The sequence below is a fragment of the Pseudorasbora parva genome, chromosome 2 (genome assembly GCF_024679245.1).
Source record: "Pseudorasbora parva isolate DD20220531a chromosome 2, ASM2467924v1, whole genome shotgun sequence".
Classification (NCBI taxonomy): domain Eukaryota; kingdom Metazoa; phylum Chordata; class Actinopteri; order Cypriniformes; family Gobionidae; genus Pseudorasbora; species Pseudorasbora parva.
In genome coordinates this window covers 52,189,051-52,261,139 of record NC_090173.1, presented here as the reverse complement: position 1 = coordinate 52,261,139, position 72,089 = coordinate 52,189,051, and the positions used below count along the sequence as shown (strand labels likewise).

Genomic DNA, 72,089 nt, shown 5'->3' with positions numbered 1-72,089 from the left:
TTCATTGTACTCACTTCACGTCATATAGCTTTTGTATGTGTCTTCCTGGAGAGGGAAAAAGGCAAATACAGGTGGTAACATGCAGAGGGTGAGGTGTGAGTGTATCGGTATGGTGTAGCAGGAGTGTGTTTAAATGTTCATTCTTAGAAGAGTACTTTGTTTCTCAGTCCAGACCTCCTGGCACCGGCCTTACAGCCCTCAACAGTCAGAGCAGGAAGAAAACCAAATACAGGATTATACAACTTTTCGTTTTTTATAAGATTTTGGTGAGACACAATAAATAAGTTTTAAATATTCTTTAAAAGATACATTTGTCCCAAGATAATGAACCATGTCATTATAATTATAAGTCACCTGGCTGATTTATTTAATCTGTAACAAAATTATGCCTTTTGTTAAAAAAAAAAAAGTTTGTTTTTGAATACTGGTTATTCCAAATTACACAGGAATGGTGAGAGAAATTATGTTTGTAGACCAATTTACAGGCATTCATCGCGTGTTTATGAAAATTGGACAACTTAATTGAGAGTTTAGTGCATTTAAAAATCACAGGTCAGTAAAAAAATGAAGACCACCGTTATCACAAAGACAGTGTTTGATACAATTAATTTTAAATACATTATTGACAAAGTGTCAAAATCTTGCATTTAGTCCTCCTTCTGATTATACTTTTCCTTTTAACATACTCCGTCTTGCCTCTCCAGATAAATTGAAATAACATTTTATCAACTGTGGCACTGTAAGACACAGACGAGGACACAGATGGATTAGTGCAAGTGCAAAGTTTATTATCAGAGGTAACGGACACAGGTGATACTTAGATGGGTGGTGACACTCAGACGAAGGACAATGATGGTGAAGACGATGATGAAGGTGAAGACGAAGACAATGATGACGATTGAGACTAAGATGATGGCAGGTGAGGGCTTCGAAGGAGGAAAGGTAGTAGAGGTTGGATCGGTGCAAGACCAGACAGTGTCTGCGTCCGAAACCTGGAAAATGCTGCCTTCGGAGGACACATTTGAAGGCAGGAAGGCATCAAGCAATGTCCGAATCTAATGTTTGCTTCACTTCCTGTCTCCTGAGAGACCTTCATCTGATCGATTTTTGAAGGCAGCATACATGTATCCTTCTCTGCCGTTGATATCCCACAATTCTGTGCGTTCCATTCAATGACAGTTGAGCTGGGGTAAAAAGATGGCGTCCAGAAGTCCCGTTTGCGGGTCAGTTTGTGTGTAAATGTACGTTTTTTTAACAACATATTTACACTTCTGATGTCATTTCTAGCGAGAAATCACTACTGTAGTTATTAACCCTTATGGTGTTCAGGTCTATTGGACCCATTTTCATTTTTTATCGAAATAAAAATGATACGATTAATTATTTTTTCAAACTGAGACTCATTGGCCTTGGCTCATTTTCTGTGAGGAATATTTATCAGAACACATTTTCAATGACCACACACAGTACACCCCCCATACACATTTATATTACAGACAGGATGTTCGGGTCCACTGGACCCGGGGCTCATAAAAGTGTGGGAATTGTAGGTCCTGTGTACCTCTACTCTGTCCTCCTCCTGTCAGGTCCTGCTGTTAGTGTGTGTGTGTTCATGTATATGGTTTATGAGGACACAGATGTGTACAATGACATGGATATTACAACGTAAACATAGTTTATGACGATATCTGTGTCCTCTGTGTTTTTTGAAATACAAAAAATGCCAAAAGTTTTCTGTGATGGGCATGAGTAGGGTTAGTGTAGGGGGATATATTATACAGTTTGTACATTAGAAAAACCAGTATGCCTATGGAGAGTAACCATATACCACATATCCAAGTGTACATGCGTGTGTGTGTGTGTGTGTGTGGGGGGGGGTTGCGTGCGTGTGTGTGTGTGTGCATGTGTTATGGTTGTGTGTGTGTATGTGTGCGCATGAGTGTGTGTGGGTGCGTGTGAGAGAGATTGTGTGTAAGTGTAAGAGAGTAGCTACAAGAGTGAGTTTTGTTTCTACCCCTGCCGTTTCCACACAAGGTAGCAATTCTTAAATGTGATATAACAAAAGGTAAAAAGAAAATATTAACGATATACGCTGTTTATATTGCTTGTAATTGGGATGAAGTAAACATCTGTTGAGTATTTTAACATAATATTTTAGTTTGAGGTGAATTAAAAACCCCAAAATGCAGCAGGTCCACCAGACCCACGAACAATGGCTGAGTAACAAAAATATGAACACCACACAAGGGTTAAATATGTGTTTAGTTATCACCAAAGCTCTCTCTATTTAGCTGTAGATCATTAAACTGTTACACTGCCTTAGAAGTCAGTCCGAAATTAGTTTCACGAGGTACCTTCACGCACAAAACGCTGCCTTACAAGTCATTGTCTGATGAGGCAACGAGTCAGCAGTTTTCAGATGCAGCCAGTGAGTGTGAAGGTGAGCCAGGTTGATATAAGGTGACTGGTGATGGTGCACAGGTGCTCAGAATGCCTGTGATGGTGAACGAGTGGGTGTGGCAGTGTCTGATGGCTGTGAGGGCGTGACAGGCACACATTTTAGAATCTACATAGAGAGACAATGCAGGATATACAAGTCTGGAGATCCCTTCAGCCTTGGAAAAGCAATACACAGCCCTGAATAGATATGTTTCTTTAAAACCAACAGTTAAAATATTTCTTGTTTTTTTTTAATCTCTGTGAAAAATTATCTGTGATTCTTTCTGCGGCTGATTTACTAATTACAATACCCAAGGATCTAACTACCTGTTGTAGCGACTCAGGCGAATCAAACACACAATCGCCAGTTACATTTAACAAATATGTTTTGAAAGTTGTGCTCACTAGCATACCTTCCCCCCAACACAACAGAGGGAGATTCTTCAGTCACCCTGGAAACCATCTGATAAGATCTTTTTATGGCCGGAAAGAATGTGGCCACAGAGCTTTTGACACAGAGACACAGAGCTTTTGCCTCAAATTATAGACAAACCATCTATAAATGAACATGCACCCCAGGACATTATATGTAAACACATAATTGTTTTGTAAAATGTTTCTTCTGTATGGTATTTTGCATCTTTTTGTCTGTGTCTTAACAAAGTACTAGTTCAGATAACCTCATATATGTCATGTCTCCTATCAAATTAATGCTCACTTCACGACTTACACTTCCAGGTATATCACTTATTCAGAAAATGCAGTGTGTGTTTGTTGCATTAATTATAGTATGAAGACTCAGAGACCCACTGAGTCGAACCTTCAAACAAAGAGCAATAAAGTCTGCTGAGGAATTTCCCGCCGGGAAATCCCAACACTCTCATTGGTTAAGTCTAACCCTGGAGGGTGGGACTACGGCCAGACCATAAAAGGAGGACCTCGGATGCCCTCCGCCCCTCTTACACTCTTCCGCTCTCTCTTCTCTCTCTGGCTGAACCAACACGTCATCGTGGCTGGCTCTTGAGCCAGGCCACCAATGCAGGCCCTCCAAGCAGGCCTCATCTCTTCCAAAAATCTTCTCTTCTACAATCCGATCTTCAAGAACACGAAGCATCGCTAAAGCAAACAGCCGCTTCCCTCCCAACCTCGGAAAGGACCGCCGGACATGCAGGACATTTGAACACGCAGAGACACATACGCACACAAGCGAGAAGCCAAAACGAAACCAAAAAGAATGCAAGTATTCTATTTCTTACTGCTGTAAAGAGGGTGTGTTATTCTCCCGTTGGGATAAATTAACTCCGTGAAGGTCGTATTTGGTTGAACTGAAGGAAAGCTGTTTCCTACCCTCCCCCACTCTCTTTGTCTCTCTCTCTCCCTCTCTCTTTGTCTCTCTCTCTCTTTTATCTCTCTTTAACTTCAGTCTATTCATTATTCTCTTTTATGTATTCTTTCGTTAATATCTATACTTCTACTCTCTTGATGCATATTTAGTATGTACTTTCTGTGTGAATTGTAGTGTTATTTTTAGTCTGTGTTTATTAAACCTTCAAAGGACATTTAATGAGTTGAATCTGTTATTCTGCCACATACACAAAGTCAATGAAACTTGCGATCTAAACGTTACCTAACTGCTTATGCTACTATGTTAGTAAAGTAAACTGTATGACCATTTGAAATATTGAACTTATCCTGATCAGTAAAGTTAATGTTTCTTATGCGCTTGTAAAGCAGTAATCCCTTTATTGAGAATTGATTTGAAAAGTCTATAACTAATTTGCAGGACAAACTTAGTAGGATAATTTCAAGCAATTCCGTAAAGGGTTACTTGTATTTAATTAAACAATTTTCCCTATCGGAAAATTTTAATACGTAATGAACAACTGGCAAATCATATTCATAAATTCATGAATATTGAATATTAAATCCCTTTTGAGTTAATTATTCCCCGAGACATTAAACTCATTAGTCGTTGTTGTTACATGTATTTGGTGGAGAATGCGGGCAAGTTTCAAACGTTTGTGTATGTGTGAATGATATTCATATTCTATTCATTGTGTATTTTTGAGGTATTAATAACCTGCACGCGCGTTTTGTTTCGTTTTTGTTTTGTTGTTGTTTGGTGAATTATGAACGGTACGCGCAAAGCGAACCCAAGCATAAACAGATGCTGAGAAATGTTGAAGTAGCCGGATTATATTAATAAAAATATGAACGGTACGAAAATCCGCGTGATCTCCGAAACCCCCTGCAGCCGTAGGCGCAATAGGTTTTATCTGCGTGATTTCCAAACAAATGTATTGTAGAAAATCCATACATTTGACTCGAGCAATATATTATGTGTTCCATCAAAATAATGAGATTTTGATGATGTCTGTAGACACGTACGTTGCGTTATCCCGCTTGATCTGAACTACGGAAAGTTTCTATCATTGCGGAAGATTGGGACAGGGCGAGACTCTCCTGTACAATATAAGGGGCCTCAGAATAATTATTATATCGTTAAGATAAACGATAACTCCTGGTTTAAGTCTGGCTTAGCTAACCAAAGACTTGAGACCTAAAACATTTGAATCAGAAATGCTGAAAACCGTCAGCCATATTGATAAATGTCTATTGGAGTCCATGTAAAATGCGTGAATAGGCAGAAGATAAATTCCTGTTTGTCACCCGTTTCGTTGCTCGTGCACATAAAGTGCAGTCATTTTTAAATGAGTGCAAAAGCCAGTAAAGTGCAAAACGCCAGGGCGACTCAGAAATTGCAACGCCGCTTGCAAACCGCCAGAGGGCGACTCAAGAATTGCAACGCCGCTTGCAAACCGCCAGAGGGCGACTCAAGGATTGCAACGCCGCTTGCAAACCGCCAGAGGGCGACTCAAGAATTGCAACGCCGCTTGCAACCCGCCAGAGGGCGACTCTAGAACCAGACAAAGCCATCTGGTGAGCATTTCCGCCTAACTAACTCTAGTCTAGGGCGGGCGCAATAGCGCCATCGTGTGGATAAATTCGGATAGTTTCACTCTCCGTTATGTGATTCTGCCTTAACAAAATAAGTTTGAGCCTATAAATTGTTTATTGCTTACTGTTGTACACAGTTTCATTTATACAATTTTTCTAGCAACAACCAAATCTCCTTTCTCGCTGATTAAACACCCTTATTCGAATTTGAAGTTTAAAAAGAAACATAACTTCCTCTAACTCAAAGTGAAATTAGGTTTAAGTCACAGACAGTCCAATTGGAAGGAAGGACGCCACCGTGTGGCTATACCCTGTTACATCAGCGCAACACTAAATCCCTACGCCCTTCCTGATTAATTCTTTTATTTGGATAACTCCCACTTAGAGATTAATCGTTATAGGATAAGATTTTTGATTGGCTTTCTTTTATTTGATTTTTCCTTACAGGCTTATTTAAATTTCATTTAAACTTGCTTTGAATTTAATTTGAATTAAGTTGAGCTTCTAATTTTTTTATTTTATTTTATTTTTATTTATAATTTTATTTTAATTTTTAATTTTCAATTTTAATTTTTAATTTTAATTAAATTTTTAATTAAAAATTATTATTATTATTTTATTTTTTTTTTTATTATTATTTTTTTTTTTTATTATTATTATTATTTTTTTTTTTTCTCTGCAAAAGTTTTTCTTTTCCCCTACCATTGGGAATAAAGCTCAGTCTGGTAATTACAAACAGTATCAAAAGTGCTTTTGTTTTATCATTACTTGACAGAAACTTTTGCCTTTTTCTAAATTGCTCTTGATATTTAATCTTCCACTTAAGCGACCTCAATCCACCCCGGATGAGCTAAATGGGATAACCCATAGTACAAGCCGAATTTTAGTATATCTTGAGCATTTAGCCAATTAATTTCCCTAACACTCCCGGCGCGCACGCTGACATTCCTTTCATTACAGACCAATTCCTCTTGTGTTTGTTTCCACTGTGCTCTTTCCTATCCTCACTGTTGGACTATCACGATTGTGTTTCTTTCAGTTCACCAAGAGACCCCAAGGAGAATTAGATAGTCCCGGGACAACCGAGCAGCAGTTCACCAAGTGACAACCAGGGCTACCGCCCACCTAATTGTCTGAATTGTCTAATTATCTAACTGTCTACATCAGTTAGCCAAAATTCCCAGCTATCCGTACGATAGCTCGTTAGCTTAGAACAAGCTTGCATTGGCTCTCTCTCTGTGTGTGTGTGTGTGCTGTGTTTCTCTCGCCCGCAGTAATGTTCCCTGCATCCAGTTCCGCCGTCCCGTGGGACCGCCTAACGACATGGCTGGAAGCGCTAACGGCCACCAGTCAAGGAAGTCTGAGGCAGCCGAGCCAGGAGCAACTGGACACCGAGCTAGACCAGCTGATGACACACGACCCCACGCACAGCTACTCCAACAAGGAAGTGGCCAAGATCCTCGGAAGCCTCGCCCACGTCCTCATCGCACAGGCACGTCTAAGCGAAGGGAGCTACGACAACCTGGAACATGAGGCAGCAACGCTAAAGCTTCAAGCCAAGGAGGCCCGGAGAGACCAAGCCCTCACCCAGCTTCGTCTAGATCAGCTTCTAGACACAGAGAAAGACGACGAAACAGACAAAGAACAAAGAAAAGAAATAGAAAGACTTCAAAAGACCCTGAAGGAGCTCCGTCGTGACACCGACCGACGAATACAGTCAGAGAAAGACGCCAGGAAACAACTCGACGAAAAGCTTCGGCGTGGCGAATCCCTCCTGGAGAGAGCCACTGATGAACTTAAAGACAGAGACATTAAAGCTAAAGTCTATGCAAAACATTTGCAGTCGGCACAAGCCGAGATCGACGAGCTCATCCAGCAAAGACACGAGCTCAAAGATGAACTTGACATGGTGCAAAGAGAACTGAGACAATCATATATAGTGCAACGTTACCGGAAGGGGGAAACACACAACACACAGTTTCCCCTGACCAGTTACTCCGCACATTTTAGCCACGAAGCAAGAGCTACGAAGGGGAATGACAGCCCCCTGTTTAAAAGAGCACCCGCCAGTCTCCACGAATCCCCGTCAGCAGCAAAGGAAAGGACGCCCTTCCAGGAAGTCAAGGTCAACAGCCACGAAGCTTCAAAGAACCTTGACAAGCTGGCCAGAAATATTCCTACCTTCAGCCCAGACCCGGCAGGAGGACACGACGTCCACGCATACTTAAAAGACATAGACTTTTACTTGCAAACTGTCGCTCACGCGAACAACTGGGACAGACTGTACCTGCTCAGGGCCACGTCTAATCGTGACGTACGCAGCTTTCTGGATCGACAACCAGAGGCCATCAAAGCGGACTACTGGCATCTACGACAAGCTCTAATTCGTGAGTACTCCGATCCCGAGTCAGACCAGGGGTTCATCACTGCCATGGACCTCAAGCAAGCTCGACGTGAGACCTCACAGAACTTTTATAACAGACTGCGACGTGCCTACTTCGGGACACGTAACGACCCAGGCATGGAGGAGGACATCAACTTCAAAACTCTTTTCCTCCGAAACCTGCACCCTACCATCAGTTACCATCTGGGGGTGCTGGCGTGCCCGCGCAGCATGGGCACGCAACAGTTAAGAGACTTGGCTCACAAAGCTTACGTCAAACAGAAAACCATTTCTGAAAAGACTGTAAAACAGCCCACCATCTGCCCTGTCTCTGAGCACCACCCAGAGCTAACCCTGGAGGGCGCCAAACAGAACCACAGTTACCGACCCGTCAACAGAGAGTGCAAACCACTCCAAGCCAGCAGAGGGCAGCGTGGTCATAATGGCGACCGTCTACGGTACCAGAGCGATCGCTCTGAAGGATCCTGGGACCCGCCTCGCCCAAAAAGCCAGCGAAGAGGCCACTCTCGACGGGACAATGGTAGGCCCAGACCTGAACCCACGTCTGGCAAAGAAAGTGTAGCTGCTTCTGAAGTTATAGAGCTCATAAAGCTCCTGAAAGAGCTCCTCCGACAGAAACCTCACAAGGAAGACAAGAAGGACGGACCAGGTACAGCACGACTAGACATGATACCTGAAATCAACCTTCCCGCCCTTCCTGCAACTGAATCATCCACCCTGAACACTGTTCCCCAACCACGGACTAGTGTAATAACTGTTGCACCCCCACACGTCAGCAGCACACACTCACGACAGCTGACAGCAACAGCCTCTAATCAAGACAGTAACATGGGGCAGCCCAGCGTACCAAAAAGCGCTGTTTTGATTGTTTGCACGCATAATGAGACACTTGACACATATCCAGACGGCTTATCAAGCAACACACAGGTCCCCACACCAAGACTCCTGGGAAACCTAATCGAGAAGGGGATGGCTCGAAAACTCTATCTGACTATCACTATGGAAAGGGCATTTAAGCTCGAAGCCCTAGTTGACACTGGCTCCGACCTCACGCTTATATCCGCCCAACTGTTTGAAAGACTCAGATTTGAAGCACAGAGGCAAAATCGCACCCTTAGCCTTCATACTTGTAAGCTAAATGTGCAGTCGTATAGCCAAAACGACATCCAGCTCAAGCACGTAGCTTCCATCCACCTGACAATTGGACCTATGAGGCTGATACACCCCGTCTATATCTCCCCTATGAACACTTATCCGTTTCTCATCGGAAAAGACCTGCTGGACCGCTTCGAACCCGTACTGGACTTCAAACAGCTGAAAGTCTGGGCTCAAGTGCGTGACCCTCTGCCCCTTCAGACACACACATCGTCTGAGCAAGACTGTCAAGTCACAGAGGTCACGGGAACTCCCACAGAGCCAGACTGCCAGGTCACAAAGGCCACGGGACCCCCTGCAGCACACTGTGACAACACAGCTTCAGCCCCAAAGGCAAGTTCAAATTCGCTAATTTGCACATTTCAGCTATCCAAAGACTCTGATGCCTTCTGCCCCCAGGTCATGAATGACCTACAGCTGAATGACATTGTCACAACGAACAGTATCCCTGCACTGTGGGCAGACAACTCAACAAAAAGTCTACCACTGTGCAATACAATCAGTAAAAACACAACACACGGCGACATGTGGGCACCCCCGCACCCCACATCCAGCCCCATTGTTGCAGTGCTAACCCACAGCAAGCGATCGACACCGGCTACAATGCCTCCCTTGCAGCTGCTATCGCTAACGCCGCAGTTTTCACACAACGATATTGCGGATACGCAAGCCTCTGACACTGCAACAAAGACAATTCTTGACCACCTCTCAGACCCCTCCAACCACCCTATCACTGACTCTGAGCTCATTGATGACTCTAGCCACAAGCATCTACATAACTCCAGACACATGATGCGTATTATGGACAACATTCTCTGGTGTGCACCCGATGGCAACACAGCGCCACAGCTTGTAGTGCCACGGTCGCAAAGGGGGGTGATGCTAATGTACGCCCACAACACACCATGTGCTGGACACCACGGCACCAGAGCCATGTATGACACACTGAAACAGGTGGCATATGGGCCTGGGATGCATCAAGATGCAGCAGAGTATGTTAGAGAAGGGCTAGTTCGCTGCCAGTTCCAACCAGCAAACCCGAACCACAGAGCCCCACTGCAACACAGAGGGACCACGTTCCCATGGTCAAACCTACAAATCGACCGGGTAGAACCCCTGCCCAGGTCCACAAAAGGCAAAAAGTACTTTCTCACAGTGGTGTGCCAGTTTACCAAGTGGGTGGAGTGTCAACCAGCACCCAACGACACCGCCCAGACCACGGCATACCATCTGATGAATCACATCTTTTTCCTATCAAGATTGCCACTGAGAATCAACTCAGACAGAGGCATCCACTTCACTACTGAGGCCATGCAACAGATCTGGAAATGCCTAAGAAACGCGGCCGTGATCATGCTCCTGTGCCTCCAGACAATCAGAGGCCAGCCACCACCAGACATCATCACACCGGGTCCAACCTCGGGCATCGCACTGAGAGAGCAACCTGGACTGCTGATCACCAACTGCAAATGAATCCTCAAAAGAAAGACGTACTCTCCTGAACTTCACATCAGCAGCGCAAGCTCCTCCAGCCCTGCACACAAACGCAGAAGGGGGGAGGAGCCCAAGCCCTCTGCCCAACCTTATACCAGCTTCAAGAACCTTCTCCTCCAACACCAGGTAGCCACCTTGTAGGCAATACTGCCAAGCCCCACACTATGTCATGCATGTGATTTGAGAAAGAAGGCCTTTAACGAACACAAGGCCGCCTCTGAAGGGATTCTCAAAACCCCAATGACTTTGAACTTTGAAACAGAGAAACCAAAGTGGATCACCAGAAGGCACCCAGCCTGGCCACAATGCGAGGCACCCTCTGGAAAAGTTCCTAGTCAGCATAGGACATAAAAGTGTCAAGATGCACAGTCCATCTTCCTAGGCAGGAGACCTAAGTGACTGACTGGCCATTGCGAGGAACATGGTTCCACCCAGGGCTGCAGAAAGCCCACAGCACACCTGCACCACACAAACAGACTTCTGGATGACAGGTGACGCACCGTCAGGGCACCTGCTGCCTCGACACCTGCTGCACAAGCACAGAGACCTGAACTGGGCTACTGTCTGCCTTATCTGCCGTGGAACGACCATAACTTCCGGAGACACAAACAACTGGAGCCTAACATGGCTATGGTGTGTCTGATCTTCCTGAATCTTTGATATCGCTCGTTGTTGTCCATAGGAGGGACAACAACTAGCGAAAGGGGGGATTATGTAGCGACTCAGGCGAATCAAACACACAATCGCCAGTTACATTTAACAAATATGTTTTGAAAGTTGTGCTCACTAGCATACCTTCCCCCCAACACAACAGAGGGAGATTCTTCAGTCACCCTGGAAACCATCTGATAAGATCTTTTTATGGCCGGAAAGAATGTGGCCACAGAGCTTTTGACACAGAGACACAGAGCTTTTGCCTCAAATTATAGACAAACCATCTATAAATGAACATGCACCCCAGGACATTATATGTAAACACATAATTGTTTTGTAAAATGTTTCTTCTGTATGGTATTTTGCATCTTTTTGTCTGTGTCTTAACAAAGTACTAGTTCAGATAACCTCATATATGTCATGTCTCCTATCAAATTAATGCTCACTTCACGACTTACACTTCCAGGTATATCACTTATTCAGAAAATGCAGTGTGTGTTTGTTGCATTAATTATAGTATGAAGACTCAGAGACCCACTGAGTCGAACCTTCAAACAAAGAGCAATAAAGTCTGCTGAGGAATTTCCCGCCGGGAAATCCCAACACTCTCATTGGTTAAGTCTAACCCTGGAGGGTGGGACTACGGCCAGACCATAAAAGGAGGACCTCGGATGCCCTCCGCCCCTCTTACACTCTTCCGCTCTCTCTTCTCTCTCTGGCTGAACCAACACGTCATCGTGGCTGGCTCTTGAGCCAGGCCACCAATGCAGGCCCTCCAAGCAGGCCTCATCTCTTCCAAAAATCTTCTCTTCTACAATCCGATCTTCAAGAACACGAAGCATCGCTAAAGCAAACAGCCGCTTCCCTCCCAACCTCGGAAAGGACCGCCGGACATGCAGGACATTTGAACACGCAGAGACACATACGCACACAAGCGAGAAGCCAAAACGAAACCAAAAAGAATGCAAGTATTCTATTTCTTACTGCTGTAAAGAGGGTGTGTTATTCTCCCGTTGGGATAAATTAACTCCGTGAAGGTCGTATTTGGTTGAACTGAAGGAAAGCTGTTTCCTACCCTCCCCCACTCTCTTTGTCTCTCTCTCTCCCTCTCTCTTTGTCTCTCTCTCTCTCTTTTATCTCTCTTTAACTTCAGTCTATTCATTATTCTCTTTTATGTATTCTTTCGTTAATATCTATACTTCTACTCTCTTGATGCATATTTAGTATGTACTTTCTGTGTGAATTGTAGTGTTATTTTTAGTCTGTGTTTATTAAACCTTCAAAGGACATTTAATGAGTTGAATCTGTTATTCTGCCACATACACAAAGTCAATGAAACTTGCGATCTAAACGTTACCTAACTGCTTATGCTACTATGTTAGTAAAGTAAACTGTATGACCATTTGAAATATTGAACTTATCCTGATCAGTAAAGTTAATGTTTCTTATGCGCTTGTAAAGCAGTAATCCCTTTATTGAGAATTGATTTGAAAAGTCTATAACTAATTTGCAGGACAAACTTAGTAGGATAATTTCAAGCAATTCCGTAAAGGGTTACTTGTATTTAATTAAACAATTTTCCCTATCGGAAAATTTTAATACGTAATGAACAACTGGCAAATCATATTCATAAATTCATGAATATTGAATATTAAATCCCTTTTGAGTTAATTATTCCCCGAGACATTAAACTCATTAGTCGTTGTTGTTACACTGTTTTACCTGTACTACAGGAGTCTTCTAGTTGGTGTACAGCCATAATCTCACTCTTAAGCCCCATTCGGACTGGATTAGTTTAACATGGAGACGTGGGGGTAAAGTAATTATTACCAGAGGTTCTCTGTGATTTTAGTCCCGTCCGAATGTGCCATCTCGGTAATCATCATGGACAATGTCAGTGAAGATTACATAGACTTTTACCTTCTGTTAAAAGGTCTGGAAAAATTAAATCGCATCCTGTGCGAATTGGCCATTAATATTACAGATGTCCTGAGGTAAAATTACTTTACCCCCACCTCCCCATGTTAAACTAATCCAGTCCGAATCAGGCTTTATATTGAGTCACATGGAGACCTGAGGCATCAGAGAATAACTTAAGCCCTTTTCGGACTGGATTACTTTAACATGGGGACGTGGGGGTAAAGTAATTTTACCTCAGGACATCTGAAATATTAATGGCCAATTCGCACAGGATGCGATTTAATTTTGTAATTAAACAATTTAAAAAACGGTAACGTCATACGCACATGACGTCAAGGAGGTGCGTAAAGCGAGTTACTCCTCCCACTTCTGCTAGTTTTACTGAGATGTCTTATCCCGTGCGAATTGGCCATTAATATTACAGACGTCCTGAGGTAAAATGACTTTACCCCCACGTCCCCATGTTAATCTAATCCCGTCCGAATAGGGCTTTAAATGCCTCCAGAATCACAGAGATCTGATCTTTGTTTTTCAGAAATAATAAAGTGTCATCAGCAAGTTGACTTATAGTTAAAGTGAAATCTCCTATCTCAATACCTCTAACTTGAGAGCAATGCAGAGTGTAAAGATTTTATATTTCACCTGCTAATAAAAATAAAAGGGGGAAATATAGGGCATCCCTGTCTAATGCCTCTTTGGATAACAAAACGAGAAGACGTACCACCAGATAAAGAAACACTTCTTGAGAATGTGTGCATCATATTCTTTTCAAGGTTGGGCCAAAACCAAAGTGATTAAGGGCCTGCTACATGAAATTAGGCTCAACGGTATCGGCCCGGTATCGGTCAACAGCCCTTAACGAAATAAGGGCTTCCTCATTTACTAAATCTGAGTAATCTAAAATTTCCAACACCAATCTAATGTTGTTTGAAATACTTCTTCTTTTCATAAATCCAGACTGTGTGACAGATAAGATTTCCTCCAAACAAGGTTTTAATCTATTGGCAAAAAGAGATGCTAATCCGAGTTAAGGAGTGTTATTGGCCGCCCGTTGTCTAAGTACAAAATGTCTTTATTAGGTTTTGGAATTAGTTACTCCCTGTTTCATAGATTAATTTACTGCACACTCATTGAACAAATTCAAAATAAATTCTCTAATATCTTCCCAAAAAACTCTGTAAAACTCAAAAGGTAAACTATCAGGTCCTGGGCTTTTATTAAAAGGTGTTTTTTTTTATGTTTTTTATAGAAATTTTATAGAAAACTTTCAACACTCATATTTAATCATTTCCCAATTTAAATTATGAGAAATATTAGCATTTTTTAAAGAATAAATTATGCCTTTAATATTAATATTTAGAATTGTGTAATAAAGAGATATTTAATTGGTTTAACCCTGGTTTCCTAAATGAGTTACAGTTAAGTTCAGACATTTCTAAGTCAATACCTGAGTGATCAGTTAAAGGTGCATTGGAAATAGAACATGATTTAACAGAAGAAATCAAAAGAAATCAGATATTAGCCACAAATCAATACGTGATTTTTGTGTCAAATCAGATTTGAACCAAGTAAAGGAAGAGGAATCGTGTAATAATCTATAAATATTTACCAACGAGAGACTGGAATTAATCATATTGTTAACAGTGGTAGTGCTATATTTTGGTAGCCTGGACGCCAGCCGAACTTAGCCCCGCACACAATTTTTAGGTGGGGCGGTTCGGTCTGGCCTCGATCCATAGAGGAGTAATTATCCCCGAACAGAAACTGTGGCTTACTAAATGAAATACTGTGCTGTTAATTGGCCATTAGGCAGGCATACATGTGATAGTGGATTTGAATAATGGCTGGTACAAAACAAAAGATTCATAACAAAAGAATAATGAGGATTACGCCTCAGACATTCAAACGTGTGAAACGATCGTCGAGAGAGCACATTGTAGCATTAATTGAGCTGTTCTCCTCACCAGACATTAGACAAAAGACTGCAAACGTGTCTTCAGGCCAACAAAAAATGTTTCATAACATTCATAGTTTTGGACATAACAGCCTCAGATTTTAAATAAAGCAAGAACACACTTGTGCCTTCACTTTAATTGTAGTTTTTGGGCGTTATACGACATTCACATAATATCATAATATGTTTATACAATATTTTAAATATTTTTATTTTTTTATTTTTATGTTTTAGCCTATATATCTTTATATTAATAACTGTATGCGTAATTCTGAGTATTCAGCTGTAAACTCTCAGGTGTTGCCTTTCTAAATACATATTGGTTATGTATATTCAGAATAACCTGTAGGCAGCTGTCTTTTTACTATGAGTATGTCTAAATGCTCAATTTGCCAAATGGAGGGGTGACAGGCAAGGGGGAATATTTAACAGTATCTACTCATGAGGAGAAGTTAGATCAAGAATTGCACAAAATACGTTAGAGAGCAGCTAACAACACGACTTACACAGGCGCCATCTTGGCCCCGCTCCTCCCCTGGGTTATTAGCAAGCATGCTCATCAGTGCAGCAGAGTAATGAGAGGAAAAGATATGGAAATAGAAAAGAGATATTATTAAAAGGTTAAAAATTGGTCACACTGCATTAAATTATAGTATTTGTAGAATAGGGAAGCAAAAAACAGGAAAAATGTGATAAATGTGGGGATCCTGAGCATATTAGAGTGTGCTGCGCATTAAAGGGAGAGACAACAGTTAACTCAAGAGTTAGGATGGATGGGAGCTGCTTTATTTATTTATCTATCTATCTATCTATCTATCTATCTATCTATCTATCTATCTATCTATCTATCTATCTATCTATCTATCTATCTATCTATCTATCTATCTATCTATCTATCTATCTATCTATCTATCTAATCTATTTATTTATTTATTTATTTAGAGTGATAGATTCTTTCATCTCTTCCAAAGCCTGTACACTCCACACTCCAGATCAGTAGGTGGCGGAAAAGCACCATTCAAGTTGGTTTGCCAATCTGCCATTAAATACCAGAAGAAGAAGAAGAAGAAGAAGAAGAAGAAGAAGCGCAGCAGAGTGGAAGATCATCAAGACAAGATATTTTATATGAAATTATTTTAACTATGTATAGAGTGAATAAGTTAGGAGTTGAGATTTGTGTTTTGTGGGTTCCAGCACATGTGGGAGTGGATGGAAATGAGGAAGTCAATCATGTTGCAAAACAGGCCATATTAGTAAACATGATCACTTAAAACACTGCTTAATAATGGATTGAATAATCATAAAATAAACAATGCATTAATTCATAAAACATCTGTTTAATAGGATTTAAAAGGTAATGTAGGTTTTTTTATTTTATATATATATATATATATATATATATATATATATATATATATATATATATATATATATATATATATATATATATATATTATTATTATTATTATTATTATTATTATTATTATTATATTATTATTTAGTACTTCCATATCCGTCAATGGCCCACACTCCAGTCCAGTAGGGGGCGGAAATGCACCTATCGTTTGTTTAGCAACTGCCATAAAAAGCCAGAAGAAGTGCAGCAGAGTTTAAAGGGGCCATCGCTGCACATGCATTAGAAGGACTTAGTTGGAGGCATCAAATCTTTGGAAAAACAACTCTATCAAGCATCAAAGGTACACTTTATATGATATTGTTTTATTTGTTTTGTGCCGTTCTTAGTGCTTTACTGCGTGCTTTATCCACCCACATAAGAAGCACCGTGCCAAAGGAACATCACGTTTAATATGCCAAACTTTTGTGCTGCTTAAAATTCATCAGCGTGTAATTATTCTTTCACTGGCACCAATTATCCTCAAGTTGGATGCTAATCCTTGGAAATAAGAATTTGTTTTTTTATTGAAAAGTTTGGTGACGCTGTAAGTTACATCAGTGATGGGCAAGTTAGCCTACTTCCTAAATGCAATTATTTTTACTAACTTAGTTACTTTTTACATTACATGCATTTGAAAATACTACGTTTTTGTTATTATATACAATATTACCGTAATTCTGTGTAGAGTAATACGTTACTTATTACTATTTAATTACTTTCGCACCATTAAAATCTAATGTTGTCTGTACTGCATCTGCAAGTTGTGGTTACGATGAATAACGTTAGCTGAATTACAATAATGTTTAGCAGAGGGGAACTAACATTGAGTGAGGGCCCCAGGCAAAATCTGTGTATATGTAATATAATATATTTTCGTTATCTATCTACATTTTACAACAAAATAGTCAAAACACCTCTAACAAAACCAAAAAAATATATATTATTATTTTACATCAAGGTACTTTTTTCCGTAACTTTTTTTGTGTTCAAGATTTACAAAAATGATATAATGAGACTGTACAACATGAATCCTTTTTCCAAACCGTGTTTTTGTCTTACCCTGAATCATTATGGTACACTTATTATAAGTGTTTATATTGGGACTATTTCAGGCCAGACTGGTAGGTACCGCTGCGGAGGAGCAGTCTCTGTGTGGTCTGCCATAGACAAAAGCTGTGTCTCCTTTCAGAAGGCTGCGTCCTCCGGAGGTCGCATTTGTAGGGTGCATACGTCATAAGGCCGTCTCATTTCAAAAAAGTGAGAAGGACACTCCAAGAGGGGGCGCGCCAAGATGGCGGAGAGAGCAGACGTACTGTGAACAGCTCAGAGTAGCAAAGCCTTGAGAATAAACGGAACTAACTTGTAACTTGTTAAAACCCTGAATTATCAGATGTAAAACCGTAGCGATCTTATCATAATAATTCAGAACCCTGCAAATGACCCTGAGCACCTCCTGGAGTAGGCTACGATATCGCAGACCATAACATGCCTAACGTTAGCACAAAAGCTAATGCTCAATTGAAGGCTCTCCAAGATCACGACTATGGTGGTCCTGAAAGGATGGAAACTAACACCAGAGGAACTAAGAACACCTTAGCATCCCCTTCCAAACCACCAGCACCACAGAAAAAGTCAAAGCCAGACGACGTCTCTGTGGATGCCCATGCTGAAGACTTCTCTAACGCTGCAATATTGGCTGCTATCGGCACTCTTCAAAACATGATGCAGGACTTCAAAGCGGAGTTAAAGCAGAACACGCTGACCATAGCCAACATCGCAAAAGCGGTAGAGTTTAACTCTTCCGAGATCAAAGATTGCAAAGAACAATGCCAAAAACTGCACGCCGAGGTGAAACAACTGAAAGAGGTGAACACAGATCTGGAGAAAAAAGTAGCAGAGGTGGGGAAAAGAGCTGTAGAGTTGGAGCGTTATAAAAGAAGATGGAACCTGCGCTTAAATGGTTTAAAGGAGGAAAAGGACGAAAACACAAAACAAATCATCTCTGATATCATCGGAAAGATAGCACCACATTGGAGGGAGAAAATGGAATTCATCCTAGATTCTGTGCATCGACTGGGGCCGAGTAACACCAACCGCCCTCGTCAGATAATCATGCAGTTCACAGGACGCCACTTCAGGGACGAACTCTGGCGAATCACCAAACTTCACCACGTCTGCAAGGATCTCAACATCCGCTTCGCAGAAGACCTCACTAAGGAAGACAGAGAGGCACGGAGGGCTGTGTGGCCGAAAGTTGAACAAGCAAGGAAGGCTGGTCTAAAGACAGTGTTCCGGGGCCCCCATGCTTTCATTAATGGTCAAAGAGTCTCACCATAGACACAACTGTCCAGGGTTTTTTTTAATCCCGAATATAAGTGAGTTTAAATGAAAACGTGTTCTCAGGGTTTTGCTACTACAATATTTTATTTTCCTGATAGGAAACTTCTACCGTTGTTCTGAGTAAGTTCAGTAATCCGTTGTTATTGATTATTTCTTATCCTTATTGTTATTATTTTCTTCTATGTTTTGTTTGAAGAGTAACATTTCTCTAATTTCTGTTAATGCAAGGGGACTAAGAGACATGACAAAAAGAAAAAGTATTTTTTTATTTTGTAAAGGGAAGAGGTCAAATATAATTTTTTTGCAGGAAACGCACTCTAAGATTGATGATGTTATATTTTGGTCTAAACAATGGGGAGATGAAGCTTACTTTAGCCATGGCACTTCGAGATCAGCAGGTGTCGCCATCCTCCTAAATAATTTCAAAGGTCATATTGTGTCCCATATGGCAGATGAAGCTGGCCACTGGTTGATTCTTATTATAAACATAGATGGTCTGAAATTCATCTTAGTCAACATTTATGGATATAACATCAGTAGACAAAACCGAAACCTACTTGAGCAAATTGAATTAAAGTTAGGCAATATTAAATTAACACACTCAACTGATAACATCATCATTGGTGGCGACCTAAACCTAGTTCATGATGAATTTCTTGATAAATATCCTTGCAGGTACTCTGTAAATCATCCAAACACTATATTCACAAACTTCTGCGAAAAACTAAATTTGGTTGATACTTGGAGGCACTTAAATCCAGAAATACTTAAATACTCCTGGTTTAGTTCAAGCCACAATTATAAATCCAGAATTGATCACTGGTTAATTGCAAATAATTTGATGATCTATAATATCAGTTCTGATATCTCAGCTGCACCACTAACAGATCATAGTGTTATTCTACTACAAATCAAACCCAATAACAACAATGCTCACTCACACACATATTGGAAGTTCAATTCCAGTCTGCTCAAAAATAATGACTACTGCCAAAAAATCAAAGTATTAATTAATAAATATGCCAGCTCTGAGGAGCTAACAACTGCTACCAAAAAGTGGGAATTTCTAAAATATAAAATACGTCAATTTACCATCTCATTCAGTAAAATGCTTAAAAAAAATTGTGAAAAACAAGAGGTAGACATTATTAATCAGTTAAATTTGTACTGCAACAAACCAAACCCATCAGAAGATGATAGACAGAAGATATTATGCCTCCAACCTATACTAGATGAAATCTACAGTCGTAAGGCCCAAGGGGCGTTTATTAGATCCAGAGCTAAATGGATAGAGGAGGGGGAAAAAAATTCATCGTATTTCTGTGGTCTTGAAAAAAGAAGACAGGAAAAAAATAGCATAAGATCCCTGATGGTTGATAATAATGAAATCTCAGATGAAAAAGTAATCTCTTCAGAAATCTGGAAATTCTATAGCCAGCTCTATAGCTCTAAATTCTCTAGCATGGACTGTCAGAACTTTTTTCAGGATATAGCAAAACATATTCCAAAAATAAAAGATGACCTCAAACAAATATGTGATAATCAAATAACAATTGCAGAACTAGACGCAGTAATTGGTCGTCTCTCTATTAACAAAGCCCCCGGATCTGATGGTCTCACAGGTGACTTTTACAGACATTTTTGGGTAGATCTAAGAGACCTGCTGCTACTAGTCTTTAATGAAATATTTGAAACATGTGTACTCCCACCAACAATGAGGCATGGAGTTATAATATCTATCCCAAAACCTGGAAAAGATCCCAGAATTATTGATAACAGAAGACCCATTACACTTAGAAATTCAGACTACAAACTTCTAACCTATATATTTACTTCTCGTCTTCAAACAGGAATTTCAGATATTATTGCAGATACACAGTCAGGATTTTTAAAAGGAAGATCAATTCATAATAATATAAGATTGGTAATGGACATTATTGAGTATAGAAGCCAAATAGAGGATGATGGTTTCCTTCTCTTTCTAGATTTCTATAAAGCATTCGACTCCGTGGAACATCCTTTTATTCTTTCTGTACTCAAACACTTTGGGTTTGGAATCAAATTTAGAGAATGGGTTGGTGGCTTATATCGAGATATTAGTAGCTGTGTCCTATTACCTAGTGGTACCACCCCAAGCTTCAAGATTAATGTGGGTATCCCTCAAGGTTGCCCCATATCACCATACCTATTCATCTTAGCCACAGAAATGCTAGCAATCTATATTAAAAACTGTAATGAAATCAAAAAACTTAATGTACTGGGCACAGACATAATAATCAGCCAACTAGCGGATGACACTACAATATTCTTAAAAGATAGATACCAAATTTCAACAACTATTGCCAAAATTGAAAAATTCTCGAAAGCCTCAGGTCTAAAATTAAACTTAAAAAAATGTGAATTGCTTGCTGTACATGACACTTCATTGAAAACCATCTGTAATATCCCTATCAAATCAGAAATCAAATACCTGGGAATTTACCTTTGCAAGGACCAAAAACAAAGCCAACTTCTAAATGTAGAAAATAAAATTAAAGAATGCAAATCAAGGTTAAATAGATGGCTACAGAGGGATTTATCAATTCTAGGTCGAATTTACCTAACAAAGATGGAATGTTTATCAAGATGTATTTACCCAGCTTATTCCAATGCCATTTCAAACAAATTAATTAAGTCTATCAACCAAATCAACCTAAACTTCATTTGGAGAAACAGACCACATTATATGAAAAAGAGCAATATGGTTAAAGACACAAATGATGGAGGGCTAAAAGTTATTGATTTTGACTGCCTTAATGGAACCTTAAAAATAAATTGGCTAAAATCTTGGATCAAACACAATAACTCCTTCTGGTATTGTATTCCAAAGACCTTATTCAAGAAAATTGGAGGATTAGAATTTCTTCTTAGAGCGGACTTTAATGTTGATAAATTACCTATATCATTATCAGAGTTTCACAAACAAATACTCTTGTATTGGAAAATGTTACACATACATAACTTTTCACCCCATACATTTGTACTTTGGAACAACAGGTACATCTTGCACCGCAACCGATCTTTGTTTTTTGAGGATTGGTATGGGAAAAACATATGGTCCATGACCGACTTAATGGATACTAACGGACATTTTTTAAATTATGAACAACTTTGCATCAAACATAATTTCAAACCTTCAAAATCAGATTTTTTTAAATTACATAAAGCACTACCTCAAGGTTATGTCCTTCTAACAAGAAGCATTTTGGAATATTATACGATTCAACCACAATTGGCCCCACTATCAATTCAAGGGATCCATGTTCTGGATAAAAAATGCACTAACCACTTTATTAGAAGATGTTTTATCGAGTATCTCTACCCTAATAACCAAAATAAAAATAACATCCTACAAAAATTTGATAAGGATTCAATCTCTAAGCTAAGAACAATGTATCTAACACTCCCTATTGCTCCTAAAGTGAAAGAAACACACTTCAAAGTAATGAATAATATTTACCCCTCTAAAGATTTACTACATCTTCGTTTTGGTATAGATGATAATATATGCACATTCTGTGAAAATGATGTTGAAACCACGGACCATGTTTTTTTCTCATGTAATGTAATTCAAACTTTTTGGTGTGATATATATAAATGGGTTAAGCCAAAGATGTCCTCACTCCCAACTTCTCTCTCTAGGGACGACATAACATTTGGACTGATATTACAAAACAAAGGTGATGAGCTCTGTATTAATACAATTGTATGTCTAGCTAAATTCTTCATTCACAAGTGTAGAATTGTGAAATCATCTCCCAAATTTGTTGTTTTTTTAAATGAATTTAAAATGTATATGAAATCTCTAAAAATCTTGAAAGGTCCTAAAGCACAAAAAATATTTGACATCCTAAAACACTTCCCAACTGAGGCTAATAACTGAACAATGTTTGAATTCTCCCCTTATGTCATGTCATTATACTTTTGTTGTTGTTTTAATTATTCATTTAATTTTCACTGTTTATATTAAGAGCTGCTCCCTCAGGCTATATCCTCTATGTCCTATTTTAGGACATGAGTAACTGTTTAAGTAACTGATTCTATGCAGCCATGTTTGTTTGTAAATCTTGATTCTTTAAATAAAAAAAAAAAAATAAAAAAAAAAAAATAAAAAAAAAAAATAAAAAAAGGACACTCCAAACGCGACCTCTGAATGCGTCCTTCTTTCACAGGATTTCGGAGTGTGCTGAGGTGTAGCCTTCACGGCTGGCGATAACCCACAATTCTTTGCGTCTCCGTTAACAACCGTCATATTTTTTTTAATATTATATGAAAAAACGGCACCACCGCCAGATATACATGCGAGCGTAGGTGTGGTGTTTAAATTAAGTAGTTCAAGCTTTTTTTAAATTTTTTTTTTAAAGCTCTATTACCTCAAACAGATAGTTGTGGTAAACAGGATTACAACTGTTTAGTGCATTTTAAACGTTTAGAACAGTACATTGCTGTCAAGACAAGAAACATTTCATAGTCATTATCAAGTTATAAATAATTTTCATTCATATAACTGGCGTGAGAGCGCAACCAGGCTGGACTTGTTGGCATAGCAACGTGATACTTCCTGCCTGTGTGTCCTACGAAGGACGTCTCGTTTAATTCTGATTGAGGACACTCCGTATACTGCATCTTACACAGGACGTGTCCTCCGGAGGACGCAGCCTTAGAAATTTAACGAAATGAGACACAGCTATAAACGGAGAGAAGTAGCTCCGGCTGTAATGGACTGCATTTTATATAGCGCTTTTATCCAAAGTGCTTTATGCATGTTCCTCCGCAAGACGCATGCAGTTCTGTTTATTAACCGCTAGAGTGCAAAAAGTTACGGACTGCAGCTTTAACAAAATGTCAATCTTCATCTTCATAATTTCACTTTAAAAATGTTGCTGTGTCTGGTGGTGACAATAGCTGTGTCTCATTTCGTAATGAGATTTCGTAATGTCTCATTTCAATAATGCCATAAAATGGGTGTATGCTTCTCTTCCGTGTTCCTCAAATAAAGAATCAAACTGTCATGATTCAGGATTCCAATCACGTGTCAAACTGGCAAACTGCTGAAATCACGTGACATTGGCGATCCGAATCATGAATCAATCTGCTGTTTGGTTCTTTATTTTAGGATTGAAAACAAACGCGGAAGAGAAGACAATGCTGAATAAAGTCATATTTTTTGTTATGTTTGGACCTAAATGTATTGTCGACGCTTCAGAAGAGTCTAACTTAACAACTGATGTCACATATGGACTACTTTGAGGTAGGGGTGTCCATGGTTAACCGATTGACCGATTAACCGTTAAAAAATGCGTAACCGAGTGAAACATTTTGCTCGGTTAAGTGGCGTCAATGACGTGCCTTGAATTTAGTTCTAATATATGTTTGCACCCCTATGACCAGCTTTCTAAGCGGGCAAAGAAAGCGTGGAGCACTTTAAAAATGAGAGTGACGGGGCAAAATGCAAGTATTGCAATGCAGTGCTTACCGCATTTTTCAGGCTATAAGTTGCTCCGGAGTATGAGTCGCATCAGTCAAAATATGCGTCATGAAGAGGAAAATAACATGCGTCGCACTAGACTAAAAGTCGCATCAGGGCAGAAGCAGAGCGCGAGCCGCGCGCGCTGTGCATAACGGAGCAGAAGAAAGAAAGTTTGAAGTGAGAAACTTGTGAATGACTAGAGAAAAGCAGACGTTACTTTAACTGTAATGAAGAAAACAAAAAAGCTAATCGCGGACTGAAAGCAAGATGGCCAGAGCTGAAGGGACGAGTCCACAGATGCTTGAACTCTGCCGGGAGAGGCTCATCAGCCGCGCGAGTCAACCGCTGTCTGTGTGAATCATTCTCGGCTGCATATTTTACTAACGTTACATGCTCTAATCGTGCAGGCGCCCTCGCGGCCACTCGCATTGCTCGTGAACTGGAGCGCATCTCATCCTAATTTAACGAAACTCAGCGTACGCCTCGCAGACATGAACTAGATCTTAAGAAACTTGAAATGTCTTTTAACAATTTAAAACGAAAAGAAATAGGCTACTCTCTGATTATGTAATCCATGATGTGCATTTCTCTCTATAGGCGCGTTCACTACGGAGATGGTGGTCGTCAAATTAATAAGCTAAAAATAACCCTGACGCACACTATGGTTAACCGAGTATTAACCGCTAAGGGCCTCGGTTAACGGTTAATGAAAAACTTCAAAACGTGCAGCCCTACTTTGAGGATGTTTTTCATTACCTTCTGGCCGTGGACAGCAAGTGGGCATACACTTACATTCAAAGGACAGAAAGACCTCGGGGACTATATCTAAAATATCTTGCACTGTGTTCCGAGGATGAACTGAGGTCTTGCGGGTGTGGAACGACATTTGGGTCAATAATGAAAGAAATTTCTTTTTTGGGTGAACTAACTCTTGAAGTTGTTTGGATTTGCTCGTGCCATCATCTTCCACCGGTTTGCTAGAAAGAGGTTGTTTAGCCGCTAGCTTAAGGTTGTTGCCCACTGTCTCCAAGTATTTCTTGAGGTTACTTGTACTGTTTTTAGCCGCAGACTTTTTTTTTTTTTTTTTTTTCCCAATATACATGTTTTATCTGTCTATCAAATTGAATACAGTAATGTGTTGTTGCTCAAGTCACTAACATCTGATTTTTGCAGGAGATGGCAGCAACAAGGCCAAAGAGAGCTAGAAGAACTCCCAAACAAGATGCTTTTTATTATTGCTCCTTAGATGAAGATGAGGAAGAATTTGATGTCAAATATATAAAATCATTTAAAGGTGAGTTGGCAGAGTATATTATGCAACGTTTCTTTTTTTTTCTTTTTTTTTTTACTGCAATTTAGGAACATAGATAATATTCTATGATCATTATCACAGAACATATTATTGATCCCAAAGCAGCTATTATGTTGGATAATTCTTTTTTGGGATAATTAATTGTATATCTACCTAGATACTTTAATTAGAATATATAATGTTCATGGATAAATCCATAGAAATAATTTGGAGAAGCCATTCCGCCACTCAATTGACAAAAAATGTGATAAATAGTAATGTACAGGCGTACTGGCCTGCAGAAAGGAATAAATAAAGCAATCAAATGTAAAATAACTGCATATTGACTGTTTAAATTAAAGACTAATCCTTAATAAACTTACACAAGCTCTTCAATCAAGAGTAGTGAGTAATGTCCTCATCTTTTGTTTGACATTAAACACACAGCAGTAAAGGCGACTGCCCCTTTAGACCTAATGCAGGGATAGTCGTCAATTTTCTCGACTGTATAAAGTCACTTAAGGCATATTCAGACTATGTCTGCTTGGATACTCCTCAAGATGGACATGTTGACATACTCTTTGTGTGAGATTGCACGTTCAAGCACAAGATTTGAAAGAGAACGTAATAAGTTTCATCTTTTACTCGTTTTCAAAGAATACAAACCATTTCCATATTCTACCCCACACAAGTGTCAGTTTTCAAAAACAGTTCCATGTGTAACTCTGCTATATGTTCAAGATGAGCCTTTTGCAGCTGTACGTACTTTTTATAGTACTTACCATGACATTATTAACCATCTCCCTCCATTAATTTTCTCTGTCTAGTTTGCGACGAGTCCTGGCACAAAAAGGGTGATGTTAAGCACAAGGTGAACGTAACTGAACCTCTGCCAGTGGTAAGTGTTTTAGTCGAATTATTATTCTCAGTGAAATGCTTCCCAGATACACTAAATATAAATGTATTTATTGCTATTATCAGGTCTGTGAAGAACAAAGTTCAAGTGAGGTGGCATCATCAGAAGAGGAATATGTGCCTGATTCCCCAGCTGATTCAGACAGCTCATGGGACGGCATAGCAGAGCCCTTAAAAACGATGAATTTTGAGGTGTCCACCAGCAAGTCTGCTTCAAAAAAGAAAAGACACCATCAAGACACTTTTGTAGAGGAAGAGAGAGAGTCAGTTTCTGAAGCTGCAGAGTCATTATCTGAAGATGCAATCAGCGCAAGTGAAGTATCAGGAGTTACTGCCAAAGAAGGAAATGCTGATCCTAAAGGGATCATTGTTGAGGATCGTGCTGATGCTGGGGCTGAACAGGTCTCAAACACATCCTCCTCTCTCAAAAATAAAACGTACTGCTACATTTGTGGAACACCACAGACAAAGTTTACACGTCACCTAAAAAGTCACAAGAAAACACATCCAGATGTTGCTCAAGTTTTAAGTCTTCCCAAGAAGTCCAAACAGCGCATGAAAATGCTTATGAATCTACGCAACAAGGGCAACCACATCCATAACTCAGAAGTCTTAGCAAGTGGAGTTGGATCCCTAAAACTAAGACGCACGTCAAAGACGAATTACAATGCCAAAGACTATATTCACTGCATGTACTGCCAGGCATTTTATCTCCGAAAAGATCTGTGGCAACATGTTAAAAAATGTACTTCAAAACCAGTAGAAGCCGATTCTGAGATTTTAAGAAAAAACGTCTTGTCTTTGGCCTCTATAAATGAGTCAGCTCTGTCTCAGCAAATATCCCCAAGTGTTTGGAAGATGTTATCTCTTATGAAAGACGACGAGATAAGTTCTACTGTGCGAAGTGACTATTCTATTCTTCAGCTGGCCCAGTCGTTTTTTAACAGGTTTGGCCAGGATCCCACCAAATACAAATATATTCGCCAGACACTCCGAGAAATTGGAAGACTTCTGCTTACGCTTCGCAAGGAATTCTCAATACATACTCTTGAGGATGCTGTGAGACCTGAGAATTTTAATGTGGTGATCAAAGCTGTCAAGAAAGTGTCTGGGTACGATGACGAAAAGAACTGCTACCGAACGCCAAGCTTTCCCTTAAAGTTGGGTCATTTACTGCAAAAAGTCAGTGACATTATACATTGCAGAGCACTGATGACACAAGACGGTAACCTGATAAAGTCAACCCAGAGTTTCAAAACCCTCTATGCTACAAAGTGGTCTGAACTCATCCCCCACACCACTGTAACTACGCTGAATGACCGCCCCTTCAACAAGCCTTGTACTCTTCCTTTTACGGAAGATGTTCAGCGTCTTCATAGATATCTGGAGAAGACTACAGAACAAGCATTGAAGGACTTGGAAGACCACAGTTCACCGAACTCGTATAGTGAACTTTGTAAAGCCACACTGACAAATGTAATGCTTTTTAACATGAGAAGAAGGGGAACACCTTCAATGATAACGCTGAATGGCTTTCTGGAGAGAGACACAAGTGCCCTTCAAAAGAGTGTCACTTTTGGACTCACACAATTTGAAATTCACCTCTGCCAACACTTCAGTCGTGTTGAATTAAGGAGTAAAAGAGGCCGGAAAGTTGCGATGTTACTTTCACCAGACATGGTGAAGGGCATAACGCGCCTTATAGAGAAAAGAAAAGACTCTGGTGTTCCGGCAGCAAACCCGTTCCTGTTTGCCAGACCTAATTGTCTGACTCCCTACAGTGGACAGAAGTGTTTGAGGCTCTACGCGAGTGAATGTGGGGCTGAAAACCTTGAGCACCTCAGGTCGACGCTATTACGCAAACATGTCACAACTTTGTCGCAGATCTTGAACTTTAAGAATCATGAGTTAGACAAGGTTGCTGAGTTCCTTGGCCATGATATTCACGTTCATCAGGAATATTACCGACTTCCAGAGGCTACTACCCAGCTGGCCAAAATCTCCAAACTACTGCTTGCCATGGAGAAAGGGTCTCTCGGAAGCCTTCAAGGCAAAACGCTTGAGGAGATTGAAATCGAAGGTAACGCCATTTAAAATCAAAACCAAAAATCAGAACTGTTTCTAGCATATGTGTTTTATCAAAATGGAACACAAATCATATGTAAGGCATTCTATAGAACTTTGATCTCATTATTCATCAAGGTAATTTAATTAATTTTCTTAGATAACCTACAGTTGACCGATTCAAGTGCAGAGAGTGAGGTCGATGAAGGAGATCTCACATATCAACAGACTGGTAAGTGCAGTGTGATTTTTCTTGAATTTTTTTCAAGAAAAAATTTTTTTCTTTGAATTATGACACAATTTTTTATTTTATTTATGAAATCACATGACTAATGTTAAACTTTATTACAGATTCTGCAGAGATGAAAAGAACGACACAACCTGTTGAAGCTCCAGGTGCGTATTTATTGTCACCAGGTGGTTAGACTTTTAACAGTCTAACTACTTGCTATGATGTATCCCTAACCAAATGTAATTTCACTGTCAAGTCAGTAACTGTGTAATGTATTGTATTTTGGCCCCAATTCAAGGGGATGTTAATTTTTGTCTGATATACAAGAAAACGTCTTGGTTACGTATGGTAACCCTCGTTCCTTGAGAGAGGGAACGGCGACGTCACGTCGGTAGGAGTTACCAACGAATTGGGTCACGCTAGGAAAACCAATTGCCTTCGGGTGAAACTAAAACGAGCCAATGAACACTGCCGTGCACGTATTGCTTTTCGCTGAGGGACATGACATCTCCGTTCCCTCACTCAGGGAACGAGGGTTACCATGCTTTAAGGGTTAGTTAACCCAAAAATGCAATTGATGTCATTAATGACTCACTCTAATGTCTTTCCTCACCCATAAGACCTCTGTGATCTTCAGAACACAGTTTAAGATATTTTATATTTGGTCCGAAAGCGTATCTAAGTGTATGCACACTATACTGTCTATGTCCAGAAAGGGAATAAAAACATCATCAAAGTAGTCCATATGGGACATCAGTTAGAATCTCTTGAAGCATCGAAAATGCATTTTGGTCCAAAAATAACAAAAACTACGACTTTATTCAGCATTGACCTCAAATAAAGATTCAAACGGTCATGAATCAACAGATTGATTCATGATTTGGATCGTGTGTCAAACTGCTGAAATTACGTGACATTGGTGATCTGAATCATTGATCAATTCATAACCGTTTGAATCTTTATTTAAGGATTAAACACAAACAAGGAAGAGAAGACAATGCTGAATAAAGTCATAGTTTTTGTTATTTTTGGGCCTAAATGTATTTTTTTGCTGCTTCAAAAGAGTCTAACTAACTACCTGATTTTCACATATGGACTACTTTGATGATGTTTTTATTCCCTTTTCTGGACATAGACAGTATAGTGTGCATACACTTAGATACGCTGTCAGACTAAATATAAAATCTCAAACTGTGTTCTGAAAAAGGTACGAATAGTACAGGAAGATATGAGTCCATCTCTACCTGGAAATGGCTAATTTATCCTGCATATCTTCCAAGTCTGCCTGGGGGTGTTGCCCTCTTTGATCAAGATGACATCTCCCACTTTCAGCATGTGAGCTGACTCTAAGTCCATCAGATAGTCTTTTCGTAAGCAGTTCCAGTAACTAGTTGACAGCTTCTGCATATATCTCCACCTCATGTCCTCTCTGCTCACACTTGAGACTGGCATGAGGTTGCGGTAGCAAAGTCTTTGGTGGTAAGGACGCAAGTCTTTTTTCCCCATCTGAAAGTGAGGAGGTTGGCGTGACATCAGCATGGCCTTCACCTCTGTAAGCGTGATTGTCAACTCCTTGAAGTTTAGGGAACTTCTCACCAGGATCCTCTCAAGCATGTTTTCACCGACCTCACAAGCGTCTCCCAGAAGCTGGCCCACTGAAGTCTGTAAGCTCTGATCTTTTGAGAGCCACTAGATTTGACATACAAGGGCCGTTCATATCTATCCATGTTACTTTAAAGGGAGGAGACTTAAGTGTGGTGGGCTGATCTACTACAGAGTTTATTATTTGGTGGAACGTCTCTTTTTTTAGTTATTGGTTTGCTCAGCTGTAGTGCTCTTTCTGCTCTCAACCTCGTTTTGCGAGACCGGATGAGCTGGTTGACTTTCCACTCGCCACTGGAGTCTTGTCAGCTCCGTGTCTTTTGGTAAAAGCTACAGTAGCACTGGACATAGCACACATCCATACGTCACTGTGAACTAAAAGTCCAGGCTGCAAATCTGTATTTCACCTTACAAAGACTAAATTCATGATTTAAAGCGTTCATTAGTTGCTTGGACCCCATGAAGGAACATCTACTTCACAGTATTTAAGAAATATACCTACAACAAAAAAATACTTATTGTGACAATTGTTTTTTCTTTCTTCTTTTCAGCACAAAGTGAAAACGCAGATGGTAAGGGCAAAGAACCCCGCAGAAAACTAATGAAGGACAAAGAGCCCAGCAGAAAAAAGAGAGCTTATAAAGGTAAATGATAGATAAATACATTTAGTAAATGCTGCTACACATACACAAAATTCACTAAACACAAAGTTACTTAAGCATGAAAGCATAATTTAAGCATGGTCAAAAGAAAGTATCCACACTACCTAAAGGCAATATGGTGACTATTCTCGACTTTCTGCCGGAAACTCTGTAATCCTACAACTCGGTTAGCCAATTATATCAACCGACTTAATTCGATAAGTAAGGGATAATGTACACCCAGCCGGTTGTTATCTCAGAATAAACCCCGACAGAGTGATCAGGACCGGAGGGGTCTTGCATCACTCTGAAGGGGTTTATTCTGCGATTAAAAACCGGCTGGGTGTACATTATCCCGCTTATTCCACGGCTACTAGTCTCAAATAAATAATTAGCCTATTAGACACAAAATATTGTCTCGAGATTAAATATTTTATTAGCTCTTCCACAAAGCTTCCGCGAAGGAAAACAGTTCCAACCTGCTTTAAGCCTTTATCTATTGCTGAAGATTTGCCATATGCCCTTGCTAAATGTTGAAAATGAATGCTGAAAGGGTTAGTTCACCCAAAAATGTTACTCACCCTCAAGTTATCGTAGGTGTATATGACATTCTTCTTTCAGACAAATACAATCGGAGTTATATTTAAAAAGTCCAGGCTAACGTTAATCCCAGCAGTAGTTGTAGTTGTGTTTGAAGTCCATAAAAAATGCAGCTGTCCGTCAAATAACGTGCTCCACACGACTCTGATGGGTTAATGGAGCCTTCTGATTCGAATCGATGCGTTTGTGTAAGAAAAAGGTCTATATTAAAAACGTTATAAAGGAAACCCGCCTTGAAGTCTTCCATTGTAACCCACGACTGTTTAAGCCACACGATGGCGCCAGCGTTAAGCATAGAAGTAGTGCAGGTCAAGATAACTCGTAGTACCCGTATGAGCGGGTGTTATCTGCAAATAATGTACCGCTGGAATGCGTGATTGACCAATCAGAATCAAGTATTTCACAGAGCCGTGTAATAAAATACCATAAAGAACTTTATATTCAAATTTATATTTTTTAAACTATCAATGTTCAAATGCTAGAAAATAGCTGATCATTTAGTCATCGGTGATGGGACAAATGTTTAAAATGGGCATCGAGAAAGTAGTTTAGTAATGCATTCACATAGTTAGCTTTTTCAAATTAGCAAAGCATTTAAAAAAAAAAACTTAATAAACAAAGCAATGAGAATATATTTTCGTAATCAGCTGTTAAGTTTGATTTATTAAACGAAGGTTCTTAACCACTGGACCTCTGCATCTTCTCCACACTTATGGTGTGTTCACACTTGCCATGTTTGGTTGGATTAAAACGAACCCTGGTGCGATTGCTCGGTTAGTGCGGTTCATTTGAACACATGTGAACGCTGCCACCCGAACCCTGGTGTGGACCGAGACCGCTAAAAAGATGGGTCTTGGTCCGCTTCCAAACAAACTCTGGTGCGGTTTGATTGATATATGAACACAACACGGACCAAAGACACGTAAACGAACCAAAAACAGGACGGAATGTCAAAAGATGCGACGCTACAAGTCAGCTGATTTGAAGACGCGGAAAGATCGGTGTATCCGAAATGAGTAGAGGGCAGATGTGGGGCAACGAGGAGGTAAAGTGCCTCATCAATATTTGGTCTGACGAGCATGTCCTGCGGCTGTTTTGAATGTTTTGAGCAGTTCATGAGCTCTTTGAGTTCTCAGCTGGTAAAAATAAAACCACATGTACACGCATAAAGTAATCACGTTTAATCCAGCACACAGCATTGTTTTGAATGTTCGGTAAGCAAGCTCCGTCGCAAAATATACGTCATAAACGCCGACCAATCAGGTTGTGACCGAATCCTTATGCCTTTGGTTCGGTAACTTTAGGTTCGCTGTTAAAAATGCCAGTGTGAACGCTAAGTGGCCCAGGACTATACGTTTTGTTTAAATGTTTTTTGGTCCAGACCAAACGACCCGAACTACAAGTGTGAACTTACACCACGGTATGAATGAAATAGGCAGAATCTGGACTAGACAGTCCCATTTGGGCTGAAAAACAAGCCTAGGGACCAGCATGAGGAGCAGGGATTGTCAATTAATACATTTTTAAATGACCAATATGCCTTTTCTTCAGGATTCAATCATCTAATCAACTAAAGTTGTCAAGCAAGAGTCAGAATAAGATCTTTGGCTTTGGCAGAAATTAATCATCATCGACGCAACCCACATATCAATTCTGCAGCCACGTGTCCCACTAATGCATGTTCTTTATCAATGCACATTTTAAAGGGGGAATAAACCGCCGTTACATCAGTACATGATTTATAGCCAGGAAACAACAAATACATATCTTACCCAAAACACATATCCTTACTTTAAAAAAATGTTTATTTAAAAGTAGTTTGTTTTCATTGATTACTTTGTCTTTTTTCTAGCTTCTCTGGAAAGTGCCAGGAGAGCAAAACACCAATGGTCTGCCGTGGAGGTTGCCGCGGTCATGAGACATTTTGGCGAACACGTCAAAAAAGGAAAACTGGCCACTATGATTGAATGCCAGCAATGCAAGGAGGCAGAAGATCCTGTTCTGGCTGGTCGCTCTATTCTGAATATAAGAGACCTCGTAAGAAATCGTGGTGTGAAAGAAAAGAAAAACCTGGCGTAAATATGGAAACGTGATTAATTGTGCACCAGATAAAGATAGGTGTTTGTCCCTCGAGTTCTTCGAGAAGACACGTTAGTTTTATAAATAAATAAAAAAAGCCAGGAATGCATCATTTCATTTTGCCATTCATTTTCATTTCTGTTCACAAATAGTGTGGATTATGTTCCTCTAATAATTGAAGGGTTAGTTCACCCAAAAATGTCGTTTGACACCCGTCAGACCTCCGTTCATCTTCGGACACAGATGAAGATATTTGAGTTGAAATCCGATGGCTCAGAAAGGCCTTCATTGACACCAATGTCATTTCCTCTCTCAAGACCCATAAAGGCACTAAAGACGTCGTCACAAAGCCCATCTCACTACAGCGGCTCAACAATCATTAGCAAAACTCTTTTCTATAGCCCAGAACCTCATGGCTGGGTCATAACTTTATCTCACCTTTCGATAACACACTGAATAGATGATATTACGCACATTATGGATTCAATGACATAAGTTAGGTAATGTAAGAGTATTTTCTAATGTGGCATATGTAGCCTGTGTTAGATGAATTATCAACGAAGGAGATTTGAAACATTTAGCCTATCTTGCATTGTTTGCTGATGGATTAACTTTTTGTTAAAAGTACTAAACTGAAAGATCATACTGTTGTGTTTGATTATTAAACTAAATGTTTTCATTACATATTACGGTACTCTTGTGTTTGCTTTGAACTGAATGAAAGCGTGAGATTATGTTTTGAAAGCTGTTATAAATTAGATCAGTCTGGATTTTTGTATTAAGAGTTTTGCAAATGAAAATAGTAGCCTACCAAAGCGAAAAAACACTGTACTGAATGTATGTACTAATTAATATAGTCCTCTAGGTGGCAGTATTAATCTTTCCTCTTTAACTTGAAAAGGGCTAGTTCACCCAAAAATGAATAATTCCTAGTTTACTTACCCTCATATCTTCCAACCCTATTTCTTTTTTTTTTCTTCAGTGGAATGCAAAAGAAGAGCTTTAGATTAATTGCAAGACAGCTCACATGTTGAGAGAAATCGTGAGTAAGTGCAGAGGCGCTGTGTGTGAACATGATGGTGTAAATCTAGACTAAATGATTTACCCAGATTGCATCATTTGTGGGCACTGGGCCACATCCTTGTTTAAATTCTGGCTGGTAATACTCATCTCACTGGCACGAAAACACATTCAGTATTCCTTAAAATGATTAAAAACACTTAAAGGCAAACTCTGAATATTACACAAATCTGCAAAAATTAAAAAGGCAAATACATTATGTATTATGTCTTTGCGGCTGACCTTCAGTGATTTGAGTTGTGCGCTCTACTGTACAGACGTGAACTAGCATTTCCTACCTCGTTTTGTTTTGAGCATATGCACACAGTCGAGCACACTACTGCAAGCCGTTTTACTTTTGGAAGTTAAAACGCTAATTCTTGTAATTGTATGTGAAATGTCACCATAGGCTGCCGCTCAAATTGAGTTGGGGATATATAGAATTGATTTCTTACTCATTTGATATCCCAATTTCACATATCAGAAATACATTTCTTACTAGTAAAAAAACTTTATTTTTGCTACTGTTAAAAAAAAAAAAAATCATTGTTACTAGAAAGCCATTTTAGATCTCTGAAATTATACTGATATCAGGAATTGATATTTCTCTTATAATTGATATAAGAAATGAAATCCTGGGAATTAATAAAGGTTAAAAAGGCTTGGCATAAACGCACAGCCTTCTTTTGACTTGTATGCGTACGCAGGCATTGGACGCGTGCAGTTTTGAGCAATCTCTCGGCTGTCAAAAACCCAAAAGATTTAAAACGGCAAAACAGTTACTACACTGAATAAGAGACAAAACCTTACCAATGGTCTTTATAAAGATGTATTTAATTGCAAGAAGATCCACATTTAATACAGCCAGCAGAGTCTACTAATTCCCCCTTTTATCATTTTATAATCTTAAAAAAAAATTAATATATGAATAATAGTTAATGAAAATAAAATAGTCTAATAATGGTAAAACTAATAATCAAATCTAATTACAGTAAAATATGAATAATAAAACATGCAAATTTAAGTCACTCACACTTATACACTGTAAAACATGTTTGTTGGTTTAACTTAAAAAAGTAAGTAACCTGATTGCCTTAAAATGTTGAGTTTATTGAAATTAAAAATGAGTTGATACAATGGATTACACAAGGAAATTTGTGTAATAAATAGAAACTCAAAATATTATTGTATCTGAACCACATAAAAAAATTGATAAATCATGAAAATTGCACTATTTGGCATGTTTCACTGCATCATCAAAAATAAAACACACAAAATGACACTATATGCTTACAAAATCTTTTAATAATATTTTAATAAAGGTTGTCGAATCTCAAAAAAAGTTCATTGTATTAACTCAAAATTTTAAGGCAACCAGGTAACTTTTTTTTTTTACAGTGTACCCTTCATCTCTGATTTTCGTATTTTGATCACTCTCTTAAATTGGTGAAAGAAGTAAGAAAATATTAATTGGCTGTTTTTGTGGGATAAAGTCCCTTTTCACTGCAAGCAAATTATAGTTATAATTATCTGAGTCTCCCTTTAATAATACCCATATTAAAGTAAGAAAAATAAAACAAATGTAATCCCCTAATTCATTTTAGATGTTTCATCGTCAGTCATCTCATCAGAGTCATCCATCCATTCGTCACATTCATCGTGTAGAGTCATTTTAACCATCTGAGGTGTCCCAGTAGATGTCACCAGTCTTCTCACCAGTCCTACTATGCACTGAAAAACACATGGTAGACATAACAATATATCAGAACAATTACAGCTCAAGTCGGCAGCACTGTAAAACCTAGCCAGTGTTTCCAACCCCCTAGGTTTGTTATCCACCCGAACCAGGAGAGTCATCAGCTTCTCCAAGCTCTCTTAATGCCATTCTCATATGGTCAATGACGCTCGTAACATTGCTGCAGTAATCTGGATTGTGAAAACAACATGACAGCCGACCTTCTTCAGATCACAAATGAAGATATTAGTGTTGAAATCCGATGGCTCAGAAAGGCCCTTTATTGACACCAATGTCATTTCATCTCTCAAGACCCATAAAGGCACTAAAGACGTCGATACAAAGCCCATCTCACTACAGCGGCTCTACAATCATTTCATGAAGCCACGAGAATAGTTTTTGTGCAGAAAAACAACTTTAGTGCCTTTATGGGTCATGAGAGAGGAAATGACATTGGTGTCAATGAAGGCCTTTCTGAGCCATCGGATTTCTACACTAATATCTTCATTTGTGTCTGAAGATGAACGGAGGTCTTATGGGTGTCGAACGACATTAGGGTGAGGAATTAATGACACATTCCACAAACCAGGTTTTGACCATGGATCTGACAACACGTAACCATCATATCTGTCTGGCTATGTTTCTATCAAAGAATTAACATCTTTTTTCTGTCTACCTTTTCCCTTATGTTCACCCGGTAAATACACAGATGTCCCCACATTCATCAAAGCTGGGTAACAGCAGCCTGCCCACTCAATGTTTGCGAAGTGTCCATTGGTTTACTAAATGGGCAAGTAAAGTTCATTGCAATGCCTTTGATCGTCACCGTGCAGTTTCCTGTCAGTTCATTGTTTATGTCAATTCTGACTCTGCAGTCAGACCATCCTGTGTTGACGTTCGGTTGCAGTCTCTGTGAACACACACACACACACACACACACAGACACACACACACACACACACACACACACACACACACACACACACACACACACACACACACACACACACACACACACACACACACACACACACACACGCACCTCTTAAGACGTGCATCACTCTCAATGGCAGAATCAGCATTCCTGTGTGATTGTACTGTTGCGTCTCCTTGCAGACAGATGTTTGATATCTTGTTGGAATCTTCCCTTGCTCAATGTCTCCTGCAGCTTCAAGCACCTCTGTCAGCTTTGGGATCTGTTGCTACAGTCAATGGCACTGCTTTCCAAGCGTGAGACATTTGCAGACAGAGCCAGCAGCTGGTGTTTATCTCTAGCTCTTGTTTTTTCAGTAGGGCCAGAGCGCAGGCCTTGTTCCCTTGACACTTCAGCATCGCCTTTTGCACCTCTGGTTTTCCTCCTCTTCCTGCTCCTTCACTTCCCATCCACGCTGGTCTCGTCCCAGCTGGGAACGTCAGGTTTGAAGGCAGGAATAACAGGTCTTTTCACTGGTTGTGGTGCTGGTTTACTCACCACTAAGTCGAAAGCTTGGTATCAGTCTATTCCATCCCTGTCGATGCCACAATAGCATTTGCCGCTGTTTGTTGCTTTCACATCTCGCAGTTCCACGATCATTCTATCTTTGTTTTTCCAACACACTTTTATTGACTACTCTGAACCTGGCATCTGTCCCGTAATTTGCTGAGTTGGTGTAGGCTTTGACCTGTGTCCATTTGCATGGGCGTTGACAAGTAAACTTGTGCAAACTGTGCACTGCCCCCTGCTGGCTCCCATCCTTTACAGTCGTAACAGTTCTTTTCAAACAAGTTGCATTCGAATCTCACTGTCTCCTTCCACCAACAAAATTACGTCCTCCTCCAGTCCGCATGTTGCCAACACCAGGGATGCAAACAGTGTGCTTTTCTGCGCCTCCCGCTTTTTTCTGCAACACATTTTCTAGAATTTTATTCTACTCTATGTGCCTATAGGGGTTGGCCAGGAATGGCAAGGGTTGGTGGAAAGGTAATATCTGGGTATTTGGCGCGGGGCGAGGGTTTCGATTACCTCTCTCTTTTTTGACCATACATGTGTTTGCATCCATGTACTACTCTGGTTAGCACCGTTCTCTTTGGTCGCTGTAGGATAGTCTCATTGGATTTGATGTCTGTAGTTTGGTTGGTATCAGTTGTGGTCTTCTTCTTCAGCTCCTCCTCAGGTCTCGTATCACCACATAATCGGCTGGTATGATATTGTGGAGAGGAGTTTCGGCTGGCTTCCCCTGAGTCGCCTTTACCTGCACACAGATGTTAGATAACACAGACGACATTTCCTTGCAAAAATTCAGCATGTCACGCTCACAGAGATCTGCGGATGGAAGCTGTTGTTTACCCCCTTCCATGCCCATAAAAGGTGGTCTTCCAAAGACGATTTCAAACAGGCTTAAATTTGCTTTGGGTCTTTTCCTCATTCTAATGTATGCTAACACAATTGGTAGGGCTTTTACCCATGTGAGTCCAGTGTCCTCACAACATTTTGCCAGTTTTGCCCGAGGCAGCGTGGTAACTGCAATGTGTTCTCATGTCTATTCCTATAAATTGACCCACTTACTTGATTGCCTGATTCACAAAATGTGTTCCGTTATCTGAACTGATTTTTCTTGGAGTTCTCCATCTGGGAATTATTTCCGTCAGCAGGGCCTTTGCCACTGCTGCTGCGTCTTGTGTGCAGGTTGGGAATACCACAACCAGTTTTGACCACGTGCCAATCATCACTAAGCAGTACGTCTTACCTTCCCACGGACTCAGTTCAATGAAATCCATCATAAGGTACTCAAACAGTTCCCCTGATGGTGGGTGAGATGCTAAGGGCATTTTCACTCCCCTTGCCACATTGTGTGTTACAAATTACGCATCTGCTGCAAAAAGTTTTGTAAAACTTACAACGTACGCTGTAAACACTTTTATAAACTGTTAAAACAATTGCTTACTGAATAAGAGACAAAGTCTTAATCAATGTGGTTCAATAAAAGATTTATTTCTTGCAAGAAAGAGTTACGGTTGATGCAACCACAAGGCCACTTACACTGGAGTCATAACAGAAGTTATATCTCTATACTGTTGGCAGCATCCTCCCCCCTCAGTACATTTCCATACATGTTGTTTAAGTCAGGATGTCACATAGGCAATGTAGAGCTCATAGGCACACGTATGTCACGTACTGCATTGCCTCACACCACGGTAAGGTCAACATATGGTCCAAGACCTTTGACCTCTGCATGACTATTTATGTGTTCCATGGAAAGGTCAACATATGGTTATACCAAGATCTACCACAACACTTCCTCCTTTTATCACACGTTGATACACTTACAAGAAAATTAAACATGTATATCATGGTGAAAAAAACTTTAAAGATTAAATGTTATAAAAAAAAATTAAACTAAATTCGAATTAAAAAGATTAATGTTAAATGCTATCAAAAGATGTAATATTAAAAGAATTAATGTAAATATAAAATGAAACTAGAATTAACCTTAGCAAATGCTAATCAAACTTAAAGATGAAATGTTATCTAAAAATGTAATCTAAAGATTAATTCAAACTAAAGATTAAACATGATAAGAAATGATAAGAGAATACAAAAATGAAAAAAATAAGATACAATCAATAATACAAGCAGATTTAAGTCACATCACACTTATACCCTTCATCTCTGATTTTCGCATAAGTGGTCACCCTCTTAAATCTGTGAAAGAAGTTAAGAAAATATGCATAGGCTGTTTTTGCGAGATATAGTCTCTATTTTTGTAGCAAGCATAGTCTAGTCTAAAGTCAGAAAGAAAATTAAGGTTCTCGTCGTTAGGCCCATCTAAGTCATCAGTCATATCACAATATTCGTCCATCCATTTTTCATATTCGTCATTTACCATCACCTTAACCATTTGAGGTGAGACTATTGATGTCACCAGTCCTGCTACACATTGAAAAACACATGGTAAACATATCAATACCAGAAGAATTACAAGCCATAGTTGGTAATACAGTGTATCCTAACCAGTGTTTCCATCCCCCCATGCTTGCTATCCACCCAAACCACGTGTCATCAGCTTCCTCCGGGTCTTTTACTGCCATTCTCATTTGATTAATAATGCTTGTTACATTACTGCTGTAGGCTGGAATGTGAAAACAACATGACAGGTCTAAAATTTTGCAAACTCCCCCTTTTTCCGCTGTTAACATGTCTAGGACTAATCTGTTCTGAAGAAAAGCCTCTCTGATCTGTTTCACTTCCTCATTTATCATGTTCTGTGTAGTTTGCCATGCTAGCCCATTGATCTTGTTAATGCTTACTGCTGTTCCCGCCCCCAGTAAAAGAGACCAACCCATGTTTGCCCCAGGTGATGTCCATGGATAAGACAACACGTACCCATTGTATCCCCCCCTTCCCTTCCCTTGCTGTTTGTAAAGCGTCCTTGAAAGGCGCTATATAAATTACAGTTATTATTATTATTATCTATCTGGCAGTGTGCCTATCAAGGAATTAACATCTCGTTTCTTTCTCCTTTTACCCTTAGTTTCACCTGGTAAATACACAGAAGTCCCCACACTCATCAAAACATGGGTAACAGCAGCCTGCCCAGTCTCTACTAGGCATGTAGTGATACGCTTTATCTCCACAAATCCAGACCGCTGGGGGTGAAGTGTCCACTGGTCTATTGAATGGGCAAGTAAAGTTTGTTGTAACGCCCTTGATCGTTGCAGTCCAGTTTCCTGTTAACTTCTTGTTATCGTCAATTCTGACTCGACAGTCAGACCGAAATTGCGCACATTTTCTCAGTCCAAAACATTTGATGAAGTTTCAAAGTGTCTTTCTCTTTTTCCAAACCATTTTGGTTCTGATTTCAAATACACTTTTTCCCCTTCTTTCACCACAACACCAGAGGGGTCTGCTACCATTACCAAATTTAATTAGCACCCGCTTTTTCATTAAAACATGTTATTCCTTTAACTAGGACAAGTTGATACATACCTCTCTCGTCTCAGTGCGTGCACTTAATCTCTCTGACGCGCTGTGACGATCTGATAGCATTTAGCTTAGCCCACTAAGCCCAGTTCATTCACTATGGCACCAAACAGAGATCAAGTTAGAAGCGACCAAACACCTCCACGTTTTCCCTATTTAAATACAGTTACACCAATAGTTGAACGACCAAGTATGGTGACAAAATAAAACGTGGCGCTTTTCTAAGCGGATTAAAAAGGAGAACTATATTGTATGGCGGAATAGCACTTCTGAAAGTACTTTGACTCAGAGCAGTAAAAAGTCCCGGCTGAAAGAGAGTGAGGGGGAGGTGTGAGGAAGGTGTTTTCAGCGGGACTTTTTACTGTGTATTTATAACTGTATTTATAACTTTTTTATAACTGTATTTAAATAGGGAAAACGTGGAGGTGTTTGGTCGCTTCTAACTTGATCTCTGTTTGGTTCCATAGGGAATGAACTGGGCTTAGTGGGCTAAGCTAAATGCTATCAGATCGTCACCGCGCGTCAGGGAGATTAAGAGCACGCACTAGAGACGAGAGAGGTATGCATCAACTCGTTTTAGTTAAGGGAATAACATGAAAAAGCGTTAAAGTACCCCTTTAAATCTTGGCCCAGAAATCGTCAAACATTTATCAAAATCATCTTTGTCTGTTTCAGAAAGACACATAGAGGCGCACGCTTTTTCTCCATTGCAGAGAGCATTATCAGTGTATGTGTGGATGCGTGAATGTGTGTTTGATATTAGTAAATGTGTACTCCCCTTTGCGGCGATCGTTGCACCCTCGGCCGTGGTCCACCCGATCCCCTCCTGCTCTCCGCTCTCAATCTCTCAGCCCGCCTTTCGATTTTCAGGGCAGTTTATCGCCCAATGTCCATCTTTCTTGCACCGTAGGCACTTTGTGCACTCGCGCATGATGTGATTCTCATCTCCACATAGGAAGCAGCCTTTCTGGTCTGGTTTCCGTCCCCCTATGTTCCAATCGAATCGTCCCTTTGAGCGCAGTGTCTGCATGGCCACCAGCTTTAATTGTTTTTGTCTTTCTTTCTTTGCCCTCAGCTGGTCTTCTGCATGAAGGGCATGTTTCACGATAGTGCTCACTCGCCCTTCGTCCCATTCAATATAGCTGTGTTTCACTGCTTTGGAAATCTCAGGTCTCAGTCCATTCAAAAGGCTATTCGCCAAATGATTCTCCCACACGGATGGTCTTTCACCACGATCCGCTGGCTCTGTCAGCCCGCTGTGCTTGCAAAACACGGCATAGAGTCGCTCATAATAAGTTTGAACACTCTCACCTGGTTCTTGACGGCAGAGGCTTACTCTGATCATGTCAATGTGCGTTGGAAACGCTCTTCTCACAGCCTCAGCCACTACCGTCACAGCCCCTCTGTATCTTTTGTTCGAAGCATGTTGCCAGGTGACGTGCCTCCGCTTGTTGTCTTCCGCTGGTAAATCTGCGCTGATTTTCTGCCACTTCATCCCACCCAACTTCACCATCATGAGTATTTTCAGTTCATTTAGCGTAGGGCTGAATTCTTGGCAGAAGGTTGTTAGTTCGTTGGCGAAACGGTCCCCTGCGTTGTCAGGATTCGGCAGGTGGGCCATCGCCTCTTTCATGTCGTTGAGTGACCAAGGTCTAAATATGACGTCGTTCCCTCCCGGTCCGGGAATTTTGTTCATATGTGTGGTGAGTCTCACCTGCTTCTCTTTCACCGTCCTGTCGCAGGTCTTTCGTTTCCACGGAAGCGGGGCCTCGATGTCTTCTTCATCCTCTTCACTCCCTGAGAGGGTGTCATGATCCCCATAAAAGTCTCCGTCTGACTGTAGCGCTCTGGTCCGTGCCCGTGCGTTGGATCTCAGCACGTACGGTAGCGCAGCTTTTCTTTCTCTCTCAGCTGATCGCTGGTTCGGCGGAAACGGAGAGCAGTCGAGGTCGGGGTCCACTTTCAGGTCTTGGAGCTCCGCATTAGGATATATTGAGTAACTCGGCGGTGTTTCATGCGGAAAATCACAAACATGAGATGTGTTAGTCATTTCATTCTGTGGAGGCGCACCTCCCTTTTCTTCATATCTCTTTTTTTTCTTCAACATCTTTCTCTCTCTATTATCTGCTTCCTCCAACCAACAATTAATTGTTTTCTCACAATTCCCACACACATGTTTCTTTGCACAACCCTTTGGTTTGTCACTCCCTTCTTGGATTGATAGTTTCACCATTTTTAACCTTGTGCTACTCAGTGTTCCCTCTTTCGGGAAATCATGGTATTTCACTAACTGTTTTAAATCCCCCATGCATCTCTGGCCATATCGTTTTCTCATTTGATGAAATACAGGTGTATTATACTCTTCTGGCTTGCTTTGGGATTTCCCCATATTGGCAGTGTGTCTCTGTGGTCGTTCGTGTGCACAATATTAATCTGTCGGACGTCTCCGTACAGAGCCGATCCTTCACCCAGGACAGACGGGACAGATGCTTACTCAAGCGCCCTCTTTGTGATTTCAATTTACCGCAGAATTTTTTGACCACCCACGCGATCTCAACTCTCCCAGAATCTCTTAATCACGTTGACCACAGAGCCCAGACTTTCCCTATGGTTTAATCGTCTACAAGTAATTTTTTTCTCAATTCAATTTAACCCAAATTCTTTTTTTTTTAATTCTCCCCCGAATTTTAAGTTTGTCTCTTACCAGAAGCGTTGTCTTTCTCTGATTCCAGTGGTCGGACCCTCCTGGGCCTGTGGCGTCGGTCCCTCTCCCTGAATCTAATGGGGTAGGGCTGACGTGAGTCAGGATTGACGGTCACCGGCGCTCTCCAGGTCCAGAAGGCTCGTCCAAGTAATCCTGCTTTCTGACAGCAATTTGCAATGGCAATAACAACTGTACCAAGTCTGTACCAAGTCTGTACCAAGTGTGTACTGAAGTCATAACAGAGTTCACATTGTCCTTATCCTCATCCCCCTCCAGCAGTTTTCTATATATGGCAAGGATGTTAAACCCGGCACCTTTGACCCCGGGGCCTCTTTGAGTTAAACATTCACACAAAAGTGTTCCGGATAGCAAAAACACATCTTCAAAAAAAAAAAAAAACATCCACCACAATGCTAACCCTCACGTATGAAAAAAAGTTAAGTATACTTTGGCCTTTATTAATTTAACTTTGGGTGTGAAAGGGCCTCAAACCCAGGTCAGAAGAGAAAAAAAAAAGAAAAAAAAAGTAATGTAAGACAATTAGGAGTGATTGCATTATTGTAATGCATTACTTTTAAAAGTAACTTTTCCCATCACTGCTCACAGTTTTTTAATTACTCCACATCGGTCTCATGTTCTGTTGATTATTTAAACCTTCAGTCTCAGTTTTTATGTGTTAAAGATTAGTTCACTTCAAAATGTAAATTTCACACACTATACTGTAATGTGACATGTCTTTCTCCTGATGCATCTCTGACACGTACGGCTGTTTCTCTAGTTCTCACAAATTGCAAATATTATCTTCTGAAAATTCAAACCAGCTGAATCTATATTTCAAGATTTTATAGAAATCTATAGATTAAATGACTGACCATTAATATAAGTTGAATTAACTGATAGATGGGAAGCATTTTATATATATATATATATATATATATATATATATATATATATATATAACCTTTATTATCTAGTGAAAAGGAAACTTTGAAAACATTTGTGAATTGTTGTAATATTTTTAAAAAGTGTATTTTTCAAGGTCTGTGGTGAGTAGTACTAAGACAGTTTCTTGTGAAAAAGTACCAACGCAACCAAAAAAAAAGTTTCTTCCTCCCTTGCCTTGCAGGGTGACCGTGGTTTGTCACTTTGAATGCAGTGTCAACTGTGAAGTGCTTCTGCTCACTCCCAGTATGCATATTGTTAAACTGCGAGCTGCTCTTTTATTTTTTTATATGTGTATGCAAACTTTGTACATCGTATTTTCTTTAGCCTGTATTTGAATCTCCATATACCAGCAACTGATAAGGTGAGTATCATTCATAATTGTTGGTATATTTCTCTGGACAGCTGTTGGATGCGCCTTTTCTGTCTAAGAGGAGTGTGGTTAAAGGGGTTTGATGTAAACTAAAATTATAGGTCTCCAGCAAAAATATTACATAAATAGCATACCTGAAAGGCTTCAGTGTGAACATAATGTAATGTTTGCAAACACATGATTGCATCTTAACTGCAATCCAATGAACATGTATTGTAGTTTATATTATATTAAATGCAATTATTTGTTAGTTACTGTCGAATTGACAAGCATTTATGGCAAACTAAAATAGGCTATACTTTAATGTCATTTGTAATGATGAAGTTGCAATTTAATACATGTAAGTACTTTACATGTGATTTAGTATGTTAGTCAACACATCAAAATGAGTGCATCTTTAAAACACCACAAAATATTCTTAAAACATAAGCAGGGTATTCTCACAAAAATGCGTATAAATAGTACGAGTGTGCAATGTCGTGGAATGTATACGCCAAAACTCATTTTGGCGTGTCTATGGCACGCTGTTTTTCGCCTGCATATGATACGCATTTTATGGCGTATTATACATACGAACCCCCCACCCCACCACCCTAAACCTACCCAAGCGCGTGTCATATATACGCCCCACTACCCTAAACCTACCCAAGCGCGTGTCATATATACGCCATAAAGTGCGTATCATATGCACGCGAAAAACAGCGTATCATATGCATCATATGTATATCATTTGATATCATAATAATAAGCAATATCACGAGAGCTGTTTTGCAAAAGTTGAATATCTCAACATTATTTATGCGTGTAATTTACCAATTCAGATGCATCTTCTGTACCGTCTTTGCACTGCAAAGATGATTTTTTTTGTAAATTATTTAATTAGTTTGTTGATTTATTTTTAATTACAAACCCGATTCCAAAAAAGTTGGGACACTGTACAAATTGTGAATAAAAACAGAATGCAATGATAAGGAAGTTACAAATTTGAATATTTTATTCAGATGAAATATCACATGTTTCAACTGAGAAAATGTATCATTTTAAGGGAAAGATTAGTTGATTTTAAATTTCATGGCATAAGCACATCTCAAAAACGTTGGGACAAGGCCATGTTTACCACTGTGTGGCATCCCCTCTTCTTTTTATAACAGTCTGCAAACGTCTGGGGACTGAGGAAACAAATTGTTGCTCAACTGTCTTAGGTCTTCTTTGTCGCATCTTCCTCTTTATGATGCGGCAAATGTTTTCTTTGGGTGAAATATCTGGACTGCCAGCTGGCCACTTCAGTACCCAGATCCTTCTTCTACGCAGCCATGATGTTGTAGTTGATGCAGTCTGTGGTCTGGCATTGTCATGTTGGAAAATGCAAGGTCTTCCCTGAAAGAGATGACACTGGATGGGAGCATATGTTGTTCTAGAACCCATGTTGTGATTTCCATTTATCACTTATCTTGTTTTTTATCTTATCCTCCTCTTCCTTTCTCTTTTTCTTTTCTGGTTTCCTGAAGCATAATTCCGCATCATGATGAAACAGTATTTTGCCAGCTGCATTGACTATCAAAGGGATGCTCACGCAGTTTGTCGTTGCATTTTATTCTTAACCTGTCGTTGTCTTGGTGCCCCAGGACAGCTTGGTTTGCTTGCCTTGTCGCAACAGGCCTGGCCGCAGGATTGGGGGAAGTGGTGATCCTCTGCCCATTTTGACTTCTGCGAGACACTGCCATTCTGAGAGGCTCTTTTTATACCCAATCATGTTGCCAATCGACCTAATAAATTGCAAATTGGTCCTCCAGCTGTTCCTTATATGCACATTGAACTTTCCAGCCTCTTATTGCTACCTGTCCCAACTTTTTTGGAATGTGTAGCTTTCATGAAATCCAAAATGAGCCAATATTTTGGCATGACATTTCAAAATGTCTCACTTTCAACATTTGATGTTTTCTATATTCTATTGTGAATAAGTTTATGAGATTTGTAAATTATTGCATTCCTTTTTTATTCACAATTTGTACAGTGTCCCAAAATGTTTGGAATTAAGTTTGTACATTTATTGATAAAAAATAAAATAAAATAAAAAAGTAATTTCCAACTTGTTAAAAACTGTAAAAAACAAAAAAAACATTGACATAGTGTCCATTTCCATGTCCATTTTATATAAAGGAGTGCTGGTCTGGTCTGGTCTGGTCTGGTCTTGTCTTGGTCTTGGTTTCGACTTGTCTCAGATTAGGTGGTCTTTAACACTAATTATAATATCTGCAAGTACAGTTTTTAAAAAAACAAACATACTTCTATTTTTTTAAGTACACAAAGTTTGTATTTAGAACAATGAAGTGCACTTCTTTTTTAAGAGTATAGACAAATTTAGGGAATGGACAATTATGAAAAAATATATACAGAATAGCATTTGTTATGATATTGTGCATTTGATTTTGACAAATTAATTGCATGAATCTTTCATCATATCGTCATTATTTAATATTCGGGTCTTTACCCAGATCTATATCCAACACAGATGGACCTCTATCTGCCACAGTACTAGTATAAAACTATCCTAATATACAACTATTAAAGATTAAAATAAAGCATATTTTGTTACCTTTGGGAACTTTTAGGGTTCACTTTGCAGTAAATTGTTAGGCTCTTTCAAGTTTTGTTGATGATTCTTCCTATTCTTTTGTTTTCTGCCTGCGATGACTATGAGTGAAACATCACTTCATCATTGAGTTTTAGACATTGACGAGTAAAGGTGAATTGCACTTATTAAGGCATCATAGATTCAATCATTTTTTGCGCAGAAAAAATATATTTACACTGTTACACACCTCGGGTAGCTAGTGACCCAATACACTTAAAAACATTTTTTTAATATATATATAATAATGAATAGATTGAGGAATACTAAGAAGGTTGATGTTTAACTTTAAAAACATTAAAATGAAGGGTAAGGTGTAGTGAATGACATCCCAGGTTAATAAAGACCCGAGGTTATGCATTTAAGGCTTGATTGCTCTTTTAATTTTGTTTTTTTGTTTTATCCATGTGGTTTATTTAAGTAAGACATCCTCTGGGAAATAAATCCCAGGCAAATATTGCACCTTAATAAATAAGTTAATTTATGTTAATGACCCATCATCACACCAGTCTCTGCTCTGATGCACACAGCACTAGACAGTCTGGATGGCTGTATCTCTGATCATGGAGACGATTTCCAGTGGAGATGAAGATGAAGACCTGATTGAGCTGGAAGCTATTAGATCATACAGAGCAGTGAGATGTGGGTACACGGCATACAGACAGCCTGGTGTGAATACCATAAAGAAAAGTATTTTAAAAAAACGTACTTTAAAAAAAAAATGTTTTACTTATAGTTGATCAGGCACATTTGGATCAAGACGACCCAGAGGCACAGGATTACCAGGAGTCCAAACACACACATACCCTGCAGAGGAATAGCTGGACCTCTTCAACGCAGAGGGTCCTGTCCTCCATGCCTAGTCGCTCTGTCAGTAAGCAAATGTTTCATCTTCCATGGATTTGTACACCTTACAAAGAAATCTTGTTTAAACAGTCTTAAGTCTAGTCTTACAACATTTTATGTTGCAGCAGGAATCATATTTAAACTGTCCTTTTTGCAGTTTAATATTAACAGATACTTACAGAATAAACATACCTCTATCCATTGCTCTTAGGAATAAACTTACCTCTATCGTTGCTCTTAGGAATAAACTTACCTCTATCCGTTGCTCTTAGGAATAAACTTACCTCTATTGTTGCTCTTAGGAATAAACTTACCTCTATCCGTTGCTCTTAGGAATAAACTGACCTCTATCCGTTGCTCTTAGGAATAAACTGACCTCTATCGTTGCTCTTAGGAATAAACTTACCTCTATCGTTGCTCTTAGGAATAAACTTACCTCTATCGTTGCTCTTAGGAATAAACTTACCTCTATCGTTGCTCTTAGGAATAAACTTACCTCTATCGTTGCTCTTAGGAATAAACTTACCTCGATCCGTTGCTCTTAGGAATAAACTTACCTCTATCGTTGCTCTTAGGAATAAACTTACCTCGATCCGTTGCTCTTAGGAATAAACTTACCTCTATCCGTTGCTCTTAGGAATAAACTTACCTCTATTGTTGCTCTTAGGAATAAACTTACAGTCTTGTTCAAAATAATAGCAGTACAATGTGACTAACCAGGTTTTTCGTATATTTTTTTATTGCTACGTGGCAAACAAGTTACCAGTAGGCTCAGTAGATTCTCAGAAAACAAATGAGACCCAGCATTCATGATATGCACGCTCTTAAGGCTGTGCAATTGGGCAATTAGTTGAATTAGTTGAAAGGGGTGTGTTCAAAAAAATAGCAGTGTGGCATTCAATCACTGAGATCATCAATTTTGTGAAGAAACAAGTGTGAATCAGGTGGCCCCTATTTAAGGATGAAGCCAACACTTGTTGAACATGCATTTGAAAGCTGAGGAAAATGGGTCGTTCAAGATATTGTTCAGAAGAACAGCGTACTTTGATTAAAAAGTTGATTAGAGAGGGGAAAACCTATAAAGAGGTGCAAAAAATGATAGGCTGTTCAGCTAAAATGATCTCCAATGCCTTAAAATGGAGAGCAAAACCAGAGAGACGTGGAAGAAAACAGAAGACAACCATCAAAATGGATAGAAGAATAACCAGAATGGCAAAGGCTCAGCCAATGATCACCTCCAGGATAATCGAAGACAGTCTGGAGTTACCTGTAAGTACTGTGACAGTTAGAAGACGTCTGTGTGAAGCTAATCTATTTTCAAGAATCCCCCGCAAAGTCCCTCTGTTAAAAAAAAGGCATGTGCAGAAGAGGTTACAATTTGCCAAAGAACACATCAACTGGCCTAAAGAGAAATGGAGGAACATTTTGTGGACTGATGAGAGTAAAATTGTTCTTTTTGGGTCCAAGGGCCACAGGCAGTTGGTGAGACGACCCCCAAACTCTGAATTCAAGCCACAGTACACAGTGAAGACAGTGAAGCATGGAGGTGCAAGCATCATGATATGGGCATGTTTCTCCTACTATGGTGTTGGGCCTATTTATCGCATACCAGGGATCATGGATCAGTTTGCATATGTTAAAATACTTGAAGAGGTCATGTTGCCCTATGCTGAAGAGGACATGCCCTTGAAACGGTTGTTTCAACAAGACAATGACCCAAAACACACTAGTAAACGGGCAAAGTCTTGGTTCCAAACCAACAAAATTAATGTTATGGAGTGGCCAGCCCAATCTCCAGACCTTAATCCAATTGAGAACTTGTGGGGTGATATCAAAAATGCTGTTTCTGAAGCAAAACCAAGAAATGTGAATGAATTGTGGAATGTTGTTAAAGAATCATGGAGTGGAATAACAGCTGAGAGGTGCCACAAGTTGGTTGACTCCATGCCACACAGATGTCAAGCAGTTTTAAAAAACTGTGGTCATACAACTAAATATTAGTTTAGTGATTCACAGGATTGCTAAATCCCAGAAAAAAAAAATGTTTGTACAAAATAGTTTTGAGTTTGTACAGTCAAAGGTAGACACTGCTATTTTTTTGAACACACCCCTTTCAACTAATTGCCCAATTGCACAGCCTTAAGAGCGTGCATATCATGAATGCTGGGTCTTGTTTGTTTTCTGACAATCTACTGAACCTACTGGTAACTTGTTTGCCACGTAGCAATAAAAAATATACTAAAAACCTTGATTATTCTGGTTAGTCACATTGTACTGCTATTATTTTGAACAAGACTGTACCTCTATCCATTGCTCTTAGGAATAAACTTACCTCTATCCGTTGCTCTTAGGAATAAACTTACCTCTATCAGTTGCTCTTAGGAATAAACTTATCTCGATCTGTTGCTCTTAGGAATAAACTGACCTCTATCGTTGCTCTTAGGAATAAACTGACCTCTATCGTTGCTCTTAGGAATAAACTTACCTCTATCCGTTGCTCTTAGGAATAAACTTACCTCTATTGTTGCTCTTAGGAATAAACTTACCTCTATTGTTGCTCTTAGGAATAAACTTACCTCTATTGTTGCTCTTAGGAATAAACTTACCTCTATCGTTGCTCTTAGGAATAAACTTACCTCTATTGTTGCTCTTAGGAATAAACTTACCTCTATCCGTTGCTCTTAGGAATAAACTTACCTCTATTGTTGCTCTTAGGAATAAACTTACCTCTATTGTTGCTCTTAGGAATAAACTTACCTCTATCGTTGCTCTTAGGAATAAACTTACCTCTATTGTTGCTCTTAGGAATAAACTTACCTCTATCCGTTGCTCTTAGGAATAAACTTACCTCTATCCGTTGCTCTTAGGAATAAACTTACCTCTATCGTTGCTCTTAGGAATAAACTTACCTCTATCGTTGCTCTTAGGAATAAACAGCTTTTCTTCTGAGGTGAATTATTCCAGGATAATTCCTCACTGCGTCTGTGGGCATAACCGCATTAACACTAATGAAGAGGCGCACAAACGCCTGACGTCTCTTTTCAAACAGAATACATAAACACATAATATTTAGTGTTCTTTAGACATATGCCTTATGTTTGTGTGACAAGTATTCAGTTCTTGTTCAGAAGTTAGTTCATTTTCAAAAGAGTATCAGAATGGACTTTCTTGTGCACATTTTGTTTTTATTGTGAGTGAACACAAATAAAAGTATAAATTTAACAGATTATAATGAAGAATAACACTTGCCTAAATTACCAAAACCGACATTTTGAATCTCTTTTGCACTATGAAAAATAACTAGGTGAAGGCGTTTTCCTCTGCCAACTTCAGAGTTAAACATTAAACCAAAAATCATTTTACTTAAAAAAACAAACAAACTTAATAACAAAGATAACTAAATAATTAAAACATACATTAAAAAGCTACTTATGACGAAAATAATTCACTTTTAAAATAATGTACTTAAGTGTGAACTGAATGTAATCACTTAATTGCATATTATGTGCAATGAAATGAAAATGTATTAGAATTTTAATTCATATTAAATTATATTCATTGAAACTTAGAGAGCCCAGTTTTTGACACACTTAGGACGTAAGTACATATTTATATGTAATTTCACATTTACTTGATTTGTTTTTGAAATATGGTTAAAGTGTGCTGCTGAATGTACTGACAGACATTTAAGATAAATAAAAATGTTACGTAATTTCTGTTGAAACATGCATGTATTTAAATACATTTGTGATTACACGTTTGTAATGATGAAGTTGCAGTTTAGTACATTTAAAATTTATTTTTAAATTAAAGTATTTTACATGTGCTTTACAAGAGTATGTTAGTCAACAACACATCAAACTATGTATACGTATTTAAAGCACAACAAAGGAATATTTGTTGCACTTTTTAAAGGTTTTCAAGTACATTCAATTCAATATTTTAAGTGCACTTCACATTCAATATAATTAAGTGCACATCAGGGAAGGATTCTGGAAATTTCCTCCGAACTAAAGATTTCTTTTAATCTAAAAAATAATCTTTCTAGTGTATCAAGTCAGCTTTCCCTATAGGTCACACAGTTGTCCTCTAGCAGACTAACACTGGTGTAGAGAATCACATTAACTATTTATTTTGACCCATGCCTTTTCTCAGGGTGGAATCAGACAGCTGCGCTTTCCCAGTGCCAGAGCCGATCCACCAAACCGCGAAGACGCCGACCCCGTAACACTGTCTCCACCACTCCCTGTGTTGCACACGAGGACGTCTTTAGAGAGCCGGAGGAATGCGCTTACGGTTTGCAGCAGTAACACACTCACAATGCCAATTATTTCAATCAGACAGGGCTCATATCTTGAGGAAAGCGTGCTGCAACTGCTACAGCAAATGCAGACCAAATATTTAAAGGATGAGCAGCGGGCTCATTGGCTAGCAGGAATCAATGAGCTGTGCCAGAATGATATGACTGCAAACAGATTGATTTTAGGGCCGATAACCCTACCCTAGAGTTTTATGACAGAACTTTGTATAGCAACAAGAAAGAGAGAGGAAAATGGTGCAATTGGTTAGGTGAGAAAATTAAACACATTAAAAAGTGAATGGCAGGAAAATGGCACTGACTTTGTTTCTGTGTCCTGGTCCTAGTGACCCAAAAGAAGGAGCTGCTGAATAAATTACAAGATTTGTCTGCTGGAGAATGTGTGCGAGTGTTGCGTGAAATGCCCCTTATTTTCGCTGAGAAACGTAAGATAAGGTACAGAATTCATTATAGTACTGACATTTATATACCATTAGTGCATCTTTAAAAAATATATATTTTCATTCAATCATTTTGTTCTTTGTGTTAAAATGGTGTGTTTCTTTATACAAGTCTTTGTGTAACCTTATCTGAATGTTTCTTTTTTTTAGAGCCTTGTGCTTTGGTCAGGAGGTTGAACAGCCTCTTTCTGCAGACAAGGCCCTGTGCTGCCATCAGCTTCTAACCTGTTTACTGAAGGTGGATGTCTTTTTAACTTTCAGACTAAATAAAGTTAAAATAAAATATTATTATGTTGGTATAGCCTGGCTCCGCCCTCCTACGTACTTCCGATCATTTTTTTTTTCCCTTCAGTACGTCGTCTGGGTTTGCGTTATATTTGCTAGTTTTCTCCGGTCAAATTTTAACCGGTCCAATCAGCGATCAAAGGGAGTGGCTGAGAACGATGACGTTGATGTTGTGCGCTAGTTTGAGTTGTAGTTCAGTCGGAGGAGAAAGATGGTAGCAAAGCCATTCGGTCCGTTGTGGCAACGCTGCTAAATATCCAGAAGTTAAAGCTGGAGTAAGAACAGTCTTTGCTGAGTTTTGTTGGTGGCCATGATGTTGGTTGTTGGTGGGCCTCCTCCCCATGGAGTTTGGGAAAAGTTTGATTTTCCAGCTCGCTCTGTTAGTGGTGAAGGAGTTGGCTAAGGCAAACGCTAGCAATACGTCACGACTAAACATTAGCGACTGGTTATGGCAGATCCAATAGTTTTAAACTTCAACAGAGTTCTCGCCTTCAAGGAGGTTAACTCTTGTCAATGGAGAGTGACCCGACTCTCTGTACAAATGAAATGTACGAGATTCTGGTAGGACCAGGCTAGTGTTTGTTCCCCTTTTGCTTCCAAAACAGCCCTGACCCATTGAGGCATGGACTCCACTAGACCCCTGAAGGTGTGCTGTGGTATATCTGGCACCAAGATGTTAGCAGCAGATCCTTTACGTCCTGTAAGTTGTGAGCTCGGACTTGATTGTTCAACACATCCCACAGATGCTCGATTAGATTGAGATCTAATTCCATGTGTTCCCCAGGGAAGCGACGCACACACACCCTCCCATCCATGTGATGTAAAAGAAAATGTGATTCATCAGACCAGGCCACCTTTTTCCATTGCTCCGTGATCCCGTTCTGATGCTCATGTTCAGGATCAGGGGTCAGCATGGGCACCCTGACTGGTCTGCGGTTATGCAGCCTCATACACAACCAACCGAGATGCTCTGTGTATTCTGACACCTTTCTATCAGAACCAACATCAACTTCTTGGGCAATTTTAACTCCAGTAGCTTGTCTGTTTGATCAGACCCCATGGGCCAGCCTTCGCTCCCCACGTGCATCAATGAGCCTTGGCCGCCCATGCTGTCCCCGGTTCACCGCTTTTCCTTCCTTGGGCACTTTTGATAGACACTGACCACTGCAGACCGGGAACACCCCACAAGAGCTGCAGTTTTGGAGATGCAGACCCAGTCGTCTAGCCGCTGCAATTTGGCCCTTGTCAAACTCGCTCAAATCCTTACACTTGTCCATTTTTCCTGCTTCTAACACATCAACTTTGAGGACAAAATGTTCACTTGCTGCCTAATATATCCCACCCACTAACAGTTGCCTTGATGACGAGATAATTAGTGTTATAACTTCAACGGTCATAATGTTGTGCCTGATCGGTGTAAATCACTGTTGAAATTGACATTTTTCAATATTTTAAATGTAGATTTTTTGGAGGTTGATATTGAAAATAACACTTCTTAAATCCTTAAACGTGCCTTCACCTCTTTTTGATCCATAGGTTTTATGTGGTTGCTGGTTAGGTAGACTCTCCCAGCAGAAATCCATGAGGCTCTGGCAGAAAGTGCTTAAAAAGATCAGTGCTCGCTTTGGTACCGGGGTCCTGTCCTATTTTGTCTTCCTCAGAAGACTGTTACACTACAACATCCTCCTCTTCCTCATCAATGTCCTTTTCCTGCTCCTACCACAAATCTCAATTTCACAACCTTCTTCAATAGATGAGGGTTACACTGACTTCTGGATACTTACTGGCACGGTAAAGATGTATATTTTAAGAAAGCAAGTGCTTTATATATATATATTTTTTATATACTCTAGCTGATTCATTCAGCAGGGGAAGGGACATTTCTTCTTTTCCCAGTGAATTTAAGTAAATGCCGAATGCTATCTTTTTTCTTGTCTTTTTTTTCTCAAGGGTGTCCTCACAGACTCTGTGATGTTTTATGGCCACTATACCAACTCCACAAATGGAGATTGCCAAAATGGCAATTGTCTTCACAATTACAACATTCCCTTGGCGTATATTTTTACCATTGGAGCAGGCATGTTTGTCACATGTGTATTGCTTGTTTACAGGTTTGTCTATTTTCTATACTCATTTTTTAAATTAATTTTCACATTTTTAGCTTGTCCCATGATTTAATGAGATTTTCTTTTTCCTTTCAGCATGTCTAAATCATTCGGAAAGAGTTCCTGCACATTCAAGACTACTGGTGACATAGCTTTAAAGGTTTTCTGCTCTTGGGATTTTAAAATCTGCAGGAAAAAGTCTGTTAAACTGCAGGCGGTGAACATCTGCACTCAGCTGAAGGTTTGTGGACAAATAATTAATGTTAAAACTACTTTATGCTCCTCAGCACTAATTGTTGCATTACAGTGTATCATACACAAATATGTTTTGAAGATATGAATGAACAATGAAGTGCAGATGAAATGTGCATAAATCATACCTTTAGGGGTACAACAGCTTGTCACTTGGGAGGTACTGTTAAAAGGAAATCTACCGTACCCAAACTATGCATATTGAGTAGTAAAATGGACCCTTAAAGAGTTAATTCACAGAAAAATGCCAATTGTGTCATTAATCACTCACACTCCAAAAAGAGATGTTAAAACTGACACAACATGTCATTTAACACAGAAATTGTGTCAGGTGATTACATACTCAGATGTAACTTTAAACATAAAGTGAAACTAAATTCTTAAGCAGTTAATCAGTAGTCGAGTACAGAACTCATGTGCACACAAAAAAACAATGTTTCAAACTCTATGACTCTATCAAGTCAATTGTTCACAATTTAACACCTCATCAATGATGCTGCTTTTGAGAGAAGTTCATGAAGAGATAACAGTTAACAGAGTTTGCACTTTGAATTAAATTAAAACTTAACAACTGATAAAACAATGTAAAACTTTTATTAACACAGCCCTAATTGTTTGAGAACATAAACACTGCATACACTTCACAATGATGGTGTGTGTCAAGCGCTTTATAACATGATGTGTTGAAAATGACACGTTGTGTAGTTTTTAATGTGTTATTCCTCTTATACAGAAGTGTGTTGAAACCTTTTACACACTAATGCGTTATAGTTACACAGCGTGTGTCAGATGTGTGTTAAATGTGACTGTAGATGTGTATTACTTCCTGTGTTTGGATGAACACTGAAAGTATTGTTAACTTGTGTTTAGTCCAGTGACGTTTAATAAAGAGTTTGTTTGAACATTTTATTACTGGCTGTTTAAGACATCATGAATCTACACACACACAAGCTCTTATTGAGATTATCAGAGGTTTAGATTTTGTTTTATTGAATGTTTGATTTGAAGTCACCAGAAATGTCTTCTTTATTTGAGCTCTTGACCTTTAACTTATCTTTTAATTCATCTCTGGTTGCTTTACCTGTATTGTAATCAAGTACATTTGTTATGGCAAGAGAAAATATGATCAGATGTTTATTGATGATCTCATTGTCATCAAGAGCTGGTCAAGTTTATGAGAATATGGATGGTGTTTGTTTATTTTTTTTATTTTATGTATGTGCTGTTAGTTGTGACAGTGAAACTACATCATGCTATCCAGCAGTGCAGAAATATTTGGTTAAAATTATATATATATATATATATATATATATATATATATATATATATATATATATATATATATATATATATATATATATATATATATATATATATATATATATATATGAATTATATAAAATATGTTTAAAGCTGTAGCAAAACCTTGTCAAACACACATACACAAAAATCAGTTCATGAATCTCAACAATGGTGACAAACCAAAAGCTTCTTGCCGCAATGCATGCTGGGAGTATCCATAGTACAAAACTCATCCATGACTCCCAGCATGCATTGCGGAATGAAGCTTTTGGTTTGTCACCATTGTTGAGATTCATGAAATGATTTTGATGTGTGTGTGTGTTTGTGTCTGTGTGGTACCGTATACATCCTGTACACACTGAGTATCTAAAATCAAAATGTGCAAATAATGACAACATTATAAAAGTATTCATTACAAAAAACATATTTTTAAAGGAATCACTCTGATATCAAACACTTGCCAAGCTCAACAAATGCATGTGATGATAACATTATCATCTGATCATATTTTTCTCCTGGTTATTTCTGCTGCTTCAAATGTGATAAATAAACACACAGTTACAGCAAACATCGAGAAGCTGAAATGAAAGAGTCAAGGGTCAAGAGCTCAAATAAAGGAGACACTGATCCCGATTCTGGCGACTTCAAATCAAACATTCAATAAATCATCAGCATCCAAACCTCAATAAGAGCTTCTGTCTGACAGAACTAAAGCCAGTCTGGTCAGTAATAAGCTAAGAGCGATGGTGTTTGGAAAAGACATGATGTGATTGGCTGCCAAAACACCCTCTGCTGTTCTATCCAGAGTAACATTTTAACAAGTTGTGTGTTATATCTACACAACATGTGTCAAAATACCATCAACACACTCAGTGTTGTTTTTTAACGCATCTCTGTTTGCAGTGCACTCTCGTAGTTCCAAACTTTCTTTCATCATGAAATCGGAGAGATTTCTGTCCCTCCACTGAGAGTTTACGCAACTATCACTCGACACTTTGAAAAAATCATACAGAAATGAATCTATATGAATCGAGCAGTTTAGTGAAGATTTGATTGCTTTATATAATTAACAGACTTAAATGAGGTTGATTCTCGTGTTACGCAGCACGTTTGCGCTTCAGCGAGAACCAATGAGCTCAGTCATGTATAATGACTAATGTTTAAAGGCTTAAATAGCATATGAAACTAACACATCCTGGAGATCTCCAAAAAGGGGCTGAGAACTTCATTTAAGGAAATATTTAAGGGAACCTGATACAATAAACAAAAACCTAAATAATAAGGTTTAAGCTGAAAATGTGCGTCCCGTTTCTGCATTCTGCTGAAGACATATCATGTGAATAATTTGACAGATTAAACAGATGCACAACAGGTGTCAAAGATGGCCGCAGAGTTAAATGGACCTGTCTTAAATATCAGGGTCCTGCCACTTCAGTTTGTCGTTGTGTCCTGCCCTCCCTGATTCTTTTACCGTGACTAGCCGCCAGTTTCGTTTTGTTTGATTTTTCTCAAATAAAAATTTTCTCTGAATCTCTGAGTTCTCGCCTCATCCCATTCCTGACATTAAAGGGATGTTGGCGCCATTCACTTTCAGTGGAGCGTGCTCTCAATGTTTTGTGCGCCTCACTGTGCACTCTACGGAGGGAAATGAGGATAATTAAGTGTACTCCAGCTTAGCTTAAAGCTTAAAGCTCCTTCTCCTTTGAGATCTCCAGCATGCTGAAAAACCCTTCTCAAGCCGGGTGCCCACTGGCTGTCAAACCACATTAACCACCTAGAAAACCACCTCAAATGTTCAGAAAAACACCAACAACCTTATGCTGGTTTTGGTGATGTCAGTCATCTGAGTAAAAAAATTAAATTGAATAGAATAACCCTACAGGAACAAATGTGTAAAACAATATTAACATTTCAAGTAACTACAAGAAACTGATTAATGAACAGTGTGGTAATTTGCTATCAGCTAATCAATAACTAGAGAACAAACCTCCACGAGAACTAGCAGAAAACTATACACACTTTCAACTACTCAATATGAATGCACAAAATGTACATCGTGACTACTACTTGAACATTTATTCACTTCATTTTTAACTAATATATATTTTAACTGCAGTTTTTTGGGACCTTGCTTCGTCTTGGCGCTCATCTGAACTTTTATTGCAAATATTGAATTAAAAAAGGATGCAAGTGTTCATCCCTCTGAATGAGTTACTTGCCATTTGGAACAGTTTTCCACTGTTAACTTACGGAAAAAGCACAACTGGTGCGATGATGACTTTGGATGTAAAGTAAGCATTTTGAAAAGCAAGAGGCAAATTTGGCAGGAGGCGTTACACTTTCTATGTAAGGGAAGGCAGTCCGCCAGAAGCTAGATATTTAACTTTATAAAGTTTTAAATATGGATATTTTTCTTACACAAACTCATCGATTCGCTTCAGAACTCAGAAGGCCTTCATTAACAACCCCCAGAGCCGTGTGGGGCACTTTTATAATGGATGGATGCTCTTATTTGGGCTTCAAATTTGGGGCTGCCATTATAAAGCTTGGGCATTTATTAATATAACTCTGATTGTGTTCATCTGAAAGCAGAATGTCATACACACCTAGGATGACTTGAGGCTGAGTAAATCATGGGCTAATTTTAATCTTGGGTGAACTAACCTTTAAATCCATCCGAATTAATTACTACCAAAACCTTATATAAACTTTGAAAGCTTACAATTACTTCAGTCATTACTAGGGATGTGTAATTTATATATTTCACTATTATATATGAATAATAGTGGTATTATTCATTTTAGAATTATGAAACGTATAGTTTCCTATAGTAGTTATGAGGTATAAAAAAACAGACTGATTAGTAAACTATGCATTTGACAGAATGCCATTACTTGTTTATTTGTTTATCAGTGTCTTGTTGGAATGTGAATATTGTATTACTCATTGCTTCCTGTGTCGTTAATCACCATGACAGAATGGTACACAGTGTCATTTGTTTGATGTAAAAATACTTCCTCCAAGCTCTTTGCACAAGCCATTCGTCAGTGACTTTCTGAAAACCCTGCAGTACTTTCAACTGTTTTTGTTTTGTTTGTTTTTCTGACTTGGCAACATCTGCAAAACCACTTCTGGAAAGTCTGAAGCAGAATAATCTGTTTGTCCAAACAATGGCAGACAGGGACAATTCTTTCTCTGGTGCATAATTTACACACTTAAGCTTTAACAGTTGTTGTGGTAGATCTTGGTATAACCATATGTTGACCTTCCCATGGTGTGAAGTAATGCAGTACATGACATACGTGTACCTATGAGCTATACATTGCCTACGTGGCATCCTGACTAAGGCCCCGTCCACACGGAGTTGCGTTTAGCTGTATAATACGTATACATTTTGTACCGTATCAGCGTTTCGTCCACACGGATCCGCCGTTTTGGAAGCATGAATCCGATATTTTTCTGAAACCGGGTCCCAAAGTGGATAAACCTGAAAACGACAACCTTCTGTTTTCGTGTGTACAGCCAATCCGTATATTTTCTGAAACGGCGATGTCATCACACTACGTCCAGCATTGTGAAAGAGTTAAAGGGACACAACTATGGGCACTGTGCATGTGCACATATATATCGTGTCATTTTATTACCGTATCTGCATTATTGTAAGGGTATGTTTAGGGCTGGGGTAGGTGTAGGCATTAATAAAACACATCTGTTAAGTAGAAAATGTACTTATTGTTATTTTATCGTGAGATTTTGCCTCACCTCCTACCATTGCTTTACCCCTTCTAGCCACAACTCTTCTTCTCCGTTTTTAGTGTATTTCTGTGTCAGAATTACAGCGCCGCACACTGGCCTGGCATGCAAACTACATTGTTTTTAGTCGGTTTCGGTAATCTCGTGTGGACGCAGATATTTCTTGAAACGAGGGGAAAAAAAGATCGTATTGGGAAAGCTCTGGCTTCGTGTGGACGGGGCCTTAAACAATGTGTATGGAAATGTACTGAGGGGGGAGGATGCTGCCAACAGTATAAAAAGATATAACTTCTGTTATGACTTCAGTGTACGCTCGGTGTGGCCTTGTGGTTGCATCAACCGTACTTTTTTCTTGCAAGAAACCTTTTTTATTAACCATATTAATCAAGACTTTGTCTCTTTTTCAGTAAGCAATTGTTTTGCCATAACACAGTACATATTAACATGTCATGAATGTTGTGTTTTAGGAGATGCTGGCAGGGCTCAGCTGCAAAAAACAGAAGAGGAACTTGGGTTCAACGTTGTGCTGGTTTTTTGTCCACTCATTAGTATGGGCCATTTGCCTGCTGTGCATTGCTGCCTGCATGATGGCTGTTTACTACATCCACCCTAACATTAAGCAGAGCAAACATTCGGTAAGGATCTGGTCATAGTATCGAATAGTCAACAGAAAACCTAATGCTTAAGAAATCATAATGGTGGAAAAGACCAGTCACATCCTGTTCAGTTCACACACTGGTTCATTTTGCTGTCTCATTATATTGCAAACAACTGTATTCTCAACTGTATTCTCAACTGTATTCTCAACAGTATTCTCAACTGTATTCTCTGGTTAACTGTTGTTGTTGTTGTTGTTGTTGTTTTTTGTATATCCTCTGCACTATTTTTATTGGGTGTTTTAGTTTAGCGGTAGCAAATTTGACAGAAATTCTGAGCTCATTCTCAAGAAACAATGCCAGTGTCATTTAACAGGATACCGCATTTGATAAAATGACTTAGAACTTAACATACTATATTTACTAATCTCATTTAAGATTTAATCCCAAGAATACTTGAGTAGTTCCATTTAACTAACAGTTATATTATGTTATGCAAACATCTTAAATACTATTATACTCAACATATTTTTAATCTGTAATGTTCAGCCATGGCAACTTAAAAAATATGTGCAATCGGTTTCCAGGTTTTCTTCAAGTAAAGTGAACATATCTTTAGTAGTTCACTTAGCATGAATGCACTTAACACTCAATTAAGTAAGCTTAATTGCATCAAGTTGAGCTTACTTAAACCATTCAAGTTGTGTCGACATAATTCTTTCTGTGAGCTGAGGAAGTGTACTCCCAGAATGCATTGCAGAACGAATAAATTAATCGCAGGGTAATCGTAACTTCGTTTTATTATTTTTGGCTTTATTTGACAAAACACTGGGGAACACTGGTCACCATAATGGTGAGAAATTTTAGGAAATCAACATAAATTTATAAAGTCAGCTTATGTGACGCTCTCCCAAAGTTTTTTCAATAACATTCAACATGACTGGAAAATGAGTGAATGCAACTAAGAAGAACGATGGCTGCAGAAGTGGAGGAAATGAGGGAAAAGTCTAATATTAAGAATTGCCCCGCCTCAACCTTTTGCCCGCCTACCTGTTTTTTGTTGTTGTTTGGTACTCAAATCAGTCAAGTAATGTTTACTTGGGTTTTCTGAGTAACAAATGCATTAGCATGTAAATAGTTCAGATTACAGAGTTTTTTAAAGTAATTTCAACATATTATTGGACGTTAAGTAAAGTTAATTAAAAAGTCTTAGTAAGAACAACTATTGGCTTTCTTTTTATAGAAACATTTAAATTAATTGAAATTGAAAGCATTTCTGAACCTTGTTATGCTGTGACATTTAAAACTAAAATTAAAATGTCAGGAGTCTGAAATGGCGTTTCCTTTGAATGGGCCTGATATATGATCTGGCATATGGTTTGTGAATACTTTATTTGATATAGTGTGTGTGTGTGTGTGTGTGTGTGTGTGTGTGTGTGTGTGTGTGTGTGTGTGTGTGTGTGTGTGTGTGTGTGTGTGTGTGTGTGTGTGTGTGTGTGTGTGTGTGTGTGTGTGTGTGTGTGTGTGTGTGTGTGTTTTTCAGGAAAACGACCCAGTGGATTTGCTGACCCTGCCTTTGGTCGTGACTTCCATCAGTCATATACTGCCTGGTTTATTCAACATGTTATCCACAGGGGAAAATTATGACTCCCCAAGTGTTCACATTCAGGTGTCCATTGTAAGGTCAGGAATGCCTACTATAACTTTATATATGAGTTGTTGGTTTTTTTGTTTTGTTTTGCTTACCATTCTGTCACTATCTCTTTACTGACTTCCTGTCTAATTCTGCTGTAACCTAAGGTCTGTTTCTATTTAGCGCAGCAGGAAGCAACTTTAGCATGCTTCATTTGCTTTTGCTTTTTTAAATGACTTTATATTTCCTGCTCACTCTAGTGTGACTTTTTTATGCACATGCCACTGATCTTAAAAAGTAGCAGTTGTTTTGTTTAAAAAAAATAATATTTCTCATATTTCAAATGGCAAACCCCTAATCTCAATGATATCCAAAATATGTGTAAGACATACTTATGTTGGTAAAATATGTCATACTTGAGCAATGTCATACAATAATCTTGCATTTTAAAATATATATATTTTGGACAAGGTTATATGTTATTTAAATATGTGTTATTGACTTAACTGATGTTAAATAACGTCCAGCTCATTCCAGTTCAAGACAGGTTGTTATTAATAGGATCAAATATCTGAGTGGTTATCAACATCCTTTCGGTTTCTTCTTTCACAGGAACCTGTTGTTGAAGGGTGGCATTTTTGGTGTATTGTGTTACTATTGGCTCAAGAACATCGATGACACACAAAGAGGCCAAAAGGTGACCAAAATCATGAATCCAGTAACACTGTATTATTTTGAAAAAATGATTCAACACAATATTGATCGAGCTGTCAATCCTCACAGTACACTTGTTTGCAGGGTTTATGAGAGTGATCATTAACCGCTTAAGATCTGGTACCATTTTTGGGGATTTCCGCCTGGATTTGGCCTACCCAATTTGAAAAGCTTCCCATACACACATACAGGGGTCTAATTTCAAAATGTTTGTGTCATTTTACAGGAAACCCTTTGAAGTTACATAAAACACTGTCTGACGCGGCGCTGCTGCAGCTATTGATGTACAGGGAAGCCCTATACTTAATGTTAAACATAAATAGCCTACTGATACAGGTTTGACAGGTTTAATATTTCAAAATTGATAATTATGTTGTTTTTTATTATTACAATTAGGCATATATCTGCATTTTTGTTAACCTAGAGACTTTCAAACATGAGCATGTCATTTATTAATATGTATTTGTGTCAAAATGACATATAAACATATTTTCCTTCTTGCCTGGAAACGGTTCCAACACGAAAAATAGGCATCTCTTCTATTTCAAGCTCATCCCCCCCTACCCCTTTCCCCCCTCCCCTCAGCCTGCTACCCCCCTCAACCACCCCCTCCCACCACCATATACAGTGATATAAATGTAATATCCCAGTGTCATTAAATTAATTATACATGCTGGAAGCAGCCCAACGTGTCTGGGTCCTAGAGCACACAGGGCCTGAGTTACACACTTTCAAAAAGGAATTTATAAAAAAAAAAAAAACATCAAAAAGTGTCCCTTTTTAGGGGGTTGTTACATCTTATACAACATATACTTACATGTTTATCATTTTTAGCAGTGTTTTATGTAACTTTAAAGGGTTTCCTGTAAAATGACACCAACATTTTGAACCTAGACCCCTGTATGTGTGTATGGGAGGCTTTTCAGTTTGGGTAGGCGAAATCCAGGCGGAAATGGCACCAGAGTAATTTAGTGTAAATACATTACTTTGTGTAAAACAAATGCCAAAGTCATGCATATCTCCAAAAAAAGTAGAGACTTGAATATGGTAAATGGTACCAAATATGACATTATAGCTCCTCATTTAAAATTAAAAGTATACATGACGATGTCATTCCTGACCCTGTACAGGGTCCACAGAGTTTAAGTGAAGAACTTTTAATAATAAATAATAAAAAAAGGATAAACTAATTTCCTCTATCTATGTGCTTATTAGTTGAATATGAAATAAGCAGGGTTGTTTTCGTCTGTGTTTACTTGCAGTGCTGGGAGACATTAGTTGGTCAAGAGATTTATCGTTTGGTTTTAATGGACCTAATGCTTGCGGTGCTGTACATCATCTTTGCAGAGTTTCTGTGGGGGTAAGTTCTCGTGATCCCAAATAATGGCCATGATGTTTAGCTGGGTTTGTTGACTCGTTCTGCCCCTTCAGGCTGTGTATTAGAAACTTCACACTGAGAAGAAAGAAACTGGAGTTTGACATTGCACGAGAGATCCTGGAGCTCATCTATGGTCAAACGCTTGTGTGGTACTGTCACCTTCTTGCACAGAAACATTCAATTATGTTCTGAAAGCATCTCACTAACAGTCTTTTATGCCTTCTCTTTTTATAGGCTCGGTGTGCTGTTTTCACCACTGTTGCCTGCAGTGCAAATTGGGAAACTGTGTTTCTTGTTCTACTTCAAAAAGGTCAATGTCTTCTTTTATCTTCAGTTGATTTCATCTAAAGCTGTGGCTGAAGTCAGTTGTAGTTCTTGTGTTTCTCTGTCCTTCAGTGATTCTGCTCATTATCATCAGGTGTTCATCACTCATGGTCAATAATTACTTAATTAATCTCTTTATTATCTCATTAACTTTGACACTGCTTCAGTGTTACTTTTAACACTGAGTAGTGTGGACACATATGTACACTGAGCAGTGTTAATTTAACACTGGGGATTTTCCTGTGTATTTTAGGCTTCATTTGGACAGAAGATTGAGTTTAATTACTTTATTGCTTCGGTTGTTAAGATCTAAAATGTAAATGTAGAATGTAGAAACTAATAAAACAATAATACATTTTACTGACACAGGCCTGATTGTTTGAGAACATAAACACTGCATTGCCGTCATTATGTAAAGCCCCGTCCACCGACTCTATACACGATGTGATTGGCCTGACCAGAGTTTGGTTTTTCCAGCTTGTAAGCCAACGCAGAGTTGCTAGACTTCCCTGGCTGTAAATTAGATCTGCTGACGCTAGGGTGCGTCTAGATTTCTAGGCTATACCTTTTGTGGCAATATACAAAATACTTGTGTTTTTAACTGTGTAATAGTTCATTACACATGTTTTTATTGATATTATTAGGATATCCACTTTCAATTAACAGTATATGTGTCACTTCCCTTTATAGACGAGTTTGATGAAGAACTTCCAAGCGCCCAGGAAACATTGGAGGGCCACTCAGATGAGCACTGTCTTCACCGGCCTCCTTTTTTTACCCTCCTTCACTGGAGCTCTTACCTGTGTCATATATACAATGTGGAGGTTTGTGTCTTCATAAAATTACATTCACACTCTTCAGGACATTCCTAAAATACATTAATATACACCTCACTGCAAAAAATGCTCTTCTTACTTAGTAATTTTGTCTTGTTTCTAATCTAAATATCTAACTATTCTTAAATCAAGATGCATTTACTATATAAGTAAAACGACATAAGATATTTTTCTTGTTTTGTAAAAAAATCTAAATTGAGTTTTTGCTTAAAACAGGCAAAATGATCTGCCAATGGGTAAGACAAATAATAGTTTCTGATTGAAATCTTGTTTTAAAAAAAGGAAGAAAAAAAAAACACTTGATATTTTTCCCCAGAAAACAAGAAAAAATATCTTATGTTATTATACTTATCTAGTAAATGCATCTTTATTTAAGAATATTTAGATATTTGGACCGGAAACATGAAAAAAATACTAAGGAAGAAATTTTTTTTGCAATGCTCAGATTTTCCTCTGTACACAGATAAATCATGTTGGTAAAATATAAGTTCATTTTATGATTTTAAAAGGATATTTCACTCAACAATAAACAATTCTGTCAGCATTTACTTACTCGCATATCGTTCCAAATCTGTATGAGTTAATTTTTTTCCGGTGGAACACAATAATGTCTCTTCATTACTGAAGTAATTATTTTATGCTAGTGTTTTGTTTGCTACTGTTTTCTTAGGACTACGCCCTCATCACATTGTGGGCCCTTCAGGACCCGCAAAAACATGCTTTTCTTAGGTAAACAGTGGATCATCGATCTGGAGAGATCAAACCCCAATTTGAAGTGGCTCAGCTGGGCTTATATTCACTTGGTGGACAAACCTTTGTTCCTCTTCCTTGTTGCAGCCCTGTTCCTGTGAGTATTCCTTGCTAATGGATCTTCTGGGTGCAGTATAAAGCAGATTTGGGTCATTTTTTAATTTTTCATTTCATTTTTTACTTTATCTCTTTCCAGAACCATCATATACGTTTACATGCAAGTTGTGGATGGACATAAGAGGATAATTCAAAGGTTACAAGAACAGATAGACAATGTGAGTATATGTAAAAACCCTTATTGAGAATTAACAAAAGTTTAGATGTTAATGATTGAAAGTTTCGTTTGAAGTCACCATTATGGTGATCAGTGTTTGCTTTAGTTGGGCTCTTGACCCATTACTTTATTAATACAATGTTTTTTACATTTGTAATGACAAGAGAAACTATGACCTGGTCACAATAGGTTTTGATGGTGACATTATCATCATGTAATGTCCAGAGTCACTGATATGAAATGTACTTGAGTGTGTAAGAAAACAGACATGAAAGTGACTCTCTTTAATTACACTTAATAACACTTTTACACTTACACTTTTAATCTGCAAGTAAAGTTTTTAAATATACTTTTAACTCTTTCCCCGTTAGCATTTAAAAAAAAAAAAAAGTTGCCATCCACCGTCAGGGTTTTTCACAATTTTCACAAAAATTTAATAACCCATAGAATATTTTATTTAATGAATATCTGAGAATGAAATATATCAAAATAAAGACCATCTTCTTTTAAACAACAACAACAAAAGTTGTATTGTAGCTTCATTCATTCCTTTTTTGTCATCACTTGAATATGGGTAAGTTTCATTTAAAAAAGCAGCATTTTGAACAAAAAGGTGAGAAAATCACGTGTTTGTGAAAGACGAAATCAGATTCAGAGCGATGATCAAACACAGATGGAGTAGATCGAGTCCATCAACACCTCTAATGCTTCACATCCCTGTAGCTCAGCCAAGGTCCTCATTTCATTCACTAACATTAGATAGTTTTGTTTCACATGCTGTTTAATGTCGATGATCATGTTATTTTTCATATGCATATGATTACATTCGATTGCTTGTTTTATAGCGTTTTCCTCACATGTGTTTTGATCAGGAGATTCAGTACCCATTCAGAAGATGCCTAATAGTGCCCCCTAGCGTCCGACAGTGAAAACATGGAAACCCGGAAGCGTTTTCTCACAAATAACGGAAAATTCTGTGTTTGGCGGGGAAAGAGTTCATATATTAAGTACACTACAAATGCACTATATAAGTTCAGCAGAATTAAGTTCCCTTCTTTTTCAGAGGGTTGACTTCTTATAGTTCTAGAAGGAAAACATTGTTTTACTTAGAAAATGAATAAGCATAATTTAGCAATGAGGGTTTACAAGAATAGCATTTCAACTTTTATGTTTCTACATTCAAAGGAGACCCATTCTCGGGTGTTTTCAGAGTGTTGCTATGTGGTTGCTGATTCTTGTATCGAGATGTGAGAGTGTTAGGCTCCAACAAGAACAAGAAATTGTTTAGTTTTGATTATTTAAAAAAATTGTCACACACACACACACACACACACACACACACACACACACACACACACACACACACACACACACACACACACACACACACACACACACACACACACACACACACACACACACACACACACACACACACACACACACACACACACACAACAAACCGGAAGAAGTGTTTTGATGTGTCATTCATGTCCCCAATACAAGCAGGCGCAGGATAGTTTAATATTTGAAGTTAGGGCTTAAATGACTGGTGGGTCAGGGTTTTTGACAGCTTGATTTCTTGCTAACATCTCATCTGGTTTCTTAGGAGGGAGAAGATAAGAAGTTCCTCATAGCTAAACTACAGGCCTTGAATGAGGCGAGTGCTCAGCAGTGAGGTGAGTTTTCTGTCTTTCCTTTAAATCTGAATTTTCCTGTGCATTCAGGATGTTTTACAAAGGAAGTCAAATTCCACAGCTTTTAACATTTTCTTGTGGTTGATTTCCTTCTTGTGAACAGGGCCGAGTGTTTGTTTCACCTGTTGGATTCTACAGAAAACTAAGTTGGAAGAACTCATAAAACCTGAAAAACTGGTCCATTTTATGTGGAAGATTGAATCCAGATTAAAACTGCTTTTTGGAGTCAGATGACACTGATAGTAGTGCCACTTTCATGCAATCAAATACAGTCTTGTTCAAAATAATAGCAGTACAATGTGACTAACCAGAATAATCAAGGTTTTTCGTATACTTTTTTATTGCTACGTGGCAAACAAGTTACCAGTAGGTTCAGTAGATTCTCAGAAAACAAATGAGACCCAGCATTCATGATATGCACGCTCTTAAGGCTGTGCAATTGGGCAATTAGTTGAATTAGTTGAAAGGGGTGTGTTCAAAAAAATAGCAGTGTGGCATTCAATCACTGAGGTCATCAATTTTGTGAAGAAACAGGTGTGAATCAGGTGGCCCCTATTTAAGGATGAAGCCAACACTTGTTGAACATGCATTTGAAAGCTGAGGAAAATGGGTCGTTCAAGACATTGTTCAGAAGAACAGCATACTTTGATTAAAAAGTTGATTAGAGAGGGGAAAACCTATAAAGAGGTGCAAAAAATGATAGGCTGTTCAGCTAAAATGATCTCCAATGCCTTAAAATTGAGAGCAAAACCAGAGAGACGTGGAAGAAAACGGAAGACAACCATCAAAATGGATAGAAGAATAACCAGAATGGCAATGGCTCAGCCAATGATCACCTCCAGGATGATCAAAGACAGTCTGGAGTTACCTGTAAGTACTGTGACAGTTAGAAGACGTCTGTGTGAAGCTAATCTATTTTCAAGAATCCCCCGCAAAGTCCCTCTGTTAAAAAAAAGGCATGTGCAGAAGAGGTTACAATTTGCCAAAGAACACATCAACTGGCCTAAAGAGAAATGGAGGAACATTTTGTGGACTGATGAGAGTAAAATTGTTCTTTTTGGGTCCAAGGGCCACAGGCAGTTTGTGAGACGACCCCCAAACTCTGAATTCAAGCCACAGTACACAGTGAAGACAGTGAAGCATGGAGGTGCAAGCATCATGATATGGGCATGTTTCTCCTACTATGGTGTTGGGCCTATTTATCGCATACCAGGGATCATGGATCAGTTTGCATATGTTAAAATACTTGAAGAGGTCATGTTGCCCTATGCTGAAGAGGACATGCCCTTGAAACGGTTGTTTCAACAAGACAATGACCCAAAACACACTAGTAAACGGGCAAAGTCTTGGTTCCAAACCAACAAAATTAATGTTATGGAGTGGCCAGCCCAATCTCCAGACCTTAATCCAATTGAGAACTTGTGGGGTGATATCAAAAATGCTGTTTCTGAAGCAAAACCAAGAAATGTGAATGAATTGTGGAATGTTGTTAAAGAATCATGGAGTGGAATAACAGCTGAGAGGTGCCACAAGTTGGTTGACTCCATGCCACACAGATGTCAAGCAGTTTTAAAAAACTGTGGTCATACAACTAAATATTAGTTTAGTGATTCACAGGATTGCTAAATCCCAGAAAAAAAAATGTTTGTACAAAATAGTTTTGAGCTTGTACAGTCAAAGGTAGACACTGCTATTTTTTTGAACACACCCCTTTCAACTAATTCAACTAATTGCCCAATTGCACAGCCTTAAGAGCGTGCATATCATGAATGCTGGGTCTTGTTTGTTTTCTGAGAATCTACTGAACCTACTGGTAACTTGTTTGCCACGTAGCAATAAAAAATATACTAAAAACCTTGATTATTCTGGTTAGTCACATTGTACTGCTATTATTTTGAACAAGACTGTATATACAAATATTTTGAAATGCACAAGGTTAATTTTTGAAATGTTTTAATCAGTTCCTCGTGTCACTGCAAAAACATCTATAATTTTTTTGGTTGAGAATGTGGTCATTTTTACATTTTTAGAGAACGCAGTCAGTTGCTATTGTTTCTTGCAACGTGTCGATGTGATTTACTTAAGTTTATCTGTTTGCTGTCTTTTGGAGGTTTAAGATCAATCAATAAATGCAAAATATTAGTCACAAATGACAGTTGTTTGTGAATAATTACAGATTTAAAAAAAAACAAAAAACTATAATACTAGACATGTAAAAATTATTGTTTTTTTTAGGGGAAAATAACTCAAAATTAAGTTAATTTTTGCTTAAAATAAGCATAATTTGCCAGTGAGGTAAACAAAATCTTAATTCAAGAAGAAAACAAGATTATTTTGCTTGGCATTGGCAGATTTTTTTTCTTATTTGTAAGTAAAAACTCACTTAAGTTATTTCCCGCAAAACAAGACAACAACTTTTGCTTGTCTAGTAAATGGATCTTAATGTAAGAATGATAACAATATTTTACACATATTTTGAAAACTTTTTTTTGTTAGGGAATGCATTTTATTTTTGCTATTTGGTTAGGTTGTTT

At 38.8% G+C, this 72,089-nt stretch overlaps 2 protein-coding genes across 5 annotated transcripts; both read left to right on the top strand.

The window, feature by feature from the left end:
* Window positions 1-16,576: 16,576 nt before the first annotated feature.
* Window positions 16,577-34,331, top strand: LOC137046690 (uncharacterized). 3 transcript variants are annotated; one of them, XM_067424027.1, is made up of 8 exons: window positions 16,577-16,675; window positions 25,397-25,517; window positions 26,342-26,412; window positions 26,496-28,509; window positions 28,654-28,725; window positions 28,845-28,889; window positions 30,879-30,971; window positions 33,421-34,331. In XM_067424027.1, the coding sequence occupies exons 2-8, from the start codon at window positions 25,400-25,402 to the stop codon at window positions 33,645-33,647; spliced, it is 2,640 nt and encodes an 879-aa protein (XP_067280128.1). In that variant the 5' UTR covers window positions 16,577-16,675; window positions 25,397-25,399; the 3' UTR covers window positions 33,648-34,331. The 3 variants fall into 3 exon arrangements, with proteins under 3 accessions (XP_067280128.1, XP_067280137.1, XP_067280146.1); XM_067424036.1 differs by lacking the exon at window positions 16,577-16,675 and adding an exon at window positions 17,493-17,631; XM_067424045.1 differs by lacking the exon at window positions 16,577-16,675 and adding an exon at window positions 25,066-25,232.
* A 10,776-nt stretch (window positions 34,332-45,107) lies between these two features.
* LOC137046704 (transmembrane channel-like protein 6) lies at window positions 45,108-69,840 on the top strand. 2 transcript variants are annotated; one of them, XM_067424057.1, is made up of 20 exons: window positions 45,108-45,411; window positions 48,583-48,694; window positions 48,789-48,926; window positions 53,054-53,194; window positions 53,543-53,651; window positions 53,807-53,894; window positions 55,478-55,732; window positions 55,892-56,052; window positions 56,143-56,287; window positions 61,821-61,988; window positions 63,493-63,632; window positions 64,195-64,279; window positions 65,559-65,656; window positions 65,728-65,823; window positions 65,909-65,984; window positions 66,689-66,822; window positions 67,505-67,681; window positions 67,781-67,859; window positions 69,468-69,537; window positions 69,659-69,840. In XM_067424057.1, exons 2-19 carry the CDS (start codon window positions 48,598-48,600, stop codon window positions 69,534-69,536), a joined length of 2,256 nt encoding a protein of 751 aa, XP_067280158.1. In that variant the 5' UTR covers window positions 45,108-45,411; window positions 48,583-48,597; the 3' UTR covers window position 69,537; window positions 69,659-69,840. The 2 variants fall into 2 exon arrangements, with proteins under 2 accessions (XP_067280158.1, XP_067280166.1); XM_067424065.1 differs by lacking the exons at window positions 45,108-45,411; window positions 48,583-48,694 and having other exon boundaries at window positions 48,825-48,922.
* The last annotated feature ends 2,249 nt before the right edge of the window (window positions 69,841-72,089 follow it).

What these genes read in the sequence shown, in the direction of transcription:
- LOC137046704 (XM_067424057.1), top strand. Translation starts at nt 48,598, where the DNA reads ATGGCTGTATCTCTGATCATGGAGACGATTTCCAGTGGAGATGAAGAT. An exon ending in TGTGTATTGCTTGTTTACAG is followed by an intron (nt 56,053 to 56,142) that starts GTTTGTCTATTT and finishes TTTTCCTTTCAG; the next exon opens with CATGTCTAAATCATTCGGAA. An exon ending in TATGGTCAAACGCTTGTGTG is followed by an intron (nt 65,824 to 65,908) that starts GTACTGTCACCT and finishes CTCTTTTTATAG; the next exon opens with GCTCGGTGTGCTGTTTTCAC.
- LOC137046690 (XM_067424027.1), top strand. Translation starts at nt 25,400, where the DNA reads ATGGCAGCAACAAGGCCAAAGAGAGCTAGAAGAACTCCCAAACAAGAT. An exon ending in ATATATAAAATCATTTAAAG is followed by an intron (nt 25,518 to 26,341) that starts GTGAGTTGGCAG and finishes TTCTCTGTCTAG; the next exon opens with TTTGCGACGAGTCCTGGCAC. An exon ending in TCTCACATATCAACAGACTG is followed by an intron (nt 28,726 to 28,844) that starts GTAAGTGCAGTG and finishes ACTTTATTACAG; the next exon opens with ATTCTGCAGAGATGAAAAGA.